The sequence below is a fragment of the Oncorhynchus nerka genome, linkage group LG5 (assembly GCF_034236695.1).
Source record: "Oncorhynchus nerka isolate Pitt River linkage group LG5, Oner_Uvic_2.0, whole genome shotgun sequence".
Classification (NCBI taxonomy): domain Eukaryota; kingdom Metazoa; phylum Chordata; class Actinopteri; order Salmoniformes; family Salmonidae; genus Oncorhynchus; species Oncorhynchus nerka.
In genome coordinates this window covers 48,114,851-48,186,939 of record NC_088400.1, presented here as the reverse complement: position 1 = coordinate 48,186,939, position 72,089 = coordinate 48,114,851, and the positions used below count along the sequence as shown (strand labels likewise).

The 72,089-nt window shown below is 44.0% G+C and overlaps 1 protein-coding gene across 1 annotated transcript; it reads left to right on the top strand.

Annotated features, from left to right (window-relative positions):
* Nucleotides 1-35,247: 35,247 nt before the first annotated feature.
* Nucleotides 35,248-65,156, top strand: apln (apelin). The gene is made up of 3 exons (XM_029660098.2): nucleotides 35,248-35,818; nucleotides 51,649-51,824; nucleotides 60,763-65,156. The coding sequence occupies exons 1-2, from the start codon at nucleotides 35,752-35,754 to the stop codon at nucleotides 51,816-51,818; spliced, it is 237 nt and encodes a 78-aa protein (XP_029515958.1). The 5' UTR covers nucleotides 35,248-35,751; the 3' UTR covers nucleotides 51,819-51,824; nucleotides 60,763-65,156.
* Nucleotides 65,157-72,089: the final 6,933 nt, after the last annotated feature.

Here is a 72,089-nt window from a genome sequence, read left to right as displayed (position 1 = left end):
AAACGGACTGACCAGGGAGGGAGAAGTGAGAGCACCTTAATATGGAGGAGGCAGACAATGATGGTAATTCACTGCATTGTACGCCCAAGATGGAGAATTTCATAATTTTCTACTCAGCATAGGGGTGAATGTTCATTTCGAAGTACAAGCAACAGCACGTTTTATGGCCAAAAAAGCAGACATGAGATGATTTGTACGTTTGGGTTGGATGCCCTATGTCATCAGAGCCTCGGAAATGGACTCAGGAACCCTTTCCCACAATTACTCCTTACCGTCGTTACCTGTCACATCTCTGAGACAGCTTTAAACCACCTTGGGGAGGCTACAACATGATGTTGTATGGTAAATATGAACTGATCTAATGCCGAAAAGCCATATTCCGTCTCACTCCGACACCGCGGCCTTGGGAGGTTTTCCCTGGTGTCCCTCATCCAAGGCTGACACAAGAGAAGGCTAATACCCCCCCCTGATTGTAATCCCTGAAGTGGACCTCATTAGCCAGACATTCGCATTGAACCCTGGCGGAACAGGGGCAGCGAGCTGGGCTGTCAATCAACACCAATAGCCTTTAAACAAAGGGCATCAGGAGAAATAATCCAGCTCTGCCCGTGGAGCATTAAACCAGCAGCTATCGGGATTTACTCCACTCACCCACCACACAGCTTTGCTCGCAAGAGGTGTTGAGATATTAAGGCACACAATCGAATAAAATGGTTTTATAGTCACACATGCATAACATATGCATTAAATATATAAAAAACACACGATTACAAGTCTCCTGAGTGGTAACCCAACCGATTTACTCAGAATTAGGTAATTCTTTTCAATAGGCTACATAGCTATGGGGACCTAAAAATGTGGCCCAGATCTTTTTTTTGCAAAGGATCCAAACCCAAACTCTCATCGCCTTCACTCTTAAGCTCTCCCCTGAGCCCCGCGAGACAAAGTAATTCATTGTACACACAAGTATACACGTTAATGCGAGTTAGCACATACACGTTCAAGCTCACATCATCATAACAAGCAATAAACCCTCCACTTTCCATTCTAGGGAAATTAGGTGAGTTCATTCTCCGGACATAGGTTGACTTGAGGTTCAGGTTCTCCAGTTAGCTTGGGCCTTTGACAGCTTTTCCAAGATGATGTTTCTTGAAAGACACTTCTTCAGGCAAACAGCACCAGTATCAAACGCATTTGTGATTTCAGGAACCCACTCTCAGCTCCATGGGGTGAAATAACAACCAATAAAGCGACACTGGCTATAGGCAGTCTACAGCTTCAAAACACTGTCCTGCCAATGTGATTAACGATGCACTCACTTTTCCTCAGGGTGACAGGAGAGAGAGAGAGAGAGAGAGAGAGAGAGAGAGAGAGAGAGAGAGAGAGAGAGAGAGAGAGAGAGAGAGAGAGAGAGAGAGAGAGAGAGAGAGAGAGAGAGAGAGAGAGAGAGAGAGAGAGAGAGAGAGAGAGAGAGAGAGAGAGAGAAAAAGAGCTAGGGCTTTTGTGAGGTCCTCTCATAAAGGTTGAGTGATGAGACCCCATTGCTCCCATAACATTCCTGCGATGTTTGGGTAACACACTCAAACAGAATATGATACTGACCATGTGACCATTTCACCCAACACTGCTCCACCTCCAGTCCTGTGCTTATCCCCATAAGAGAGAGAGAGTGGGAGACAGGAAGAGCCAGGACCCAAAATGGCACTTCCTGGGAAAGTCACATGGACCAGTAACCTCTGGCAAAGACGCGGAAGAAAACAAACAGTTGCACTTATTTGCTAATCTCCCCTCTACGTATTTTCTGTCTGCATTCTGTAACTTTATAGCTCAATAATGTGAAGCTCAATGAGAGGAAATCATCCCACTGCCAAGCCCCCCCCCCCCCCCCCCTGTTGGGTTGAGACAGTGCCACGGGCATGGGACAGACAGAAAGACAGACAGGCAGACAGATAGACAGACCAACAGACAGGAGGTACAGGCTAGGTGGGATCATTCCTGGTTCTTTGGGAGGAAGAGGTGACTGGACCTGATGCATTTCACCTCAACAATGAGGTGTGGGATGGGGCATACTGTCTGAGTGGTAACACATGGTGTACTGTACGCCACTACCTTCTCCCTTCCCCACGGAGCCCCGTAGGTTCAATAGCACTGCTGGACTGCCACCTGGGAAGCAGATGGTAGGGAATAACACTGTCCCCCCAACTCACCACACACAGACCCCGAATGCTAACGTCGCGGGACAGTTTTTTTTGCCTGCCTTGCACATCAGTGTCTGTCTGTCTGTCTGTCTGACTGACTGACGAAATCCCCCCATTATCCCCGAGAGTGCTCACAGATTAGGAGATATACACTGAATGTTAAAAACATTAGGAACACCTGCTCTTTCCATGACATAGACTTACTAGGTGAATCCAGTTGAAAGCTATGATCCCTTATTCGTGTCAACTCTTATATTCACTTCAACCAGTGTAGATGAATCGAATCAAATCAGTTTATTTGTCACGTGTGCCGAATACAACAGGTGTAGATCTTACAGTGAAATGCTTACTTACAGGCTCTAACCAATAAAGGTATTAGGTGAAAAATAGGTAGGTAAAGAAATAAAACAACAGTTAAAAAAAGACAGGCTATAAAAGTAGCGAGGCTACACACAGACACAGGTTAGGCTGATTGAGGTAGTATGTACATGTAGATATGGTTAAAGTAACTATGTGTATATGATGAACAGAGAGTAGCAGTAGCGTAAAAGAGGGGTTGACGGGTGGTGGGTGGCGGGTGGCGGGACACAATGCAGATAGCCCGGTTAGCCAATGTGCGGTAGCACTGGTTGGTCGGCCCAATTGAGACAGTATGTACATGAGTGTATAGTTATTGTAACTATGCATATATGATAAACAGAGAGTAGCAGCAGCGTAAAAAGAGGTGTTGCGGGGGGGGGGGGGGTGTTCACAATGCAAATAGTACGGGTAGCCATTTGATTACCTGTTCAGGAGTCTTATGGCTTGGGGGTAAAAACTGTCGAGAAGTCTTTTTGTCCTAGACTTGGCACTCCGGTACCGCTTGCAATGTGGTAGTAGAGAGAACAGTCTATGACTGGGGTGGCTGGGGACTTTGACAATTTATAGGGCCTTCCTGTGACACCGCCTGGTGTAGAGGTCCTGGATAGCAGGCAGCTTAGCCCCAGTGGTGTACTGGGCCGTACTACCCTTTGTAGTGCCTTGCAGTCAGAGGCCTAGAAATTGCCGTACCAGGCAGTGATGCAACCATGCTCTCGATGTTGCAGCTGTAGAACCTTTTGAGGATCTCAGGACCCATGCCAAATCTTTTTAGTTTCCTGAGGGGAAATAGGCTTTGTCAAGCCCTCTTCACGACTGTCTTGGTGTGTTTGGACCATTCTAGTTTGGTGTTGATGTGGACACCAAGGAACTTGAAGCTGTCACCCTGCAACACTACAACCCCATCGATGAGAATGGGGGCGTGCTCGGTCCTCCTTTTCCTGTAGTCCACAATCATCTCCGTAGTCTTGGTTACGTTGAGGGATAGGTTGTTATCTGGCACCACACGGCCAGGTCTCTGACCTCCTCCCTTTGAGGGTAGCATAGCATTCTCACATAAGTGTTCCTTTTGTCCAGGTGGGAAAGGGCAGTTTGGAGTGCAATAGAGATTGCATCATCTGTGGATCTGTTTGGGAGGTATGCAAATTGTAGTGGGTCTAGGGTTTCTGGGATAATGGTGTTGATGTGAGCCATTACCAATCTTTCAGAGCACTTCATGGCCACGGCTGTGAGTGCTACGGGTCTGTAGTCATTTAGGTAGGTTGCCTTTGTGTTCATGGGCACAGGGACTATGGTGGTCTGCTTGAAACATGTTGGAATTACAGACTCGGACAGGGACAAGTTGAAAATGTCCGTGAAGACACCTGCCAGTTGGTTAGCACATGCCCGGGGCACACGTCCTAGTAGTCCTTCTGGCCCTTGTGTATGTTGACCTGTTTAAAGGTCTTACTCACGTCGGCTACGAAGAATGTGATCACACAGTCGTCCAGAGCAGCTGATGCTCTCATGCATGATTCAGTGTTGCTTGCCTCGAAGCGAGCATAAAAGTGATTTAGCTCCTCTGGTAGGCTCGTGTAACTTGGCAGCTCACGGCTGTGCTTCCCTTTGTAGTCTGTAATAGCTCGCATGCCCTGCCACATAAGATTCAATCTTAGCCCTGTATTGACGCTTTGCCTGTTTAATGGTTCATCGCTGTCACGCTCGTCGAAATGAGTGGACCAAGGTGTAGCGTGATAGGCGTCCATATTAATTTATTAAATTAACACCGAAACAAAAACAACAAAATACCAAAAGAAACGTGAAGCTACTGGTGTGTACACAGGCAACTATCCGTAGACAATATCCCACAAATCATAATGGGGAAAATGGCTACCTAAATATGATCCCCATTCAGAGACAACGATAAACAGCTGTTTGTGATTGGGAACCATACCAGGCCAACATTTTGTACTCTCAGTGTACAGTATGTGAGTGAAACTGACTAGGCAGCTGAGCGTCATTTGCACAACATACGCTTCCATTTTGACAATGGGGATATGGTCTGGATACCTTTGGTTATGAAGCAGGGACATTGGGATAGAAAAACGCATACAAACCAACCAACAGACAGACAAACAGATCGGCCAACCTACTTGGCTAGCCCTGAGCACCTGATTCTTTTAAGACAGAATGGGAGGCCCAGAGGCCTGATGATACAGTGACCAGATTTACAGAATTAGACAATTAGCCATTGTAAGAGGGATCAATGGAACACGTGATTATCAAAGAAAATTTGCACTGTTGAAATACATTAGATTAGAAATAGATTACAAAGGGCACATAATGTGCTCCAATCGGATTAAAAGAGGAATCAGTCGTCTTGCACACAATGCATAGCCTCAGTTTATACACTTTGGCATAAGCACAATCCAGGACAAGGAAAAAGCACCTTAAAGATGCACCTTGCTGTGCACACTACTCAGTCGACACAGAAAAATAACATGCTATCATTACAGGGTACAATAATGGGGGGGGGGAATTGCCAGAGGTGTTCTTGGCCTCTCTTGGAATAATTTTCCAGAACAGGAACATCCGTCTTGAGTCTCTGTACTCTCCCTGCTCGCCCTGTTCAAAGAGCGCTTGTCAACAGCGGGACGCCATTTTAATATAGGCCTGCAAGCCACTCTGTACCCCCCACCAGCACCCCTAATCTGGTCGGGGAGGAGGGGATTTGATCTCAGTAGAAAAGCAGGGGCATCTTTAAATCGAAAAGTTTGGGAACATAAAGGAAAAGCCGTCGGTTTGACCTTGAGTTGTTCTGATGTTGGAGGGACACTCTCCTGAGGCTGAGATGGTCACAGCATTCTGTCAGACACCTGGGTACTGAGGATCTCCTGTGGCAGCTAGCAAACCCTCTCATCTCCCCCTTCTGAGTGATGCCTATCAGTGGCCATAGAAATGGTCGCCCAACAGGGCCATTTCTCTTGGAATAAAATCAATACAGTAAATGGATCACAGCGAGGGCTGTTAAAGTATGGAATGTAAGAGGATTTAGAATGGGACACATTTTATTTACAGTCACACCAATGCAACTTCTGTTCGGAGAAGGTGGCTCTCTTTTCAACAGCAAAATCTCTACGAGGTACAGTATATGTTACGTTCATTTGAGAGGAATGCTGTGTATATCCCAATTGTGATTCAAAGGGGATTACCAAACTGTGCTAAGAACATGTCTCAACCTTGAACTTCCAGGGAGAAAGAGCATACTCGGTGTGTCATTGGGTTCAGCACAGGTGACTAATATGCATATCTGTCTGATTCAGTATTTAGAAGGTATTTGACCCTTTCCATGCAGGTTCCTATTGCACTCTGTTCAATGTCAGGGCACCTCATGTGTTCCCATGTGTCTTTTCTCTCCCAGACCCCGACTGCGGTCCCTGCGGTGTTTCCGTCATCCACTCTGATTGTATTTGAAGTGTCGCCCCCATGGGTGTAGCTGCACCTCACGCTCACCACCAGGGTTGCCCTTGGATGCCGTCTCAGGTTCCACTGCACCTGAGACTGGGGGACACAAGGATCATGTTCATTAGGCCACATAATAAAAAATGTTTAAAAACATTTACAATTATAAATCCAGTTAGTCCCTCCGTGTTTTAGACTGATTTCTCTAGTTTGATGCCTAACGGACACAGGGCTCCTCTGGAAACCAGGAAACACGTTCTCTCTGCTCTCTGGCAGGTGGCCAGGGCCCCCTTTTTCCACAGGCAGGCAAGCTTCACATCTGGAGGCTCCGGCTGCAGCTGGGGTGGCCTGCATGGAAAGGGCAGATGGAAAGGGGCTTTGTGGCCTGGTGGAAGTCCTCATTGTCCTCTGTCCAGCCTTTACTCAAAGGTTCCTATTGGAGGTCAATAATCCTCTGGCCATCTCCAGGGTTTCGTGTCACTTCTGGTCAGACGTGCTCACATGCGTGCATGCACATATGAATGCACGCACAAAGGTTATTATAGGTTTGTGTTTTTATATTTGTTTTTATTTCTAGCCGTTTTAAGATTTTATTTGAAATGAAGTTCAGTTTCAGTTAGTTTTCAGATCCACTTTATTCGTTTTTATTTAGTTTAAGTTTTCGAAACACATTTCTATTTTGATTTCATATTATAGATATTGAACAAAAACACAAAATGTAAGATCCCAGAAATGTTCCAAATGCACAAAAAGCTTATTTCTCTAAAATGCTGTGGACAAATTTGTTGGCATACATGTTAGTGAGCATTTCTCCCTTGCCAAGATAATCCATCCACCTGACAGGTGTGGCATATCAAGAAGCTGATTAAACAGCATGATCATTGCACTGGTGCACTGTGTGCTGGGGACAATAAAAGGCCACTCTAAAATGTGCAGTTTTGTCACACAACACAATGCCCCAGATGTCTCAAGTTTCGAGGGAGCGTACAATTGGAATGCTGACTGCAGGAATGTCCAACAGAGCTGTTTCAAGAGAATTGAATGTTCATTTCTCTTCCATAAGCCGCCTCCAACGTCGGTTTAGAGAATTTGTCAGTACGTCCAGCCGGCCTCACAACCACAGACCACGTGTAACCACGCCAGCCCAGGACCTCCACATCCAGCTTTTTCACCTGCAGGATTGTCTGATGGGGGGTGTATTTCTGTCTGCAATAAAGCCCTTTTGTGAGGAAAAAGTAATTCTAATTGGCTGGGCCTGGCTCCCCAGTGGGTGGACCCCACTACCAAGTGGGTGGGCCTATACCCTCCCGTGGCTGCCCCCCTGCCCTGTCTTGTGAACTCCATAGATTAGGGCCTAATGAATTTTTTTCAATTGATTGATTTCCTTATATGAACTGTAACTCAGTACAATATTGAAATTGTTGCATGTTGCATTTATATTTTTGATCAGTATGATTTCAGTTTTAGTGTTAGTGTTAAGGACAGAATGTTGCCTATGGGAAGATCTCAATTGAAAACTCCTTTCAATTGTACTCATCTTCTTCTCAAAACCCATTAGATGAGAAAACCAGAGGTCCCTCCACTTTGACCTCCTCCTTTAAGTTTTGAGAAGGCTACGGAGAGAGGACTGGAGAAGTATGCAGTTGAGATTTTCCCTTAGGCTACTTTCTGGCCATAACACAAACAATAAAACTGATGTCTGGGAGGCCAGGAGACGTTTATGGGGATGTTACTTCTTGCCACTGTGGGACAGTAATGCATAAGGTGTTGGGTCAGGTTATAAATTAGGTTGGGTTTAAAGGTAGACTAAGTGAGATGACGGGAGATGTCGTAGATGCAAGAAGTAAACCGTAGTAGTGGGTCCATTTCCGCAATAACCAGCCATGTTGAAGCGCAAGGCTAAACTTCTCTGCTGTTTTGGTCCTGTAGCTACTGTAGCAGCATGAGGCGCACCTGTGCACATGCACAGAGGCTCTGTGTGACTGTGGGCGCAGTCGACACTGCAGCTGACATTTAAAGGAAGGTTGAGACTGACTGATCAACAAGTCACCTTGCACCATTTAAGACTACTCAAGGTTATTTGCAGATCAGTCAGTTAAAATTGTATCATGGTTTTGATGCTATCGAACATGGCCTGCGTGAGAGCAAAATCTTGCATCGTGCTCATCTCAATGGGCGTGTTCGAGTAGATCACTCTTGTCAAGACGGTGACCATTGTTGGTCATCGCCTTTCAAAGTGTGCCGCATTCTGGGAATAAAAATATCCTGACATGTCAACTGCATGAACTTCATTCGGTCATTAAGGTCATTAAGTTTTGACTGCAAGTTTCTGCGGTTGCTCTTCGCCAACTTCATCATACAGCCATCGCCTGCATTGTGGTAGGGTCTATTGTCATCCAATCATTAGGGTGTTTTTGTTTGCAAATGTGACCAAAGACATGACTGAAACAGCAACCAATTTGCAGAGATGTATGTGTTCAATGGACATGTGATAAATAAATGTGATATTTGTGGCTCTCTCGCTAATTGATAGTACAATGTACACGTCATGGTTCCACCTATCACTAGAGGGTGGCAGAGACCGTCCTAGAGACATTAACGACACTCAGGTGTGTCCAATTTACTCATTATGATGTCCCTGTTAAAAGAGGCATGTTTTCTGTTGTCCTTTGCAGAATTGTTTACTTGAAGTTGTTTAGACGTAGTAGTAGTAGTGGTTGTTTAGTAGTAGTGAGTTGTTGAGAGTAGTAGTAGTAGTAGTAGTAGTAGTAGTAGTAGTAGTAGTAGTAGTAGTAGTAGTAGTAGTAGTAGTAGTAGTAGTAGTAGTAGTAGTAGTAGTAGTAGTAGTAGTGGTGTAGTAGTAGTAGTAGTAGTAGTAGTAGTAGTAGTAGTAGTAGTAGTAGTAGTAGTAGTAGTAGTAGTAGTAGTAGTAGTAGTAGTAGTAGTAGTAGTAGTAGTAGTAGTAGTAGTAGTAGTAGTAGTAGTAGTAGTAGTAGTAGTAGTAGTAGTAGTAGTAGTAGTAGTAGTAGTAGTAGTAGTAGTAGTAGTAGTAGTAGTTTCAAGTGTACTGTGGCTTCTGGTTCTCAGTAAAGTAAAAGTATTATGTTTATATCTTAATCACGGATTCCTCGTCTGGTCTCTTCTCTGCACCTGGGTCCAACCTTACCACATAACAACAACACACAATATTATATTAAGGTTTTAGTTTGTGAGTGTGTGTGTGATATGGGCTTCAGATACATGTTTATTTTGATATTATAAGGAAAACCTTTTATAAACAATGGCAGCACTAGTTTGTTGATCTGAGCCTATGTTGATCAGAACTTCCGGCTGTCACAGATGCACATCCCCCGACTTCACTCCTCAACTTTCTGTTAGTCTGTCGCTTTAGCCTTACCACTCAAATGCGCCCAATATCTGAGGTGCTGCTCATGGCAACGTTACCTTGCTGAGTCTCCCTTTAAATTATAAAGTCAATCTCAATGTGACCTGACAGAATCAGAAGATTGAAAACCCATTTAAATCTCCCCCAAGATAAATAGTTTCAGTATAGTTTTTCAAACAGTTTTGTTGATTTTATTTCAGTTTACTAAATAATTTTTCATGATTAGTTTTAGTTTTATTTTCAGTTTTAGTTTACTATAATAACCTTGGCACGCACGTACGCGCACACACACACACACACAATCTTTCTATCTCTGCTGGTTCCGTGGAGACAGAGAGGTGTTGTGGTGGGACAGAGGCAGCCATGCATCAGTGGTCCGCTGGATGTTTTCACTACTGGCACCAAGAGAGTCAGTGAGTCAGTGAGTGGTAACCGCACCAGCTCAATCACACTGAATGACTAACACTGTGTCAGTGTAATTCATCTGTTATGTCTTCATCATGTACATGGGATGTTCTGTAATTTCTGCAAAAACATTTTTAAAGATTAAAAAAAGGTAGGATAACGTGAGAAACAATTTTATTTATGAGTAGAAAAAAAACTGATCTAGTTAACTAACAGTACACTTGAAATGAAACCACTTTCTGTCAAAATTAGAAACGTGTAATATCTGAAAATGTAGCTACCTAGACTATCTTACCCGTGGTCTGGAATCGGAGTAGATAGCCAGAGCAAATTTATCAACTAGTATGTCTATCAACAGTTGCAGTGACATTCTATTGAAAGGGATACTTGCATGGAGTCTTTTGTTAAGACATGTAGCTAGGTAAACAATGGACCATAATCACAACTCATGACGTTACTACCCTGCATGAATCTGCAGGTAGCTAACCAACCAGGTTCTATAGCTATAACTAGTTAAGCAGATGTGTCTGAGATACAAGGAATAAGATCATACATAACGTTAGCTAGTGACCGAGCCAGCTAACGTTAGCTACCTAACAGTACACTTGAAATGAAACCACTTTCTGTCAAAATTAGAAACGTGTAAACTCACGTAAACTCATACATCGCCTTGGTCCGTAAAATTGCCCTTATTTTAGCGCCCCAAAAACATAATACTTCCAGATCAACTGTAATGTCAATACCATTGTAAAGCACAATTTCTCCCCTTTCCAACAGAATCAATTACATGACCTAAACACTGCCCGTTTCTGCATAATTCAAGCAGGCAATGAGCCCCGTTGGGTCTTTTTTTAAATAGCGGGTGGGGAAGCGAAACTAATGCGTGATAGTGAGAAGGAGAGATGTCGTGTGGGAAAATGGCTTTTTTTCACTCAATCTGTCCAATTTATCACCTTATCGCCTCTAAAATGTAAATAAAACACTATAAAGACTGTATATAATGTGTCATTAGATTTGAATCAGGTTTTTAGGGCGGTGCTAAAGTGATCTTAGAAGTAAACAGCGGCTTTGAGAATGATGATCGCATGCAATGATGACGCAAAAAATGACTAGGTATCCCCCCTTACCCCCTCACTGTCCATTTCTTGTTTTTAAAGGATGAGAGAAGTGCTACACCTGGTGGAGAGAGATTAAGACAGAAATAGTTACTTTATGCGTGCTGTACGTTACGACATGACACGTCAAGATGTAACGGAGGGTCAGTTTTTTTCAACTTTTCAACCAAACTCTAGAGCCATTACCATGTCGATCAACACTTGAACAGAAGCCTAGTTCACACCCCCGATTTTGACGTCAACACAGTCGCTACAGTCCCATTAGTTTTCTTTGTAGCCTCGTTTTAATGTTGCGGTTGCGCACATTTGTACGGAATGGGGTGAGTTTACGTTAATATCTGAAAATGTAGCTAGTTAGACTATCTTACCAGTATACATCATGGTTGGACGCGTATCCTGTCATGCCATGCATGGTTGCCCTTATTTTGACGATGTAATCCAGGTGTTTTCTCCATCTCCTTAGCTATCACACTCTAATTCCACTGATTTCAAAACTCGGTCCTCCAGAAAGTGGAGAGCATACACATAACGTTAGCTAGCGAGTGAGCCAGCCAACTAACATTACCTAGCTAGCAGTACACTTTAACTTGACATTAGGTTTATGCAATTTTACTACGCGATACATAAAAAAAGCAGCGTTTAACACGATTACCTACACATACTAGGTAAATAAAATAGATAAACTTGCACATCTTTTACTCCAGTGTTAATGCTAAATTGTAATTATTTTGCCTTCATGGCCTATTTATTGCCTTACTCTTCTACATGTGCACACTGTACATAGATTTTTCTATTGTGTTATTGACTGTACGTTTGTTTATGTAACTGTGTTGTTTGTCACACTGCTTTGCTTTATCTTGGCCAGGTCGCAGTTGTAAATGAGAACTTGTTCTCAACTGGCCCATCTGGTTAAATAAAGGTGAAATAAAATTAAAATAAAAAAACTTACCAGCTCCAATAGACAGACGCATGCTATATGGCAGACCAATCCAAATTCATCTATCGGCATATCCAACCCAGTCATTATCTCAGCCAATCATGGATAGCGGGAAGGTTGCTCACTAAACAATAACCGTAATTTAACAATTTTATTCGTATTTACAAGGCACATGAAATTTCACATGTTCGAGAAGCCATTGCTGCCCAAAAAACGCATTTTGATTTAAAAAAAAACATTTTTTACATTCAAACAGCTCTCCTGTGAATTCGTGACTTGCGATACACGCCTAGTTTCCTGAATCGGGTCACATATTTGTATTGGCTGATATATATTGTACGGTATTTGTATTCCCTAACACCTCGTAAAAGTAAATGCTAAATAGGAACTTTCTGGGAATGCAGGTTATCATGGTTACCCAGAGGTAGACCCAACTCTATCTAATGTACTCCTTTCCACAGTAGACAAACCAAAAATCTGTAAAAATCTATGTAGCCCTTTCCTGTAGTCAAATGATCAAATGAATAAATATTATACTTTTTTTAACACCGAAAATCCGTTGTTTCTATGTCAAACGATTTTGTTATATTTCAGTTTTCTGCGATGTATAAAGTGTATATAAAGTGTAATATTGGGATGCAACCTCAAAATTGAATACATTTCAAATCTATACAGTATATAACATGCTACTGGTGTCTTCTTTTATTTAAGGCCATAACCATGTGTGTGAGGCGTATACTTTTGTTTCAAAGTAATTTGTTTAAGATTACCAAGAAACAGTCTGTGTGATCCTGATTTAGCCCACTGCAGTAAAAGAGCATAGCATAAAAAATTCATCAAAATGTCACTGAAACTACTGTATAGCTCCCTCATTGAACAACATGTGGATGTGGAACAAGCTAAAATGAGGTACAGTATTCCGAGAATCCAGTCTGAACAAGAGCAACTAAGTCATGCTGCTTCCCACAAATAGGTCTCTCTGTGTTTTAGCGGAGATAGTCTTAGCCTAAGTGCTCTACTAAATACCAGCAATAAGAGCCGATCAGGTGGAATGGAAATGTAAAATCTGGAACTTTTGGCTAATGGCATATTGAACACATTTGTGATAATCCAACCACTTTTTAGGATGACGCAGTTAAATAATTTCATTTTAAAATTGTGAGGCCTAATCAATATCCAACAACACAGGTGCCTGAATGAACGAACTGGCTTTTTAAATAGCATTTTATTTTCTATATTTTTACAGTGCATCAGGCCGAACAAATGGATTCCTCTGTAGTCCTCTGGTTCTATAGGAGATGCAGATACTCTCAAGGGAGCTTGGTCCTAGCCGTCAAAAAGCGATGACTCCAACAGCTGTCCTTTGTATGCTTCTAAAACTATTCTAAAAACCCTCGTCCTGTATGAGTGCACACACGCACGACAGCCTCTCATCCTGCCTTCCTGCTCCCTGCTTGTTTTAGGTCTGTCTGCTTCAGGAAGAACACTGTAATCTTGCCTCAATGTCAAATGTGGCACATCCACTCTCCCTTGTCCCCCAGAGAACATGCTCCTTGTCTTTGGGAATCATGTATCAAGTCAAAACAGCGGGGGAACTCGAAATAACATATGGGTTGAAAGTGCCTGGGACCCTTTGAAAACGCAGATTGACACACAAAAAAAAGATGACGGCCGCCCCCTCTGGTCTACAAAAAACCATAGCCGCTCTGTGGCCCATGAACCCTGAGATAATTGGTCTGGTTTGCAGGGGCTAAAATCCTATTTTAATACCAAATGTTCATCATCACATGTGCGGGTAATGCCTCACTACCTCCTACGTGTCAGTATTCAGAAGGGAAAACCTTATCTTAAACTAACCTTCTCAATTGGCTCGACACTACACCATGCACATGACTGCACGTACTGTGTATTACTGTATTGCGTCAAAGCTTTCTCGCCTGCTGACTTTACTATTACTTCTAACCAGAACTGCTGGTAGTTGATGGAATCGTACAGGTGTGTTAGCTCCTGTAGGGCACATTGTAGGCTTACTTAATGTTCACTCATGTGTGCCCTCCAACAAAGTCAGTGACAGTATATTCTTGTCAGTTGTTATTCTCCCCCTCTCTTTGGTTTGGTTGTAAGGAACAGATTATGTTCAGGAAGTTTAGTCAACACTTTAATGCCAGCCATAAATCAGCCACTCGGTGGATTATTGAACAGAATCCTATGGCACGGGCTGTTGGCGCTGTTCCAACTCCCACGAACAAAGGGGTTCCTCTCTTCTAGCTTCTGCCAAACGCGTCGCACTTGTTGAACTTGGCTTGAGGGTGGTCTTCTTTGGGTTTTCTGTGTTTAGAGCTGCAACTACACGTTTGGCTCTCTGCATTTTTAAAAATGATTTTCCTTCCTCTCGTCTCGCCTCTTATCCTCTTTTCTAATTTGTTGGTCCCCGTTAGAAATCATCCACCTGAGACTTGTCAGTAACTGAAGTCTCTGCCGTGCCTCCGCTGCACTGCAGCGCACAGAGCAACACTTGTTGACAGCCGGCCTGAAATATACCCTGAAAAACACCTCCTCGCTCCTAAGAACAGAGAAATAATGAGACGAGTGTCCTTAGCATGTTAGATTTCAGTCTTGCCAAGGACGAGGACGACATGAGAAGAGAAACTGGGAATGGGCTACTCCGCTATAGACAAATTGCATCAGGGTGAGGGTGAATAAACTCACAGTCAGTCAAGTTGCCGGCTGACACCAAAGTCCGGAATGTGGCCATAATCCAATTTGGAGCCATCAACATACTTCTCTGACATCCTCTGCTGTACTGAAATATTGACTGAGCTGCACTTGAGTAATAAAGGGCATTAAATGGTGATGCTCCTTCCCCTTTGAGGATTATGTGCTTACTTGATAGCCTACTGGGCACCAGAGTGAGTGCAGGAAAAAAAGTGTTAATTGCAAAAATGTATTCTCTGCCAACTCAGCAGTACAGCAAGTCCCCCCACTTCTCCACTAAGGTCTCGCCCCTCGGCTAACAAAGAAGCGAGCAGTCGGCAAGGTTTCGTGGGGAAGAAAGGATAAAAAAAGAATTTCCCTCAAACAGCTTTTCCAACATATATATTGTTCCGCCTCCTAAGATTTGTCCCAATCTCTGGAAAGTGTAATGCGCTGCGTCAACTAGGCAAACGAAAACCAGATCCCACTAGTGCAGTTCCGTCTCTCTAGAGTGTGAGTATACATTCTGACCTGAAGCCGAGCTTCTGGAGCCGAGAGCGTATACATTATGATATCCAGACCCACACGACTAAAGTGGATCAGAGCCAGTTGCGATCATTTCCTGATCGGGAGCCAAAAAATGCTGGCCCCCCTCTCACACCTGGCAATGCACGCTGGGATCCTGACGGGCAGGCGCACGGTGACAGTGATGAATGACTGGGTGATGGAACACAGAGGCTGGGTGACCCCCCCCCCCCCCCCCCATCCCCTCCAAACAGTACCGCCGACCCCTAAGAGGAGAGAATATATTACACTCAGAGCCTATGGCCTTGGAAAAATTTCAATATGATGAAGCAAGATTTGAGAGGGAGATGTTGGGCCTCACTCAGTTTGCCACAGTGGACAGATTTCCTCTCATTATCAAGGGAGCCTGAATATGATACTGTATCCCCTCAGCAAGCCAAACAAAAACTATACTTCTCGCAAAATTCTAGGCATATTAGGTCCCAGTGTGGCCCAAGCTGCAATGAACTCACACAGTTCCTTGTCTGTAATCATTGGTGGGGTAGGAAGCTGATGACGTGATTGTCCTTTCGAAAGGGCCAGCTCTTCCTAATTAAAACAGGAAGAGTGACGACTCGGTTCATCCTTGGTGAGTTATCGCTCTCCAGGCCTCTCCGCTGCTCGGTGACTCAGCTCTCTACATCTTCCTCCAAGATAGCAGAGCCAGGGCAGCAGGCTTCGTGACAAGTCGCAGTTTCACGGTGTCACATCACCCTATACGAACCACTGTCGACTACAGCTTGTTACGAAACAACCATTATCCAATGTTCAAAACCGAAGCAAAACATAGGGGCTGGAACAAAAAACTCCCCTGTAGATTATAGATGTAATCTTCAATCAAGGACTCGAAGCAGGCTGAGGGAGTGAGTGACACTGATTTTTGAGGTGCTTTGGGGAACGTGCCTTAAGAGCCCAAATGGCCATAATTCAGGGCTATTTAAGGGTTCCCCTTGGCCTAATCTTTAATGAGTCTGTGTATATTTAAACAAGAGGTTCAGCCAAGTCACTCAAATGCAAGTCCACTGCTGCAGCACTGACATTAATCCTGAGGGTAATGTGGCCCTTCCTGTGGCTATTGAAATCTAAAGCCTAATGACACTCCCTAACAGATTTGGAATTTTAAGCAACCATAGCCATTGGGAGCATATTCATATTTCACCCAAAGCTGTCTCCATTCATTCATTCACTCCATACTTCACCTGATCCCTTCTCATCGCATGTTTGGGTCTGATCATTTAGATTGCTGCTGCCTCCTGTTAGCCTGCTACTATGATGAATCCATAGGTGAGGACCTTTGCTAGCAAGCTATCAATGTGCATCATGTCTAAGAGGCGACCTGAGAGTAGGGAAAGAAGAAGAAACACTAATGTGCATTCTGACTGACTGACAGCCAACTTATTTGCCCGCTGCAAGTTTTGAGGACAGGACACAGACACAGTCACACACCCCTCCGTGCATTGCTCCGAATCTGATCTATAAACCTGCAGGGAGATAGGTACATTTCCAACATCTACTTAGGCATAATGAAACAGTTACGTTTTTTTTCTGATCACAAGTATCAACTGTCAATTTACGGATACATATAGAAGTATAGCCAGATTTACCTAGGTTGTCACACCCCGGATAACAACACAGTAGATGAATCTGATACGTTGGCTAAAGGGGACACCCAACAGCGTGTACTTTAGCACTTAGAGGTTCTAGTGTTAGTTGCCTAAATCTCGCACTATCCCTTTAAGGCTTCTTGTAGTCACTGACCGATGTAATGTAATAGATACCCCTAATTTAACATGAAACCAGCACAAATGGGAATTGACAAGTTATCAACCAATGCACCATTACCAGATCCCACATTGGCCTACACTGTCTCCCACATAGGCCTACACTGTCTCCCACATAGGCCTACACTGTCTCCCACATAGGTCTACACTGTCTCCCACATAGGCCTACACTGTCTCCCACATTGGCCTACACTGTCTCCCACATAGGTCTACACTGTCTCCCACATAGGCCTACACTGTCTCCCACATAGGCCTACACTGTCTCCCACATAGGCCTACACTGTCTCCCACATAGGCCTACACTGTCTCCCACATAGGTCTACACTGTCTCCCACATAGGCCTACACTGTCTCCCACATAGGCCTACACTGTCTCCCACATAGGCCTACACTGTCTCCCACATAGGCCTACACTGTCTCCCACATAGGTCTTGCAATATTTATATCATTTTATTTGTAATGATACAGGACATGACTGATTTCTCTACACCTGAAATGCATTGTCATTCAATTATTTCACCCAAATGAGATATACCCAGATGTATTTATTAATGTTACCAATTCTTTTTTTTTTAAAATAAGCAAGTCACTTAAGAACAAATTGTTATTTACAATGACGGCCTACACCGGCCAAACCTGGGCCAATTGTGCGCCTCCCTTACATTGTGTAATTTATTGAAGGCCACTAACTATCCCGGAGATAGGCTATCCAAAGTCAAATTAATAAATTAAAAAATTGGATCTCACACCAGCCGGCTGAATCTAACTGCCGAAATTATTTGGCCATCTCTTCCCACCTGCAAACACACACACGAGACATCCACATCAAAACACACCCCGAAACCAACTCACGTTTGAATTCAGTCACGGCCGCTAGCATTTCTAAATTAACCAAATCTAAGCGAGGCAAAATCAGAAGGTGCAGTCGTCCTTTAATGTTAAAGGTCTAAGGCACTGTATCGCAGTGCTAGCTCTGCCACTAGAGATTCTCGGTTTGAGTCCAGGCTCTATCACAACCGGCCGTTACCAGGAGACCCATGGGGCGGTGCACAATTGGCCCAGCGTCGTCCGGGTTAGGGGAGGGTTTGGCCGGCAGGCATGTCCTTGACCCATCGTGCACTAGCGACTCCTGTCGCCCGGCACAGTGCACATTGACACGGTCGCCAGGTGTACAGTGTTTCCTCTGACACATTTGTGCGGCTGGCTTCCAGGTTAAGTGGGCATTGTGTCAAGAAGCAGTGCGGCTTGGTTGGGTTGTGTTTCAGAGGACGCACGGCTCTCAACCTTCGCCTATCCTGAGTCTGTATGGGAGTTGCAGCGATGAGACAAGACTGTAACTACCAATTGTATACCATGAAAAATTAATAATGAAGGTACTACAGAATATGGGAAAGCTATGGAATACAGTTAATTATGTGCAAAACATAATCTTCATCAAGTATAAATTATGGTATTTTCTTATCTGGTCCCAACTTCCATTTCACTTTACATATAACACTAAAAGGGTACAATATACTACCTAGTATAAAATGAATATAAAGAATATACCATTCTTTAAAAAATATCTTACATAAATCGCCTTGAGCATGATACAGGCGGAGAATCATGCCGTTTTAGAAGTCATACTGACAGAGCTAACTTGATAAGGAACCATGGCAACAAATAATGACAGGACCAGTCGTTTATGCAGGGGAGCAATCATTGTTCTCCCCACATATAACATAATTTTGACGATAACGGCTCTCTAACAGAAAGGCAGGTTGCTTTGAGATTCAGGATATAAATCAGGATATTAAGATCAATGTTTAGTTTACGTGTAATCCGTTATGTTACCAGCAAGAGTATTGAACTCCGATTACAGATACTTTTCAAAAACTAGATGATTACTTCTAGAATTACTTTAAAATTCAGAAAGTATGTTTGAAAAAAAATCTTTGTTTCCTCAATGACATTAAAATCAGCATTGAAAAAAGGCACAGGTTTAAAGGAAAACTACACCCAAAAACGATCTCAAGATGTATAACTTTCCCAATACAGAAATACAGCTGGTATGATGCATTCTGCGTCATATGATGCTGCTTTTTTTAAATTTATTTTTTTAAAGAAAATTAAACCTTTAAGACAGTTAAACTCCTATCTGATATGCATCTACAGACAGGTGCGTGCCCCCCCCCTCTCAATAATATACCATGATGAATTTGATAGATTGGAAATTATTTTCCCACTGTATCTTCTGGCACTCTGCAGCTTTACAATTACACAATACTACTCAATTCCTTATTTTACGATTGGATCTCCCGGCCGAGAATTATGCTTTGGTTTGGCCAGATTCTCAAAGGCCTGCACAAGGCTTGTAAAGGAGAACAATGCAATAGCTCCTAAAAAAGTACAGTCACATTTGACATGGTATATTCATAAGAAAGAATAAGAATTATGTAGGGTATTTTTCAAATGGAGAAAGTTTCTCGTGATGAGATCTTGCATGCGAGCGCTCCCACTGGGCAAAAATTGGTTGAATCAGCATTGTTGACATGACATGGTATGTTGTTAGGCTAGGGGACATAGTATTTTAATGATGTCCCCATCATTTATTTTCATACATTTTGGAGTCGAAAAGTCACCAGGGCTGCATTCAGTATGAAAAAAAAAACATAATGCAACGTTCAATTAAAAGGAAACGGTGCTGTTCTGAACGACCAGTTGAAAAACGGGCAGGGGTTGGGTTGTGGGTTGAAAACGCACCGCTGCCCTTCAAATATGTCACTCGTTGCTTCAAGCCACACCCACCAAATGGAGAAAAGGTAGACTACCTCAAAGTCTGTTCAAGAACATTGAAGAACGTTTTGGGGAAACGTGTCGTTCAGTACAAGCCATTACACAAACGTAGCAAATGTTAATTTGAACTGAACCTTCACCAGAACTGACTTTCTCACATTTGAACAACAAAACAATTGCCAAGCATGGTTACTTTCTGAACTGTTAGAGTTAGACCAACAGTTTAAAGTAATACAGAAATTATTGGTAATTTCAGTTGTGGTTGGGATATATTGACCAAACTATCAGGAAAGTGTGGGATGTAATTTACCTTCAGAATTCAACAGAAACAACCATTTCACAGCTATTCTTTTATTATTTTTTATTGCCCACCTAGAAGGGTGTTGACCCCTCCAATATGCAACATTATGGTGCATCCATTTAGTCATATTTTGCTACCTTTGAAAAAAAATTTGGTTGCACTGTGGCGAGCTGCACATTCTACCCGGGCACCTCAATCAAAGCGTCCTATTTGTTAGGCGGATAAAATCATGAAACAGGAAAGTGCATTATCCTCATGATCGCCGCTGTGCCTGCCTGTTTCGCTGAGGCCAGCTGCTGTAATGATAAGAGCCTCAGACAATCTCTCTCCACCCTCAACATTTCAAAATGTAATTGTGCGTAACAAACACAACTAGTTGTCCGTATTAAAAGAGAAGATGTTCTCAGCTTTCTGCAGGTATCATTTTTTTCCCTCAACTGTCATTATTGAGCTTAGAGCACACGGTTTTACAATCAAGATATCTGATATGGCTTTAAAATACGAAGTGAGCAAAATACGCATCGGCCAATCTCGAGTGCACTACCCTTCATTGCAAAGTTATTTTCTGGATATTACGTTCACTGTTAGATTAATACATGGCTACTAGCAGTTGTGGGTATATTTAGAGTTAGCAAACCAGCTAATGTGTTTTGAGGTTCCACTTCCTCAGGTGGTAAATGAGCACCAACTGAATTAGGCCTTTATATGTTATTAATGCACATAAAGATGAAGGCAAATTCATCTCTGTTGACCTAAAAAAAAACTGAAATTCTGGAGCTCTGTTTTCAAGGTAAAACTGAACAAAAATATCCTAATTGTCAACCCAAAATTCATAACAATCACATTTTGAATCATGCATTCCTGCTTGGACTTGTTGGGTGTAACAACATTGTAACAGTGTATTGAATGCCATCTCAGTAGCCTATTACACTTCTTAGTTAATACTTTATAAAGGACTTTATGAGATGATTACTCAAAATGCTTCTATTGCGTGACACTGCAAAGGGTTTTTTGGGGAGGTGCCGTGCCACCAAATCATGGGCTGGTGCCATCAACTTAAAAAGTTATTGGCTCACCAGTGCTACCAGGACAATGTGTTAGTCTGAAGCCCTGATCTGCAGAATGAATCTGTAGGCCTGTATATCTGTATCCTACATCACTGTAGTGTTGTAAAGTACATCTTTAGGCCTATAACTATATCCTACATCACTGTAGTGTTGTACCGTATATCTGTAGGCCATTACCTGTATCCTACATCACTGTAGTGTTGTACAGTACATCTGTAGGCCTATACCTGTATCCTACATCACTGTAGTGTTGTACAGTACATCTGTAGGCCTATACCTGTATCCTACATCACTGTAGTGTTGTACAGTACATCTGTAAGCCTATACCTGTATCCTACATCACTGTAGTGTTGTACAGTACATCTGTAGGCCTATACCTGTATCCTACATCACTGTAGTGTTGTACAGTACATATGTAGGCCTATACCTGTATCCTATATCACTGTAATGTTGTAGAGTACATCTGTAGGCCTATACCTGTATCCTACATCACTGTAGTGTTGTACAGTACATCTGTAGGCCTATACCTGTATCCTACATCACTGTAATGTTGTAGAGTACATCTGTAGGCCTATACCTGTATCATCACTGTAGTGTTGTACAGTACACATGTAGGCCTATACCTGTATCCTACATCACTGTATCTCCTATACCTGTATTCTACATCACTGTAGTGTTGTACAGTACATCTGTAGGCCTATACCTGTATCCTACATCACTGTAGTGTTGTACAGTACATCTGTAGGCCTATACCTGTAGCCTACATCACTGTAGTGTTGTACAGTACATCTGTAGGCCTATACCTGTATCCTACATCACTGTAGTGTTGTACAGTACATCTGTAGGCCTATACCTGTATCCTACATCACTGTAGTGGTGTACAGTACATCTGTAGGCCTATACCTGTATCCTACATCACTGTAATGTTGTAGAGTACATCTGTAGGCCTATACCTGTATCCTCCATCACTGTAGTGTTGTACAGTACACATGTAGGCCTATACCTGTATCCTACATCACTGTAGTGTTGTACAGTACATCTGTAGGCCTAAACCTGTATTCTACATCACTGTAGTGTTGTACAGTACATCTGTAGGCCTATACCTGTATCCTACATCACTGTAGTGTTGTACAGTACATCTGTAGGCCTATACCTGTATCCTACTTCACTGTAGTGTTGTACAGTACATCTGTAGGCCTATACATGTATCCTACATCACTGTAGTGTTATACAGTACATCTGTAGGCCTATACCTGTATCCTACATCACTGAAGTGTTGTACAGTACATCTGTAGGCCTATACCTGTATCCTACATCACTGTAGTGTTGTACAGTACATCTGTAGGCCTATACCTGTATCCTACATCACTGTAGTGTTCTACAGTACATCTGTAGGCCTATACCTGTATCCTACATCACTGAAGTGTTGTACAGTACATCTGTAGGCCTATACCTGTATCCTACATCACTGTAGTGTTGTACAGTACATCTGTAGGCCTATACCTGTATCCTACATCACTGTAGTGTTGGACAGTACATCTGTAGGCCGATACCTGTATCCTACATCACTGTAGTGTTCTACAGTACATCTGTAGGCCTATACCTGTATCCTACATCACTGTAGTGTTCTACAGTACATCTGTAGGCCTATACCTGTATCCTACATCACTGAAGTGTTGTACAGTACATCTGTAGGCCTATACCTGTATCCTACATCACTGTAGTGTTGTACAGTACATCTGTAGGCCTATACCTGTATCATACATCACTGTAGTGTTGGACAGTACATCTGTAGGCCGATACCTGTATCCTACATCACTGTAGTGTTCTACAGTACATCTGTAGGCCTATACCTGTATCCTACATCACTGTAGTGTTCTACAGTACATCTGTAGGCCTATACCTGTATCCTACATCACTGAAGTGTTGTACAGTACATCTGTAGGCCTATACCTGAATCCTACATCACTGTAGTGTTGTACAGTACATCTGTAGGCCTATACCTGTATCCTACATCACTGTAGTGTTCTACAGTACATCTGTAGGCCTATACCTGTATCCTACATCACTGAAGTGTTGTACAGTACATCTGTAGGCCTATACCTGTATCCTACATCACTGTAGTGTTGTACAGTACATCTGTAGGCCTATACCTGTATCCTACATCACTGTAGTGTTGTACAGTACATCTGTAGGCCTATACCTGTATCCTACATCACTGTAGTGTTGTACAGTACATCTGTAGGCCTATACCTGTATCCTACATCACTGTAGTGTTGTACAGTACATCTGTAGGCCTATACCTGTATCCTACATCACTGTAGTGTTGTACAGTACATCTGTAGGCCTATACCTGTATCCTACATCACTGTAGTGTTGTACAGTACATCTGTAAGCCTATACCTGTATCCTACATCACTGTAGTGTTGTACAGGCATTGGATTCAACGAATACGATCACAGTACAGCGGCTAAAATCATTACCGTGCCTAGTAAAAGTCTACACACTCCTTGCACAGTTGTCCAATTCTGCTGCCTTAACTCGGGTTTGAAGACATACACAATTATTTTATATTAATTTAGAAAATGGTCAATTGCTTTTCTTTCACTTTGAAATTCTGGAGCAGGTTGTCTCGATCAGTAGGAAAAACCTTTTTTAGGCACTGTAAATAGTCATACAACACAATGGCTGTTCCAAGTTAGGACTTGTGTAATATCTAACTATAGGCAAATTCTATCAATTCTACACAAACAAGAAAGACATTCTCTGTCACAGTTAGGTTGTCTGAGCTCGGCATTATCAGCGGCAAATGTAGCATTGCTAATTTGTCATGCTACTACAAATGCCCGGGATTCAGAGAGCTAATAGTGACAGAGAATTTTGACATGCGCGCCTGATGGTAAGGAAGTCTGACAGCCCCCTCTTTGCTGTGTTAGCTATCGCGGTAATAAAGAGACGTTGACTCATCAATTCTCAAACGATAATAAGGATATATGGCAAAGGATACGTGTGGGGAGATTGATCTTATTGTAATGTAAACATACAGTACATGCCTGTAATTCAATACATACCAAATTACAACTCCAGCTATGTTGTTGACATATTCTACATTGACACCTCCATGTTCTTCCCATGTGTATACATTCTTTCCTCTAGTTAGAGGCCTCCAGAAAAAGGGGTAAAACATATTTTCTCCTCAAATTGCCAAAGATGTCATATTTCACACCAAGAGAAATTATGATGAGAATACCAGAGACCAATAAATGAACAGCCTGCTGAAATATACACCCAAACGCATCACCAAATGCATACAGACGCACATTCATAGCAGATTTTTGGTTTTCTTTACAGTATAATTATCTTGTATTGTCTTGCCTGTTTTCGAGTTGTCAAGCATACAGCTATTTACAACTGTGGTGCAACCAGCCAAACCTCTCCTGAAGATAGTCAAGCTTGTCATAGCTGAGTATAAACATGAAATTTGAACCCACATCATTGCAGATACGCAGTAGTTTATCCAAGTATGCAATGTTGTGAGCAATCTTCCACAGCCAAGTAAATCAGTCCATTTACCAACAGCAAACCACAGAAGGAGGTTTCTCTCTGAGATTTCCTACGCTGTGCCATGGTGAATAAACATCTGTTGAGAAGCACTCAAGCCTATTTCTTTCATCTACAACAAACAAACCATTCCAGCAAACCACCGAGGCACAGGCTGCAGCTGGCAGCCGAGGAAGATTAAGTGTGAAAATGGACAAGACAAGCAAAGCAACAGCATCAGAAAAAAAGAAGATAATACAGTTTTTCACATACACTCCTGGAAAGAATACCTGAAGGGAGCGCTTTCGAGAAAACTGTGGAGTGATGCTGGAGGAAGAGAGCCTCCCTTTTTGATGGGAAAGGGTACTTCTCAATATGAACTAAATCTGTGCGTATTTTAAAGTAACACTTATGGAAAGCATTCAAGGCTTATCTGAACTACACCCTCCCACAGTACGAAGTAGTGTCCTGACAGTGAACAAGCCTCCCAGGTGACTACCCACTATCTAAACCTGCTCACTCAACTATGTCGGCAGTAGCCAGACTGATGACCCACTACCTATACCTGCTCACTCAACTACTGTATGTTGGAGGTAGCCAGAGTGAGGGAAAGGAATGTGCTACCATGCTGGAGCCCTTGCCAGGCACACACGGGGCTGCATTCCCAGCAAATACAGCTGTTTCCGTGGATAGACTTCAACACAGTTTGCATCCTGGGGGATAACGTCATCCTCCCACCCTCTTCGACACCCTTCTGGAACAGGCAGGGGCTGTCAGGAGGCTGGGGTGGTGAGACAGATCTGGAACACTCTTCTCAGTGAGAGACCCCAGGGTCAAGGGATCCACACCCAATGACACAGAATACAGTATGAGCCACATGACCATGGGGGAACACGTCCACCAATGACACAATCATGCGCCGTTCTGCAGCCCCAGCCCTTGAGTTACAGTCAAGAGTCAGTTACATTTTTCTTGACCTAGGCTACATAATGACTGTCCATGCATTTTCTCAATTCATCAGTTGTAAACTGTAATTCAAGGTATAGTGAATTTGGGGGACTCCACACCCTACACACTCCAGCCATGTTCCTCTTCAATGGTTTGTAACCAGCGGGTTATGCCACATGGGCAGGGTAAGGTTCTGAGCCACAGCGCATCCCGAATGCTACTGCCTCATGTTACAACTATCGGGTTCATGTTTAATTTCAGTTTTGGGTGGTGAGAGGTTGTGTGTTGTGTTGGCACGAGTGAAATTAAACATGAAACCGATAGCTGTAACATGAGGCAGTGGCATTCGGGATGCGCTGTGAGCCCAGATCCAAAACACCCTTTAAGTGACAGCCTTGTCATCAGTTTCACTCTCACAACAACTGAGTAGTCCTCTAACGTCAGTGGTTAAGGAGATAGGCTGCCGTCTCATGTGTGTCAACATGGTCTTGGATTGTAAGTGTCTCTGAATATCGCCCTCTCAAGGAATTGACTTACCAACATTAGTTTTCAGTTCCCCATAGTTTTCCTGATCGGCCTCATACTCTGATGAAATTGCTGAAATTGAAATTGCTAGCCTCCAGTTTGTGCTCATTCAATTTTAGATCCTTGTACTTTTTCTCCTCCAAGGATGAGTTTTTGGCTTTCTGTCAAAAAAACGTAGGAAATTTAGCGAGTAGGCATTTCCGCATACCTCACAGCAAAACGACTCCACACAGAGTCTCTCAAGCTGGAAGTCGGTGATTGCATAATCTATTGGGAGGCTGGAATTCCCAGTACAGTAACCATAAATGTTTTTCTCATAATTGCTTTGGATGGTGGCCTGGAGCTTTTGAATTGAACATATTTTATAATAAATTGTCTGATTCATCTGGTAACATTTATGCACTTCAAATCAGATTTTTGATTGATTTCACTAAACAACAGCAAATATTTGAATAATTGACCACTGTTCAATGTCCCAAATGTGTTAATTGTCCACTTTTATCATGAGATCAGAACAGTCAAGTCTGAGGGGTCGGTGGGAAACGTTGTGTTATTAGATATTGCTACTAGTGCTGACATGGGGTTCAAGAAACTGTGAACACATGCCCACTTAGATTTATGATATGTGTTCGCTAATAGACAAAAATGATGTGAAACACAATTCCTGCCAAAAGTCTAGTTGCCACGTAACTGAGAAGGGTCATACACGCTGTTCTATCACCAGAGAAGTCCATTTATCAAGTGCCGCCGACGTGCCGAGCACACAAAGGACAACACATCCTTCGCTTTGCTACGTTTCCCTTTTTCTGTCTCTTTCTCTGCTATTTAAAACTCTTTTGAACTCCACCGCAAAGGTTTCTATAAAACCTTAACAACTACTCACAAAAACAAAGAAACAACCCTATTCCTTCTTTGTGAGAAGGATGTGGACTTTATTAGAGAACTGATATGCGTCTTTAACTGTGAAGGAATAAGTCATTTGGGTCTAGTGTTTTCCTTTCTCTAGGGGCCCTATCCTCCCTTTTCGACCAAACCCGAACACGCTTTTTCAACTACTAGACTACAGTTCTTCAACAAATGCAGCTGCTTTATATTTTCTATTGAATTTTACTGCCAGGCGGAAAATGCTCAGGTTTTTCCATCTGTGTTTCGTTGAGGTACAAAGTCAACTTTTCTTAATGGGTCCATGTTGAGAAATGACTTGAAACTATACTGCCTGGAGGCAGGTGAAGACCAGAGTGGCACAACGCCAAAAATAAACGATTCATGATTGGGATATCTGAAGTCCCATGTCGGCCATGAAAGATAGGTCATCAATGGAGTTGCCTTATCATGCCCGTTTCTCTTTCAGTTGATAACAATACACAGCTGGGGGGGGGGAAAGTGTCACAAGACCTCTTGGCTTTGACTTTATATGTGACAGAATATAAATGACTTTTATTGCACGCCATATAGCAGAGAAAATGGTCCATTATGAATTGTGACTTGTGATATTATTCTTCCCAAATGTGAGCAAAGATCATTATTTGAAGAAAAAGTGAGAGCACATCAAGGACACATTTCACAAAGGCAATGAGAGACAGAAAGTGTTGGGTTCAAAACACTGCCGGTCTGCTGTGGCAGAGCCTTTTTTTGTAGAGCCTGTTTATTTTCCACTGACTCAAGTCGAAAAGGAAAAGTTTCCCATTTCATCCTACTGCTCCTTCTACCTCACGCCAAACTCAGACGAGAATCTCTGACCATGACACAGGGGGTACTCAAAGAAGCACAATGGCAAACCATCAACGAGCGTCCAAGAGGAGGGCGGTTTCAGCAGAAAGGAGGTAGTGGGGAAAAAAGAGACCTCTTTTTAAGTCGGCATGCCCCGTAACAGCAGTCGCTAAACCCTTCTCTTTATTGACATTTCTCCCTCTCTCTGCTTTTGTTCACCTTGGCCTGATTGCATCAGCACCAGAATAACCTCAGAGGGAATGGCTGCAGGCTTCCCATGAAAGTCTCTCTGCGTTTGCAGAAGCATAGAAAAGAGAACGTTGGCTAATGATGAAATTTACAACACGACTCATTACAGCGGTAATGAGGACAGGAAAAGGATCATTTTTAAAAAAAGGGCCAAATCAGCTCACAATAACATGCTGGTTTTTATAATTACTTTTTGAGTGATTTTAAGGCTGCCCACTGAGCGTAAACTGGTTGAATCCACGTTGTTTCCATGCCATTTCAACAACAATAATGTATTGTGATGACGAATCAACATGGAAATGGATTGGATTTACAAAAAGTCATAAAGTCATTCGGGAATTGTTGTCTTTTTTTCACCCAACTTTTAATCTAAATCCAATGAGATGGTTACATTTTTTCGCTGATTTCCCTTTCGAATTGACGTTAGTTGACAACTCAGGGTTGAACTGAAATCTGTGCCCAGTGGGTGCTGTTCAACAGGTAATTCTGCCAGCCTTAGATTACCATCTTTTATGCTAGCCGAGTTTCATGCTCAGAACTGCGTTTATTCTTGAACTTCTCCAAACTTGTATCAGAAAGGAAGAAAGAAAATGTAAACAGGAAAAACTTCCAATGAAAGGTTGAGTGTGTCGAGAGCGTAGAGAGACAGCAATCTTCAAGCTCTTATTAACTGATGGAGGCTTTGTGCACTTTCAAAAACCCATTCAGCAACACCTTACGCCTGTCTGCCTAGTCTTTCCTCCCCCATTCCTCTTATCTCTCATCTGTCAAGTCACATCTCTCCGTCTCTCAATGTGTCAGAGAGACCAAGCCAGAGCACGCTCGGTCCCCCTCCCTCCAAACCCCCAGCACTTTAAATCCCGGGATCTATAAGAAACAAGCAGTCCGTTTCCAAACTGCGTGCCACTGCGCTCAACTGATAGAAATCCCGATAAGCACAACAATATTGGAGGGGGAAGAGAGCACTATCCTCTTTGGCTACTTCACACCAACCGTTTAATTTGTTTTGACTCCTTTTTATCTCCTGCTACAATAAAGGAACTGTGGATGATCAACATATCTTCTCTCCAGAAAGAGACAGAAAATCCTCTAAGCATGAAGTGCACTTGAAGTGCATGGAGGCAGGTGAAAAGCTGGCAGCCTTCAACACTCCACGAGGACATACACCCATACCCACAAGTACAGTAAAGTCAGGAGTGAGGATCAAACTCTAAGCTTTAGATGATTTCTCTGGCACCCTGATCACTTCCACGGGGCATTGAACACTGCCACTGAGACACACAGTGCCGTAGGTGACGTCAGGAGCAGTGCTCCTCTTACCTGTAACCTGGAGAGAACTCAGAAGATCTAAGGTTTGATTAGAGGCAATGTGAAATCATTCAAAAGCCAGCCTTTGTTTGTTCTTTTAAGATATCTATAGAGAATCTCCATCTGACAGGCTTATGAGGGCGTGGAGCAGTTCTTATACATTCCCTTAGGGTTTGATCATGCCCCAGCTGCAGGATAGAGCAACACACGCACAGTACACACATGCTCGTCGTCCAATGCTTACAGTAGGCTTCTATGATGTAAGTGCATAGGTAAAAGAGACGATTCCTGCAGGTGCAACATCACAGGAGACGAACTCTGGTCCCTTTACCACAAATCAGCAGAGCCGGAAGTCACCTAGCATAAATATTATGATTTATTAAACTACCTGAACGGCTCATAGCGGTGCATTGCGGTGCACAGTTTCCCAGTGCTAATTTCCGTTCCCTCTGTCGACGCGGCCCTAAACTGTCAATTCCCATATCGGACACTCAATTACTGCTCTGGGACTGGATAGCCTAGATTATGGAGACAGCAGCTGTGGAGTCACGCAACACTGGAGCAAATGGTCATAGGGGATAATTGTCCCAGGGCGGCTGAAAGTGTGTGTTAGAAATTGGGTAGTGAGGGGATATGTGAAACAAGCCCCATGTTATACTCTATGCGTGATGGGATGAATGGCAAATATTCCCATCTGTCAGTAGAAAAGCAAGAGTGTTCATTCATTATTTGGATGTTGGAAAAGAAGGCCATTATCTTGTGACATTTGCACCCGTCTGCTTCCTACGTCAACACTACTGAGGATGTTGTATGAATTTGTTACAATGGGAAGAGGAAGAGGAGGAAAAGGAAGAAGAAAAAGATACGGATGGAGAGTTGATATGTATTGGTGGGAAATACAGAAACGTTTGGGGACACGTTGAGTAACTGTGTGCGTGAAGTGTCTGTGATTACTCTTAAGGGCTTTGTATGTATTTGTTCATGACCCCCCAGACTTACAAGATAAAACCCAGACATCTTGCCATATAGAGACAAAAACAGAGCATCTCACCCATTTTTCATCCCGTTCGCACAGCAGACTTAACCATTTCAAGACACCTCTGCCTGTTGCCTGTTGTTCCAAGAAACCCTTCATACTACTGCAGCAGTGCTACTGTATACTGAGAGTGACCTTATGGAAGAAATGGTACTGGGATTGTTCAGAGGCGAGGTGACTGAGTGCGAATCAAAGACAGGGCAGCAATTTTCTGCCAATCTTCCATCCAGGGCCTCGGGGAGCAGAGCACATTTCTCAGTTGTATTTCAGAGCCACCGATAATGTTACGATTAAAGGCAGAGAAGTTAATCCACCGGCCCTGTGATTCTTGACATTTGTGATATGAAGCACTGGGCCGCCTGAGGGGAGTATCGCGCTTGTTTAAAGCATCTGTGAAGAAGTGGAGAGCGCTGGCTCGTCTCCCTCAGATCACCTTTCCTAAGACACAGACAAGTCTTAATGAAGATGTCACAGTTCCCCCTTCTCATCACTGATCACAAGAGAACCCCATCTTACTTACTGTCTTACTAACAACTTGCATACAGTGGCAGGCTTTGTGCCTATGGTTGGTGAATGAGACTCCACCTTACTCAGTCTCGATATGTTCTCCATTTTACAGTAGGCTGATTATGACGGAGGCCTGGGGAGTAGTGCCGGATGGTCAGGTATTCTCACCTCTGCACAACAACAATAACAAAAACAACAAACAATCCTCCGCTTCTGCTCATTCAATCATCGGGACAATTAAAACAAACATCCGCCCACTTAAGGTCAGACATCTTTTCGAGACAGGAGGTCTGCCATGGGCATATACAGACTTTCGGATTCTTAATTTAGAGTCAGATCGTAAACAGGAAACACAATCTTGAATCAAGAAAATAATGCCGGAATTATTCCACATGGATACGGGACCTAGTTGTAGCTGTACAATAAAGGGAACCTGTTGATTTGTCCACAGTAATGATGGATAGGAATGGGAAAACATGCTTTGGAGAGAAGCACCTATTTCCTCCACTCCTTCCGATTACACACGTCACTGGAATTATGGAATACAAGTTTAACTATTAATAATACAAGTTAACAATCAGGAAAGCCTTGTCATTTACAGACCACAAGGGCATCACCAGTGTCGTCATTGCTGACCAAATCCAGGCATAGATGGAATTCTTTTTATCAGACGGGTTTCCTGTTAACTTCCAAGTGCTTCCTGGATCAGGGCAGATGTGGTTGTGTTGCGGTTCTGTGACTCACTCCGCTCCCGGGAGGGTTGCCCATCAGGCAGATCCCCACTGGTCCATCAGGAAGACCGTTACTGGCCTACAGTCACGTCGCCACAACAGACCGCGTCCTGAGACTGCATGTTCGACATTATAAGCTTTTCTTTAACGCAAACATAATTAGAGATAATACGATGCAAATGTTTTTGATCTTTATTGGCAAGTTTGTGTCGACTCGTACATTCCTATCTTAATAACTCGGGGCGTTTTTAACGGTTTGTAAATCCACAAGCGGTCAATTTCCGCAGCCAGATGCACCTGGAACCCCGCAAGTATACACCAGCTCACTCAATATAAACAGACAAATCCCTACTGATATTCGACAGTAAAAAATAAAAAATGCCTCTTAATACAGTCATCCCAAAAGGCATAGAAATGAGTCCTAAAACACGGAACATGTAAAAAAAAAATGGAGTATGATGGAATGTGGGAATTATACGGCCAACCCCAGACTGAGCAGGGACTATGCTATTTCCCAAAATGTCAGTCATTGTGCAACTTCTGGGACACAGGGGCTTTAAGAGACAAAGGCTGGGCTATGTGAGGTTTAGGGTGGGGCCTTGGGGGGCCGTTCTCAGGTCTCTACAGCAGTAAAGTCCCTTTTTTTGTGACAGCACATAGAAAAGGTGTCGGGGTTGTGACCAAGGGAACACCATCCATCATGTGTCACTGTTCCCCTTTAGTAACTCTCTAGCGCTGTAGGCCAGCCTCAGTTAGCTTACGAGAACCACCATATATCAACTTACATATTATGGAAAACACGGTTTGTGTTTGAAGGATTAAAAGGTAAAATAATGAGCTAAGGTTTCCAATTTATGAAATATTTTCTGCGTAGTGTGAACCATTTCCCTGTTCGAACGCTAACATTTATTGTTCAGTCATATTTTGACTGCAGCTTCTGTATTCTGCTGGAAAGGGTGGACCTAAGCAAACCTGCAAAACCAATGTGAAGGGTTGGGTAGGGGGAAATTCTGTAGATATTTCTGATCAGAACAAATATGTTTTTACCCCCCAAAAAACATCCATATCCTTTTTGGAAATAAACCAGCTGTATTTGTATTTATTATGAGTCCTCATTAGCTGGTGCCAAGGAGGCAGGTACTGTTCCTGGGTTCCAGTAAAATGAAGGCAATTATACAATTTTAAAAACATTACAATAAATTCACAACAGATTTCACAACACATTACGTGTGTGACCTCAGGCCCCTAATCTACTACCACATATTGTAACACAAATCCACGTGTACGTGTGTGTATAGTGCGTATGTTATCGTGTGTGTATGTCAAGGGTGGCAGGCAAGCCTGGAGGAGTCGGCCGATTCCAGGACCGAGGAGTGGACAGTGTCAGGAACAAACATCCAGTTATCTGGGCCCCCGTGGGTTCGGCTGAGAACGCTGCTCCTCACGGACCAACTTCCCTATTTCACAGCTGAGTGCTATTGCCAGGCACAGGGTGGGAAGGATGGTCTCGGGGCCCAAGGGTGTAGCCGCGGGGCTATAGTGGTGTGACAGCGCATCCGGCTTGATATTCTTGGATCCCGGTCGGTAGGAGAGGGAGAAGTTAAACTGGGTGAAAAGCAGGGCCCACCTAGGTTTCCTGGAATTGAGACACTTGGCGGTGCGGAGATATTCCAGGTTCTTGTGATCCGTCCACACAATGAACGAATGTTCCGCCCCCTCCAACCAGTATCTCCACTCCTCCAACTCCATTCTTCACCGCGAGAAGATCACGATTTCCCACATCACTCTGAGGGCTGGCAGTCCTCCACATGTACCTCTTCCGTATCTGCACGAGGTGGTAAGCGTTCCACAGGTCCAACTTGGAGAAAACGGTGGCCCCCTGGAGCGGCTCGAAGGCCGAGGCGATGAGTGGTAGCGGTTAGCGGTTCTTCACTGTGATGTCATTGAGGTCCGGCAATCGATACACAGGCGCAGAGTTTTGTCCTTCTTCTCCACAAAGAAGAACCCTGCACCGGCATGGGAGGCAAAAGGACAGATACACCCTGCAGTCAAGGCTCAGGAGAAGACCCAGATGCAGGCCGTTTCGAAGTAACAAAAGTTTATTTCCAAAACAGGGGAGCAGGCAAAGAACAGGTAAAGGGCATGCAGAGGTCAGTAGTCTAGAGCAGGGTCCGAAAGGTACAGAACGGCAGGCAGGCTCAGGGTTAGGCAGAGGTCAGTAGTCCAGAGCAGAGTCTGAAAGGTACAGAACGGCAGGCAGGCTCAGGGCAGGCAGAGGTCAGTAGTCTAGAGCAGAGTCTGAAAGGTACAGGCTCAGGGTCAGGCAGAGGTCACTAATCCAGAGAAGAGTCTGAAAGGTACAGAATGGCAGGCAGGCTCAGGGTCAGGCAGAGGTCAGTAGTCCAGAGCAGAATCCGGAAGGTACAGAACGGCAGGCAGGCTCAGGGTCAAGGCAGGCAGAGGTCAGTAATCCAGGGTGGTGTGACAAGGGATAGAACGACAGGCAGGGTCATGGCAGGCAGAATGGTCAAAAACCAGGTAAGCTCGAAAACAGGAACTAGAGACAGAAAGGAGCACGGGGGAAAAGACGCTGTTAGGCTTTACAAAACAAAATGAACTGGCAACAAAAAAACAGAGAACACAGGTATAAATACACTTGACATAATGAGGAAGATGGGTGACCCCTGGAGGGGGGGTGGAGACAAGCACAAAGGCAGGTGAATACAGATCAGGGTGTGACAGTGTATGCATGTGTCTGTGCCTATGTTTGTGTTGCTTCACAGTCCACATAGTTCCTTAAGGTGTTAAGGTGCATTGTTATCAGTTTTTTTTTAAAATCAAATTTTACTGCTTGCATGGGTTACTTGATGTGGGAAAAGAAGTTCCATGTAGTCATGGCTCCATGTAGTACTGTGTGCCTCCCATAGTCTGTCCTGGACTTGGGGACTGTGAAGAGACCTCTGGTGGCATGTCTTGTGGGGTACTTATTGCTCCAATGGCGATAGTGAAACAGGTTGCATTCAACATGATGTGACAAACCATTCCTCTTCTCTATGGACAAAGCTGATAAGAGTACTTGTTACAGTTGTCGTGGTCACCCGGATAGTTCTCACAATTCGGTACCAGAAATGCAACCTTTCCTCTTTACACGTCTAATAAACAAACGGGGGGGGGGAGGAAACAAGTGCATTTATTTCAGAGCCTTTACAGGGAGGGTAGCTTTCTGACTGCTTTGTTCACCACAGAATGAAGCATTGGAAACGAAACCAGACAAATTACTCAGAGTCAGTGAAACAAACAACTCGAGAGATTGGATCAAGCCAATGAGTCTGCTAAGTTTTTCCTAAGGGGACACTGACTTGAAATAACGCAAAACATTTCAACGCCATGCCCTTAGTCTCTAAGGACTGGAGTTTTAGACAGAGAATAGTAGAAGGGAGCTACCATTCAAAGACGACTTTATCATCAAGAGCATGTGGTTGGTTATTATGATAAACCTTGACACCCCCCACCACTCCTCCTTCCCTACCCCCGCCTGCCTTTCCTTCCCTCTCTGTCTTTAGTGGGAGGGTCGATGTGTGTGTGTGTGGGGGGAAACATTGTGGGTGGGGTGGCCCCCTTCTCCAGGACCCACAGAGTCAATGATACATAAGCCACATGACCGACTGGGCTCCTGTTATCCAAGGCAAACAGAGGACTTGCACACACATACAGCCAGACAGACTCCCAGCACATTCACAGCTCCACTGAACTTGGCACAGGCTGCCGTGTTCTCCGAGAAGGAGAAGAAAAAAAGCTGCACACCTCCGTGGGAGAGCTCAGATAAAGACGTGCCTTCAGTCTTGGAGTGGCGTTGTCACACACTGATATACAAATACGCATTTAGACACACACACATACAGAAATACACACACGCACCAGGCAGGCAGGCAGCCAGACACACACACACACTCCCAGGCACACAAACACACGCACACACCAGGGTGCATAACAGAGGCACGCGCACACTCACTCTTACACACACACAGAGAGAGAAGCAAACAGTCTTGCTCTCTCCCTCTCTCTCCCTTGCTCGCTCAGTCGCTCTCTCTGCCTCTCTCCCTCCCTCCCATCCACACACACACACCACTACAGTATATCAGCTAGCGACTACCGGAGAGCCAGAGGGGAGTGCAGAAATGAATGTGAAGATCCTGACGCTGGTGATTGTGCTCTTGGTGTCTCTGCTGTGTTCTGCCAGTGCTGGTGAGTACAGGGCTCGCTCGGGCTTCTGCCTGTAGCCTCCCTATGCTTTCTATTTTCTCCCTCTATATCGGCCCTGAGGCTCGGCTAAGGCAGCTGTAGTTGATCAGTTACCCAGTGTGATTAGCCTTGTGTGCCACTGAAAGGGAAGGAATATCAGTGACTGTGTACAGTACTGCAGTGCAGTGGTTTCCATGTTATTGTTGCCGGGGCTGTATTTTGTGTTGAAGTTTATAAGGTGCTATAGGTCATATGCTTTCACTTGATTCAGCTTGAGGGACAGCAGAGATTGTGGCTCATATGAAATATTTAGGGGCTTTTATTGATGGCCATTGCTGTCTATGCTGAGTGCTGTGGCTGAGTGTTGTCAAGGCTGTATTGCCAAATGACTGTTGTGACTGTTATGAAACGGACAGTGGACATGGCATGGCACATGTACTGCAAAGGTAGTGTGGGGAAATAAATCAACCATAGCTGGTAGAGGCATAACTGGTTGTACAAATGTAATTTCACCTGATCTAATGCATTTATAATGTATCAGTGTATTGCTATAACTAGTGTATTGCTATAACTACATTGTAGCAACGCTCATACCTGTTCTCATGGTAATCCAATGCTCTGATTCATTTGGTGTGCTGCTGATGAGGATTGTAGATGAGGATTTTAGAATGTCTATGGGGGAGGCACATAATCCTAGATGCATGGTTGGATGGTCTCTTGAGGAGCTCAATTTGTGCTCCTTTGTCACAGTACATTTCCGTAAGGTGCTGCCGCAGCTCTGGAGCCATTGTGTTGGACTCGAGTGTGAAATGAGAATCTCTGTGCGTACAAATTACGACAAGCCACAACGAACGTGGAGAATAGTATCTGGAGGTATTTCTCAGTGATGGGTCATGGGAGTAGGAGCCTTGAGTGATGTGGGAGGTGTGTGTGGGGGGGGGAGGGGGGGCTGACCATTGGCCAGCCTGCAGATGTGGTGCAGGTAACAGTGGAGTGTGAAAACACAACAGTGGGTCTTGTGTCAATGCTTCTAGCTACCTCTCTGAGGATTGACATCTATCTATGAACCACTGCTGGTCGGCATGTGCGTGTACATAATTGTGCATCTGTGTATATCTACTTGTATTATGTGCCTGACTGTACATGCATCTGCGAGGTATACTGGCCACACTTGGCGTATAAAACGGCAAGGTGCAGCAGTGAGAGCTCATGTCTCCCATGCTTCCGAGCGTTGCATTCATCACGGTGTGACGTGCTATTTTTGGTCTCGGCCACACGAGTAAATGGGAAGCAATTATCCTGCATTACGGTCAGTGTCGTTTTTCACAGCCCCTGCGTGTGCCTGACCATGTTCCACGCCCGAGAGCTCACCACCGCGCTACACGTCCCCTTCCCTGTGCTCTGATGACGGAGGAAAAGAAGCTGTGCGAGCTCAAAAATGCCTATTCAAATTATTCTACGTCTTTCAGGACATGCTGCCTATATCTGCTCTTTCTCCTTGCCTGTTTCCCTGGCTGGTACTATAGAATTGTCTACATTGAGAGGGAGAAAGGGGGGCTACTGTATAGCAGCGTTAGTGGGTGTGGGGAGAGATGGATGCTGCTAGTTGGAGCTGGAGTCTGTGTCTGTGCCTGTGCAGCACCAGCCTCTGCTACATGCGCTGTGCTGTCGCGGGAAGGTGTCGGGAGAAGGCTCTGTGTGTAGGAAGTGGGTGTGAAGCCTTTCATCTTGAGACAAATGCTTTTCCAGTTCACCAGGAGTTTTCCCAGGTTATCTGTTTTCAGGCGTGTGTGTGTGTAGGCTGAAGCACTGGCATGGTCAGGCAGAGAAAGGGTGGGGACTTGTGTGTGTGTGTGTGTGTGTGTGTGTGTGTGTGTGTGTGTGTGTGTGTGTGTGTGTGTGTGTGTGTGTGTGTGTGTGTGTGTGTGTGTGTGTGTGTGTGTGTGTATGTGCCTGCTTGTGTGTCTGTGTGTGTGTGTTTGGCAGTCAGAGCTCATGGTGCAACAGGCGACAGAACCTCAATCTAACACTCCCCTCCGGCAGTTCTTCAGTGTCACCGAGTAGATTCAGTAGCACTACAGTGGCCTTGCTGGTTCTATATCACCATCCCTGAACAACATACCGTACCTCAATTACCCATCTTCAAAAAGGCACACTCTACCTTGAGAGCAAGAGAGAGCAGGCAAAGCCTCAGATGTGGTATTCATAATTCATTCTGAAGGCGATCACTTGTCTTCCTCCCCCTCTAACTCTTAAGGGCTGGTATGTAAACAATCCGTATTGTGGAAACAGTCTGGCCTCTCAGGCCTGTCAGCCGAGATATCAAAACCCCATCTTTCACAGGCACAGAAACACCTCCGCCCAAATCCCTAAATGCAGAGAGTTGCACAGGAGGAAAACAACAGATGCTGACACACACACACACACCCCACACACCACACACACACACACACACACACACACAAAAGGCACAATGCTTCTGAGGTGTGTGATGTTAGAGGCCTGGTTGACTCCCGGTTGACACCCAGGCACATTTGAACAGGTGAGGTGGTTGTTGGTTTTGTGAGGTGGGCATGATAGGAGGGCTCCTCTTACTGGAATTATATATGGGAGACATCATCTGCATTCGAGTAGGGAGGCAATTTCACGTGAGCTGTCAGCAATGCTATCATTCCGTGTTAAACTTTGATGTGTTGTCGGTTCTCGGGATTCGGGCACCAGCATAGTCCCGACTCAGCTGCACCTGTGGTGCTTTCTGGGTCAGGGAGAGCCACAGAGAGGCCCGGAGAAAATAAATACAGGCCCTCATTAAGGCACCTACACAATGTTTCTTTTCAACAATCAAAAAAAAAAGAGGGAAAAGGGAGGCGGCGAGGAAAAGCCAGGATATTTGGCGAAACAACATCAATGGGACCTATGCTAACAGTACCCAGGAAGCCTTAAATCATAATCCCAGCTCCTTCACACTGGCTCTGGTAATGTAAAGAGTTTTTTCGTGTCCGCTGTTGCTGCAGTGATTATATGGGCCGTAGAGAGAACAAAAACAGGCAAACTTTTCCAGATGTCCTGCAATAACATAATAATGGTGGGCAAAACATTTGCGACAGAGTGGGCGCAGTAGTTAGGTTATTGGGGGATTATGGGGAATCATTCAGAGGGTCTAGCTTAGCTGGGCGAGTGAGTGGCAGCTGGGTTTGTCTTGTTCTCTCCCACACACACAGATACACATGCAGAATAACACATTGTGAATAACCTGGATGTCCTCTCTACTGGCAGAGAATCAGAGCCAAACCATCAGTTTCAAGATAGGACAGCTAGTCTGAGAGACACGGCACAGACACTCACGGCTCTGTCTCTTTACAGAGGCAAGCAGACATGAGCAATAGACAGCGAGAATGTTTGACCACGGCTACAGTATGGTGCATGGTGACAGTCCTGAATGGACACATCATGTAGGCCTAGTTTCATTCTTTCACCCCCAAATCAGGAAGAGCAAATGATTTTATCAGCAACCTCTACTAACTTGCTAACTACTTGTTGCCCTCGCCACTTGCCTGTCATGTAAATGAATGACAAACATGGAGAAACCAAAATAAAGTCCTAAATCCCTAGTAAAAATCCATAGCCTGCGATTTACTGTATTGAAAAAACAGTCGGGTCTTGTTGACGTCAATAATAAAGTCTTGGGACTTTATTCGTGTTTTTGCGATAAGCCACTTCATACTGTACATTGGTATAACTCCCACTCGCCGTGGACTTCATATAAACCGTCCACAGAGGAGAGGGAAGAGATTTGGGGGGGAAATCATAAGTCAATCAGTAGGCTCCATGACGTTAGCATATGCGACTGCTGAGGCGCTTTATTGTAATTCAGAAATCCGCTGAATGAATAAATCAACTCACTTAGAACTTCGGCCAGAGGTGTAGGCCTATGCATTAGGAGAAAGACACAGGGAGCGGAAAATAGAAGGAAAAAAAGAAAGGGAAGACAGAGAGAGAGAGCGGCCATCTTGGAGCACAAGGGTCGTTTAAGCTTTCAGTGTCGAGGGGAGCGCCATGCACGACACTGAAATATTAAAAAGCCTCTAAAAACTTCACAGCTGGTGGTCTCACTTGCCTTCCCAAATTGTTGCAGGTGGACGAACAAGAGCAATAAAAGGTGGCATGCAACGGTAGTAAAACAATTAGTCTTGAAACGCTCTCTGCCTCTGCCTGACCCTGAATCCATTATGTGGTCCTAGCTGTTCCGGAGTCGGGCCTTAGTCTGTCTCCCTCATATGAGAGCTATGAGAATGCTGCCCTGGGGCAGATGGTTGGGGTTACCCACCATGCTAGCCAGGCCTCTTCTAAGCACCACCAGATCCCTATCCCCAGGCCCAGGTTACTCCCATTCTCGCACCCAATAGCTTAATCAAAGCCAGATATTTTTCAAAAAGCTGCGCTAGTTCCACCAGGGGCTCAATATTAACGTGATTTATGACTCCCTGTTCAAACATTAAGTGTTACATTTAAAGTGGGTGTCAATTGGGATACGATCGGAGTGGACATTTTTATTAACAGCACACCAAAAACCACTGAATAAATATTCTAGAGCCGTTGGAATGAATGAATGGAGCTTTAATTACCTACGCGGTCAATTTACGCAAAACATGGAAGGGGAAAATATTACTCTTGAACAGTGGTGGTCACAGGTATCATTTCCCATCATTTCTTGTGGCCAAACACTGTTTAGTTTCATCTCGTTCTTTCATGACAGATATCCATAATTCAATGCTTGGAAAACACAGGAGCAGCTGGACATCACTTTAGAATGAGGTGAAACAGAAAGACAGTGGAATGAAAATATAACCAAAGGCAACTTTGTTTCCCTATTAATGCTAAAAACCACATCCAGCACACTCAATATGGACACAGTCCGTTTACCTGGTCCAGGGCAAGACACAGCTGGCACTGGTTAGGGACTGTTATTGATAAGGAGGACTGGGGAGATTCATGCAAATTCCGAAGTCGTGGATCATGCATTGGGGACGATGGGGCCGTGCAAAGGGGGCTTTGCAGATTTTGGGAACACTTACCAGTGCCCCCACCGGGTTTAGTCTTACCTCCCAGGCCCTAGGCCACACAGGATATCCTTATTTCGGCTATGCCTCTTTATTCTCTCAAAGACACGCATACTAAGTCAAGGTGGTGGAGGTGTACCTCCTTTCTCTCCCCACCCCTCCCGATTTAAATGAAACGCATGGAACTAGAATCTATCAGATCACTTTTCCTTCCTATACCCAAGTGGGCTACGCAGGGAATCATTCATTTATGAAACAATACATTATTCACGGCGGGAGGAAGTTGCCATTGTGCGTAGTTTGTTTACTAATGGTATTTGACTATTTCACGCATGCAGAAGAGAGAGAGAGAGAGAGAGAGAGAGAGAGAGAGAGAGAGAGAGAGAGAGCTCCATCGTGGGTCAACCAGCCTGTGACTGATGGATGGGTGGAATCTCTCAATATGTTTCCTAATGGCCATATTTGGAGTAGGGCTGGACCTCCCACAGTGCCTCTTTCTCGATCTCATTTACTGATGAGGAGAGAGAACGGTTCCCTCCTTTCTTTGCTGGCCCCTGACCATGAACAGATGTTTGTGAAAGAGGAAAACAAGAAGTGGGATACATAACCGTATGTCTCGATCAGGCAGAACGTTTAGTCAAGTAGCGGCGGAACATCTCAACAGCTCAACGGGGCGGCAGGGTAGCCTAGTGGTTAGCGCGTTGGACTAGTAACTGGAAGGTTGCAAGTTCAAACCCCCGAGCTGACAAGGTATAAATCTGTAGTTCTGCCCCTGAACAGGTAGTTAACCCACTGTTCCTAGGCCGTCATTGAAAATAAGAATTTGTTCTTAACTGGATAACTAAATAAAAAATGCTTCAGGACAAACACGCACAGGTTAGCATGTGCAGTGCGTTTGTCAACAAAACGCCGTAAGAAGCTTATATGTTGAAGTTTTAATTGACCCAAGGGACAGGTATGTATACCACAGTTTGTATATAAAACCCTTTTAGAAAAGCCTTACCCCTTGACTCGAACGTTCACAGTAATTTTGTTATAAATGCAGGTGGCATAAATCCTGCTACTACTAGGATGTCTGCCAGTCGGGTAAGAGTAGCTGACTAGGCTGTTCACCTATGTGTGCGTTTGCTGTTTTACCTAACCATGTCCGACGTCAAAATGCCCTCATTAGCTGAGAAACAGCCTCATGCAATGTTGATGCTATGTTCCTTTAAATCCTACCCTAATGGAGAGGCACTGATCCCTAAAGTAGCAGAACTGCAGTGAACCTTTGGCGTCTCACATACACACACACACACACACACACACCTCCCCTATAACATGGGAGAGGGCACGTCAGTTCACAGCAGGGGAGCAGTGATGACACAAGAGAGGGAAGGGGCGAGAGCTGGTGCTTCACATTTGATTAGCGTGCCCATGGAAACGGGCGGTTGGAGGATCCCTCTGCCCTTGCCTTGCTGTTTCTGGAGATTAAAGCTACACCCACCTCACCTCCTCGCTGATCAGTCTACATACCGACCGACGTGCTGGGCCTCGACCCGCTACTGCTTACTGGAATATCCAGGTCTAAATCGCCATTCGCCTACTGCTACCTCCAGCCTCCTACTCGGGGTGTTAAATCCTCTCTCAGACAGCAGGCTGCTACCGAGTTCAGGGAGAAATCCATCTTCAAATGCTATATGCGTGATCGGCTCTCCGATTTTGCCTTGTATTTAAAAGGCCCTAAAATGCCGTAAACTCCTCGCCATAGACTCACACCAATCCACTGAGTTGGATGGTGGATGAATGAAAGCAGCCAGGAGGTCCAGTGGTGGACTCCGTTGCCTCAGTAGTTGGTGCCTTCAGCATCGCTGGCGCCGCCCGAGGCCCTTTGAACACGCAGAGCTTTGACCATAGCTACCAGAGCAGGCTGCCCCGTCTCACACTTCATCACGAAGCACTCTCGCTCATTTGGGAGCATGTGCGGTTCACTCAAAGGGCTGCAACCTCGCAGCCGACCGAGGGGGTAAGGTGGGGCACAAAGGGACATCCGCTGAAACAGAGCGGTCTGCGAAATTTGTTTAAAAGAAAGAAATTCTGAGCCCTCAACTACAGTGAGTGACAGTTAGCAGAGTTTATAACGGGGGTTAAGTTAGAGCTGGGAACGTGCAGCGGACCCTACATTTAATGCACTTTCGTTTCCTCTGGGGAGTGGTTAGGGACAAAGCCAGCCTTCATTTCACCCCCACAAACCCATTATTATCACAGACGAGCACCACAATGCTACATATCAAACAGGGAACAGTGGAACACACCGCTCGCCATGAAAGCAAAAGGCTGACACACACACATACAGGGCCCAAGCCCCTCTCGCCCAGGGGAAAGGGTTGAACAAAATAAGCTGCCCAGTCAGGTTAATTATACGCTGAAATTTGTAAACTGGGAAACCTGATCCATTTCAACTGACAATGTCATTCTTTTTGCTCCCCGAGTGCCTTTCACAGTGGCTGCCATGGTAACGTGGGTCTGAAAGTCCGCTAGGGAATGGCACCAGTTTCTGCCAAGGCCCAGAGTTACTGGTAGGCATGCGATTAGCAGCACACTGACAGACTCCGGCTTCAACGGGCAGAACATTTCCAAATGGGGGTTCTGAATGCTGAACAGGGCAGGGGTGTCTGCTCCTTCCACTGCGTTTCCACATCTGAGGTAGTGGTAGATGCAAAGGCGAAAGCTCGACTAGCAGACGGCTAGAAAATCCACCACCATACTTCAGCAGCATCCGCAGAAGCTCTGCTCATGCTAGGGCCAAAAGAGCGAAGCTAGGAAAATGGGTTGGCTTGTACTGCATGCACTTGCCTGATTAACGTGTCTCATTTGTGCCTAAACATTCTTGATCCCCCTCATATACCACTGGAGGGTGTGGGGTGTGTCTGTGTGTGTCTGGGTCTGTGGGTTAGTGTGTCTGCGGGAGTACTAAACACACTGGCTACACGTCCGTGCCTTATTTTAGTGAATGAAGGAAGCATGTGATGGAGACAGTGTGGGCTCGCTCCTCTTATCGTACGTCACACTAATAACCATAGCTACACTCACTAGGGTATTTATTCTTACTCTCACGCAAACACATCCCTAGCAGTGTTCCCCATAAGGATCCCCCAGGCAAATGCACGGAATTAGATGCAAAGCAAACTGTCTCAGTGTTCTGTATGTACAGCTACAGACTATGTGTATGCAATGGTGTGTCTAAAATGCTGCAGATGGTGTTAATGGTATGACATACACATAATAAAGTGCCATCGTACCATTCACCGAAGATGGCTCTTCCCTCGGCTAAGTGGACTACCATGAAGCAGAGTGTCTTTTCTGCGGGGGTTATTACTTCCACGGAAAAGGGACATGCTGTACTGTAGGCTGCACTGATCCATGGTCCTCTGGCTCAGTGGGTTTTGAACAGAAAATGCATCTCTGTCTGAATCAATGGAGCTCATTATCACGTCCCCGTCACCTGTGACATGAGGCACTTAGCCGTTGTCAGCATCATACATGAGCCAGACGACGCCCCATGGTAGATGTGGCATCAAGCGGCGAGGCACTGGGCTAGGCACTGGAGCCAGTGTTTTACCAAGAGAGACTGCTGGTTCTCTTCTTTTCTGTTCTTTCCTGTTCTCTCCTCCACCTTCTGGTCCCTCCCCTTCTCATCTCTTCTGTTCTCCTCTCCTCTTTCTTCCACTCTCTTCTCGCCTGTTCTCTCATGTCCTCCACCCTCATCTCTCGCCATGGTTACTGCAGAGCAGAGCCCGGTTCCAGTCCGATGCTCTCGTTTCCACTCTATGGCAGCTGCTTGTTTACACATCTAGGGCCTCTCAGGCTGCCTCATCCTCTGCTTCCATGGAAGGATGGAGCGGAGAGAGCAAGATGTAGGGTGTGGAGGATCAGGAGGAAGGAGGGATGGAGGGACAGATGAAGAAAGAGAGAAAACAGAGCAAGAGGGATTGTTTTTCAATCGCTCTGTGAACCGTGAAAGATCATCGATGAGACGGTGCACTGATTCATAATCAGTTTAGCTGAGCAATGAGCAAAGACTAGTCCAGTTAAGAATCAGATGAGATTAGTTGAAACGATGTATTCATTCGCTTTTACGCACAGAAAATGAAACACTGCAAGGATTCAATTTCAGTGCGACACGCTTGAGGAGCCTTGTTGATTCTGTATCCCATCCATAAATAACCAGTTCAGCCTTCTCACCTGTTGCTGGTTTACTCATGGACCTGGAAAGAGAACAAATCTCATATTTCCTGGCGACAGAGTTAAGTCTAAAGCCATTGGTAATTGTACAAGTCCAGAGATATGTTATGTGGGCCTCTTGGCATCCTACACAATCAGCTTTTCTCTACAAAAGAAACAGTGCTCCTCATTCTCCATCCCCTGTGCGCTTCCTCCATCGGCGTGCCACGTCTCAGCAATGTGATATCCAATTTTCCCATGCGGCTATCGATCGCTAGACTTGGCACCAGACAGCAGGCATCCATTTCTCCCTCTCTCTCCGACAGAACGACAAGCACTGGGAGATCTACAACTCGGCCCGGTTGAAGGGGATGCAGGGGCATTGACAGGGAAGGGCTGTCAGAAACGCTGTGTATCGGCCGGTTCTGAAATGAGATTGAGAAAGTGAAAAAGGCAACGTAATGGATGGCACCTGAATAGTGTGGTGAAACAAAGGAAGGGGAATTAGATAGCAGCCGACTGGTGATGTATCATTAAAGCCTGGACGCAGGCCAGCTTGTGACACAGCTCTGCTTCTCTCAGTTTTCCTCTCGCTCTCTTTCTCCCTCTCTCTCTCTCTCACCACTTCCCTCTCAGACAGGTCTGGAGAGGCAGCAGCGGTAGCTGCAATATTTCCGGCATTCCAGAAATTCCCTATTAATTCGAGTTTACTTAGGGAATTACCAGAAGGGGAAGAAATGCCTGAGTTTGGTTGTGATGAGGGCCTGGGCTCTGGGGTCAGATGTTGAGATAAGGAGGGGTGGTAATCGCGAGAAATATCTAACCTCTGACATATTGCTTCCTTACCCGCTGGTCATGTTTGTGGGAATCCCACAGTGGGAAAATATCAAATGGGATGCTACATGTGCTGGATCCATTTTCACAGCAATACGATAGTATAGTGGTTTTTGTTTATGGAGATGAAATGTGCATTAACAAATGATTGCTTTGAGTTGGGCCTCATTTACAAGGTATTATGTCATTTGGATGGCTGCCTTCTCATCCATTCTATCCAGATATGGCTAAAGATACATGCCTGGAACTGGCCCAGCTTGATACCTTCTCTCCTGGTGGGTAGAGTCCATCCATAACTGCCAGTCTTATCACTGGGTCCTGGCTTATTTTTAGCAGCTTTCATTACACCTTTCTTTCCTGTGGCCAGACGGGCGGTAGGGCTGAGATCTGTCAGGAGATGTGCTCCCGTCAGAGCCCAGAGTTGAGCAGCGGCTGACAGCTCGCCGTGGCAGGAAACATCTAAATTGTCTCATTACAGATCCGGGTTATGACAGACTGAGCGACCCAGAGAGGAGAGGGAAGCGGGTGATGAGTTGTGTTCAGCACAGCCGGCCCGGGTGTAATTACTGTGTGTGTGTGTGTGTGTGTGTGTGTGTGTGTGTGTGTGTGTGTGTGTGTGTGTGTGTGTGTGTGTGTGTGTGTGTGTGTGTGTGTGTGTGTGTGTGTGTGTGTGTGTGTGTGTGTGTGTGTGTGTGTGTGTGTGTGTGTGTGTGTGTGTGTGTGTGTGTGTGTGTGTGTGCGTGTGCGTGTGTGTGTGCGTGTGTGTGTGCGCATATGTCAAAGTGCCAGTTCCAGCAGCACAGCCTTCATACATCAGCCGTAGTGGGGGGGATGCTGCTTTAGATGCTGAAATATGCAACAGAGCCTTTTCCCCGGTGCAAATGAATTAGCCCACTGTTTCCTGCAAATACGTTATATGTGCCCAGAAGACGATTAGCCCAGGAAATGAAACTTGAGATGTCTGGCATTTCATGGGGATATACATCGAAAACATTTTTAAAAATGACATTTGCCTTCTGGTACAATAACGGTTATTCACCATTGTGTAAAACCCTTCAAATCGTGGCGCTGTCTCTATTTCCTGATTCTAATGCTATTCTAAACTGTTTAGAACATGATCAATGAATATCAAGTGTCAAAATATGTTGGGGGTTCAACCACTGTACATGATATGTGTGCTGATACGTCTGCATTCACTGGAATGGCAGGTGGATGATGAATTCAATTCAGGCAAAAGTTCCCCATTCAAATGTGTTTACCTTGTCAGCTGGAGAAGGGGTCTGCATGTGTGCAGCGGAGAGATGTTAATTCAACTCTGGCCTGAAAGCTCCTTAACAGAAGATGAGGATCCACCATCCACCACCCCACTGACAGCCCTTGCTAGTTCATTCGTCAGCCTCCGTTTCTCCAGGTGTGTTTTGATGTGCTGGATACAGGAAGCAGACATGGGGAGACAGTAATGGTCTCCAGACACTTTCCATAAACCTAGTCAATGGGGAGAATCACTAGAGGCTAAACGTAATCATGGCTTTGACAACTTCTCTATTGCGGCCCTTAAGTATCTCTGCTCCTTTTCCCACCTGTCCGGGGGGATGTGGATGATTGTCCAGTCTAGGAGAAGACATAACACCTAAGGAAGTTTCTTCCCAGGAGAATTCTAAAAATGGTGCCAGTCTCTCCTATGGGAGGAGCCTGGAATGTCATGACACCATGTGAGTGATGTCACTTTGGTTTTTGACAGGAAAACCCTAATGGGAATTGTTGTTTATTTTCTCAGGAAAGGTATTTATGTGTCTCTCAACAAAAGATGCCTCTTTTAGGAACGCACACGCATCTTTGGTTTCGGATGGACGTGAGGTTGAGAACGGAAATGTGTGACGAATTCTGATCGATGAAGTATAGCTTAGATTTCAAATGCAAAAATATTCACTGGGTCGGAAATAACCCAGCTAGCACATTTGGTTCCTTGGATGTTTTGGGAACATACTATGTTTTTGGTTTCACATTGGTTGTGGGAATGAAGCCAGATGTTTCTTGACCGGGTCAAACAGAAAGATTTGAAAATGTTCTGAAAACAGAAGTGAACATTTTGAACTGTTCTGGGGTTACGTTCATTAGGTTGCAGAGGAGGTCCTAAAAAGGTTTTACTCCTCAAGGTTTTTCCCTGGGAGGTTTTATTACCGCTCTGAGAACGTAGATGATAGGTGATTTGGAGGTGTTTGAATAAGTTCCTTAAAACGTTCACTGAATGTTTCAATAAGACTTTTCATAATAACTGTTAGGTTATTTTGGGTTTACTTTTTGAACTCCAAGCACAGATGGGACACATGGAAATGAATTTCCTTATGCGTTAATCATGCAAACACGTGCATTTCTTTTATTGTGACACGGCATCATTGACATTGTTCTCTATCGACTGTGCCATCCGAAGCTGTTCATTTTTGTATATTCAAACAGACCACGTTTCAAAGGAAACAAGCACTCATTAACCCATTACACTCGTACCTGTATACGGGTTGAAATTGGCAGATTTGAACACTGACAAGTGCCTAAACTGAAACGCAATGGCTGTACGGTAACATGCTATACATGGCGTCAGAGCTCAGGTTCTCCGCTTCACAGCTCTGTGTGGGTTTTGACTGACAGCCATTCTGAACATGCCCCCATCCCTCCCACTAATTTGGCAACTTTTTCAAATATTTTTGTCCGACTGAGGGAAATGCTGTAAATTAAGAGGACTGAATGTATTTTGAAAGCAAGCCAAACACAAGCCAAAATGAGCACTTCAAACTTCCATATCTCAGTCAATGTAATATACCGTGTCAACGTTTATGATCACTAGGTTTGATGTACAGTTACAAGATGACATGGCATTATACCCTGGGTAATTCTAAACAGAATGAGCCTATGTTTGTTGTATTGTGGAGAAAATCTGCTGTGAACCACGAATCTGAATGCACTCATGACTCCTTTCTTTGCCCACCGAAATGACCATCTGCTTCTCTGAATTGCCTTGTGAAGCCTAACACTGTAAGATCATATTTTATAACTTAGCTAGTCATGTTGGCAATAGAACAAGCTGTCAAATGAGCCCCACCTAACCCAGATTGCAATTCATAATGGACCGTTTTTGTATTGTGTAACCAACAACAGTAAGTGTGTGATGGTGGGGATGCAGTGATTGCTCTAGTTCCTCAACGGCACAGCTAGGAGAGCTCAAAAACACACTTTATAGTCGAAGACTCTTCTTTGAGTCATAAAAGTGCATTGAAATTACACTTGGAGACACCAGTTTGACCTCTAACTCAAATCATTGTCATTTTGTTGTGTCTCATGTTTGCACCTACCCCACATTTTTAAGAATATTTTTATGTTACTGAATGTATCCAGAGTATTTTCACACAGGAAATGTAAAATGCACATAAAATAAAAAATGTAATGTTTGGATTCAGTCTTGTATCCATATAGACCAATTCCTACAAATTGTTATTATTGTTTTAATTTAACCTTTATTTAACCAGATGGGCCAGTTGAGAGCAAGTTCTCATTTACAACTGCGACCTGGCCAAGATAAAGCAAAGCAGTGCAACACAAACAACAACACAGAGTTACACATGGAATAAACAAGCGTACAGTCAATAACACAATAGAAAGATCTATATACAGTGTGTGCAAATGAAGTAAGGAGGAAAGGCAATAAATAGGCCAATAGTGGGGAAGTAATTACAATTTAGCAATTAACACTGGAGTGATATATGTGCAGATGAGGATGTGCAAGTAGAAATACTGGTGTGCAAAAGAGAAGAAAAACTAAAACAAATATGGGGATGAGGTAGTTGGATGGGCTGTGTACAGCTGTAGTGATCGGTAAGCTGCTCTGACAGCTGACGCTTAAAGTTAGTGAGGGAGATACAGTATGTCTCCAACTTCAGTGTTGAGTTAAGATCAGTTGTGGCCAATCAGTGGGTGTGGCCAACACAGTTGAACACACTTAACAAGATAGAGGACAGACAGTTTTGTTAATGCTAAGAACGGAATGTATATGTTTTCAAATAACAGTTCTAGAACGTTCTCTGAATGTTACTAAAGTTTTCTAGTGGTTTTTATAGAACGTTTTTTTCACATTCTGAGAACGGAATGTAGGTTTTTAAATAGCATTCTTAGAACGTTACAAAAGTTTTCTTGTGTTTTTTTATGGAAAGGTTTCTTAACGTTCTCGGAACAATTTATGAACATGACTTTAAATAGAACCACGAGGAAACCTGTGTAGGCAATGTTATCCTCAAGTACTGAAATTCCCACAGAAGAATGTTGTTTCTGAACATTCTCTGAACTATTTGAGAAAATTCCCAATGTCCAACCAGTTGGAGAACGTTCCTAGAACATTACCACAGTTGTGATTAAATGTAACCATGTTTGAACTTTTAGGAAAAGTTATGTTAAAAGTCATGAAATACTAAGAAAATAACATTTACTTGTCAAGTTCCTTAAATGTGCTGAGAATGTTCCAAAGTCAAGCAACTATCCTACACCATTTCCAATTGTGGGGAAGGTTGTGTGCAATATAACACATAGGAGAACCACGCTTTCACCAAGCTCCAAGAACATTATACGCTAGCTAGGAAGGGTTGTGATTGATGGATGACATCATGTTTTACGAGGTTGTCAACTTGTTCAGTTAATTAGGTTAGCAAATTGTAAATTAATTCCATACAAGAGTTGATTTCATTCATCTTTTAGTTACTATAATTTAAAAAAAAAAATGTAACAAAGCCTTACTAGAATTTTCCATTGTGAGACATTCAATCTTTTTGACAAGTTCAGACAAAAATTCCAACTAAACTAAGTACTGACATTTTATGTGACTAAAGCAATGAATGGGGATGAATTGTGTGAAAGATCACCCACATTAAATATCATATAATGGTATCAAGATACTCAACAAACAAAAAACTTGGAAGTCTGTACTCTCTCAAGAACGTCTTTGAGTTTGCAAAAAGGTCGAAGAGGTTACGGAGACACTGAAGTGGATCAAACCATTTGGAGAAGAGGCTTAAAAGATCAAGCCACACTTATTGAGAAATGACTAGAAACATCTGGGTTCACTCTCTGACACACACACACACACACACACACACACACACACACACACGCACGCACGCACACACACACACACACACACTGTGGGACACATACTACTATTTAGCCTATCCCTAATCTTGGGTCAAACACAGGGTGCTGTGGTATGTACCTTCACCAAACCTGGTGTGTGAGACATCTGTAATCTTGAAGTGAGTCACAAGGGACATGAGACACTACGGTTTGAGTTTCTCACCGAGGTCGAGCTACATCTGCTGTGTTTTGGTTCCACCACATTGACTTGATGAACTTCAATGCATGGGTGGGCTAAGAGAGGCCCACACACATGCTATCTTTACATATATCTTCGATTGGCTCATCCTCCATAGCTCTTATCCATATTTGTGTCTTATGTACACATGACTGAGAGTGAGATCACGGACTTCACAATCAAAATGAGGATCAATCTAGCTGAGGATAGAAGTAGCGAAACTCATTGATAGGCTACATATAGTACATGTGCACAGGGAGGCCATTTTAGGGTGCTAACATGCATCACCTCTGGTCCTACAGAAGTAGAAAAACTCATTGATAAAGTACATGTGTGTAGTGGTGGCCATTTTGGGGTGCTAACAAGAGATTATTGTCATTCTACAGGTCCCATCATGGCCTCCACGGAGCATGGCACAGCACTAGAAGAGGCGGGCGCCGTGAGAAGGCTGGTCCAGCAGAACCCCGGCAGGGGTGGCCAGAGCCACAGACCGGCCGGCTGGAAGAGGAGACGCCCACGACCCCGTCTCTCCCACAAGGGGCCCATGCCATTCTAGAGCAAGGTGAGTTCCATACCGCACCACACATTTCGATGTTGCCAAAGTTCATTCCCTTTCAAGAGAGTATCTTACCCTTTATCTGGTCATCAGGGCTGATGATGAAAACGGAGGTCTAGTGTGAGATCCAGGCCTTTGTGACTGATCCCTCTCTTGGATGTATCACTCAGCATGTTTAGTCAGTGTGTGGAAAAGTCAAACTGTAACAGGAAGAAAAGGACATCTGTAAATGGCTATCACGTCCTCCCCTCTCAACTCAATCACAACACAGGGACGTTATTGTTGGCACAGGCAAAGCCTACTGGTTTAATGTATTCATCTTACTCCAGAAGTGTTGTTTACACAGTGAAAGCTAATATACTGCTTTTTGAGGGAGGTCGATTATCCTCAGAAACATAATCTGGGTGAGTCAACTCTAGAGGAACAAACGTTTTCCTTCAATCTGATAATGTCAATTAAAATATTTCACCAAAGATAATACTTAGCGGGGTTGAGTTCGTAGCAGTGCCACCGTAGTGTATCTTTCACGTGAAAGAATATTTTACTTTCCGTCAATAAAAACAAGACTTTGTGTGAAACGTCTTTCGTCCCAAAATGTGTGAAAATATTGTCTTTTCACCTTCTACCGGCACTGTCTGCACACACTTTTCAACGCTGTTACAAAAACATACCCTGTGTCATTCAATTAACTCCAAGCAGGTTTTACGGGGAAAATAGCACTCACGAAAATCACACAGCACCACAGCTAGCATCTGAGCAGACAATCAGTGCCCTTGGTTAATAATATACGTAATCAGAGCTGTAATTCTAAAGCCTCAGTGTGCTCTTGTTGACCGATAGCACTGGTGAAGGTACACTACTGTTCAAAAGTTTGGGGTCACTTAGAAATGTCCTTGTTTTTGAAAGAAAAGCACATCTTATGTCCATTGAAATAACATATAATGTATCAGAAATACAGTGTAGAAATTGTTAATGTTGTAAATGACTATTGTAGCTGGAAATGGCTGATTTTGAATGGAATATCTACATAGGTGTACAATGGGCCATTATCAGCAACCATCACTCCTGTGGTCCAATGAAATACAGTGTAGAAATTGTTAATGTTGTTAATGACTATTGTAGCTGGAAATGGCTGATTTTGAATGGAATATCTACATAGGTGTACAATGGGCCATTATCAGCAACCATCACTCCTGTGGTCCAATGGCAAGTTGTGTTAGCTAATCCAAGTTTAGCATTTTAAAAGGCTAATTGATCATTAAAAAACCCTTTTGCAATTATGTTAGCACAGCTGAAAACTGTTGTGCTGATTAAATAATCAATAAAACTTGCCTTATTTAGACTAGTTGAGTATCTGGAGCATCAGCATTTGTGGGTTCAATTACAGGCTCAAAATGGCCAGAAACAAAGAACTTTCTTCTCAAACTTGTCAGTCTATTCCTGTTCTGAGAAGTGAAGGCTATTCCATGCGAGAAATTGCCAAACCCACAAATGCTGATGTTCCAGATATTCAACTATTTATAATGATCAATTAGCCTTTTAAAATGATAAACTTGGATTAGCTAACACAACTTGCCATTGGAACACAGGAGTGATGATTGCTGATAATGGGCCACTGTACACCTATGTAGATATTCCATTCAAAATCAGCCATTTCCAGCTACAATAGTCATTTACAACATTGACAATTTCTACACTGTATTTCCTATCAATTTGATGTTCTTTTAATGGACAAAAAAATGTGTTTTTCTTTTAAAAAACAAGGACTTTTCTAAGTGACCCCAAACTTCTGAACAGTAGTGTATGTTCTACCATGATGGTCTTGAATGGAGGGCCATTCGCCCAGGCATGTGCAAGAACTGCCATGAATTGAGGAACCCAAGACCCATTCACATGTCTCTCTCAGATCACATGAGATACAGGGGGAGCTTGGCAGGATACAACATCCCTGCAGGAGGTGCCAGCCACACAACACCAGCCTGCCATAAATCAATCCCAGTAATAAACGAGGCTGCTTGGGATGAGGAAGATGTGTCATTCCCCTTAAGGCATGCTTAATCAGTTTAAAAGGGAAGTGGATAAAAGCCCTAGAAGGTGAGAAGCTCCACTTTCTTTTGTCCCCACATGGGTTTTACAATCTATGGAAAATTAAGGATTGTTATTGTTTTTTGTAGCATTTTTGGAGAGAGAATTATTTAGACTTTCCTCTCCAAGCCCAAGGGAACTTGGCACAAAGGTGCAAGCAAGGAACAAGTCCCAAGCTAGGAGATACGTGCTCGTGGGACAACACAGGACCTCAAAGGTTCAATGTTATGCGCAGCCCAAAAAAATTTAGCGTTGCGCGATCAATGGCTTATTGTCAGTGTCAGAATGGCGGCCTCACAATGAGGGAAACTTCAGGAAGTTGGTGGAGCTCTATAAAAGAGAACGGCTCACTGACTCACAATGCTTTCACCGCTAACAGCACTTCAATCACAACAAGGCGAAGATTTCTATGTTCTCTGGCTCCTCTTGCCTTGTTATGTTCATAGTTCACCTCATTTAGAGCTTTTTCCCTGCAAATCAATCAAATGTATTTATAAAGCCCTTCTTACATCAGCTGATGTCACAAAGTGCTGTACAGAAACCCAGCCTAAAACCCCAAACAGCAAGCAATGCAGGTGTAGAAACATGGTGGCTAGGAAAAACAACCTAGAAAGGCCAGAACCTAGGAGGAAACCTAGAGAGGAACCAGGCTATTAGGGATGGCCATTCTTCTTCTGGCTGTGCCGGGTGGAGATGATAACAGAACATGGTCAAGATGTTCAAATGTTCATAGATGACCAGCAGGGTCAAATAATAATAATCACAGCGGTGCAACAGGTCAGCACCTCAGGAGTAAATGTCAGTTGGCTTTTCATAGCCGATCATTCAGAGTATCTCTACTGTTCCTGGTGTCTCTAGAGAGTTGAAAACAGCAGGTCTGGGACAGGAAGCACGTCCGGTGAACAGGTCAGGGTTCCATAGCCGCAGGCGGAACAGTTGAAACTGGAGCAGCAGCACGGCCAGGTGGACTGGGGACAGCAAGGAGTCATCAGGCCAGGTAGTCCTGAGGCATGGTCCTAGGGCTCATGTCCTCCGAGAGAGAGAGAGAAAAAAATAAAGATAGAAAGAGAGAAAAAGAGAGAAAGAGAGAGAGAGAATTAGAGAGCGCATACTTAAATTCACACAGGACACCGGATAAGACAGGAGAAATACTCCAGATATAACAAACTGACCCTAGCCCCCCGACACATAAACTACTGCAGCATAAATACTGGAGGCTGAGACCGGAGGGGTCGGGAGACACCGTGGCTCCATCCGAAGATACCCCCGGACAGGGCCAAACAGGCAGGATATAACCCCACCCACTTTGCCAAAGCACAGCCACCACACCACTAGAAGGATATTTTCAACCACCAACTTACCATTCTGAGACAAGGCCGAGTATAGCCCACAAAGATCTCCGCCACGGCACAACCCAAGGGGGGGCGCCAACCCGGACAGGAAGATCACGTCAGTGACTCAACCCATTCAAGTGACGCACCCCTCCTAGGGACGGCATGGAAGAGCACCAGTAAGCCTGTGACTCAACCCCTGTAATAGGGTTAGAGGCAGAGAATCCCAGTAGAGAGAGGGGAACTGGCCAGGCAGAGACAGCAAGAGTGGTTTGTTGCTCCAGTGCCTTTCAGTTCACCTTCACTCCTGGGCCAGACTACACTCAATCATAGGACCTACTGAAGAGATGAGTCTTCAATAAAGACTTAAAGGTTGAGACCGAGTCTGCGTCTCTCACATGGGTAGGCAGACCATTCTATAAAAATGGAGCTCTATAGGAGAAAGCCCTGCCTCCAGCTGTTTGCTTAGAAATACTAGGGACAGTAAGGAGGTCTGCGTCTTGTGACCGTAGCTTACGTGTAGGTATGTACGGCAGGACCAAATCGGAAAGATAGGTAGTAGCAAGCCCATGTAATGCATTGTAGGTTAGCAGTAAAACCTTGAAATTAGCCCTTGCCTTAACAGGAAGCCAGTGTAAAGAGGCTAGCACTGGAGTAATATGATCAAATGTTTTGGTTCTAGTCAAGATTCTAGCAGCCTTGTTTAGCACTAACTGAAGTTTATTGAGTGCTTTATCCGGGTAGCCGGAAAGTAGAGCATTGCAGTAGTCTAACCTAGAAGTGACAAAAGCATGGATACATTTTTCTGCATCATTTTTGGACAGAAAGTTTCTGATTTTTGCAATGTTACGTAGATGGAAAAAAGCTGTCATTAAAACAGTCTTGATATGTTCTTCAGAAGAGAGTTTAGGGACCAGATTAACACCAAGGTCCTTTACAGTTTTATTTGAGACGACTGTACAACCATCAAGATTAATTGTCAGATTCAACAGAAGATCTCTTTGTTTCTTGGGACCTAGAACAAGCATCTCTGTTTTGTCCGAGTTGTCCATCCACTTCCTTAAGTCTGGAACACAGGCTTCCAGGGAGGGCAATTTTGGGTCTTCACCGTGTTTCATCGAAATGTACAGCTGTGTGTCATCTGCATAGCAGTGAAAGTTAACATTATGTTTCCGAATGCAAAGACCTGCATCCTCATAACAAGTCATTACAGTTAGCTCAACCTGACCAGCATGCCAATCAAGCCATTCGTTTGCATTGGTTGGAATGTTGAGAAAGTTAGGAGACCTTATAGGAGGATGCCATTGTCTACTGTGCTTCATTGACTCCATGATAAAACCATCAAAACCCTTCATAAAGAAGAATCTTCTTTCATCAACATGTTCAACTGAACCAGAGAATATATAAAACATTCTCCCCCAGCTGAGTGCAGTCTGGGAATGATCTCTTCACGAGGCCTGATAACCAGCAGGGATATAGCCGGCAGGCATCATTGAAACCACTCTGTCTTTGTTCATGTCTCCTCCTTTCTTTTCTTTTTCTGATGGAAGGATGCATGTCTTGAGAAAAAGCTGTTGCAGCACATTGTTTCACCCCGGAGGAAAGATCTAAGCTCGACCGAGTTCAACGGAGGCACGAGTTGGAGAAAAAATAGATTTCTTAATATGCCAGAATAATTATCCAAGTCATAATTGTCCCTAATTAGTGTACGTTATGAGTAGGGAAGGTGCTTCACTTGACAATATCCATCACTCTACTTAAACCACACCAGATCCAGAAACACAACCTCCACCTCCCTCCGTTTCATTGTCAAAGGCAGCTCATCCATTATATTCTGAAACCTCAGGCAAGAGGGAGGGGAACTTGACTTTTAGGCACGTTACACAAACGAAATGTGCGGAAATATTCGAAAAGAGACTAAGACTCGGGTCATCCCTTTGAGATGCTGTTGAGTCGCCGAGCTGAGGAGGTGCTACAGGATTACAAAAATGTTGGACGACGGGATTGCAACAGAAGCACGTTTTCAACGGTTCCTTAAGTCGCTCTGGATAAGAGCGTCTGCTAAATGACTTAAATGTAAATGTAAATGAGTCTCCATAGATCGGGCAAACGAGTCCTACAGTTAGCTCTCTATCACAACAATATAGAGACTGTCTGCGGACGTTTTGTCCAAAAAATGATTTGTTAAATATGCTTATTCAGAGTAAATATTGCTAGTTAGCAATCAAGATGAAATGTTTTTATTTATTTATTGAAAAGTTCTCATTCAATTTACCTCTTTGGATATGGCTAGCACAAAATACCTTTTCTAGCTAGCACGCTAACAGGCACCTGCCGTGGTGGATTGTGATGACGGTCAGACTTAGTGAAAAATATTGCCGTTGCCTCACAAAAAACCACACCTCTTGAACTTTTTGCAACAAGAAATGATAACTCTTCTGCCCAAAGAATAGAGTTCGCTACACTTTGTCAGTCTGCACTTTGCACCCCTGACACGGACTCTCTAATACATTCAGAAAATCTGACCATACTGAGATCATACCACAGAGAAAATAAACAATAGAGTACAGACACAAACAACGACCCAGAGGGTGAGTAAGATTCACATCAGAACACTGGCATTGCACAACCACAGAAATATGCCATCTGGAAAAAAAGGTTGGGCTCTCGTCAATCAATGAACCCGGTTGTCGAGCAACAAAGTTCACCGAGAGCACTAGCCATCTAAAAACATAAAAGGCCAGTGAAAGATAAAATATTGTCCCATTGACAGGAACTCATCAAATCAAATCAATTTTTATTTGTCACATACACATGGTTAGCAGATGTTAATGCAAGTGTAGCGAAATGCTTGTGCTTCTAGTTCCGACCATGCAGTAATATCTAACAAGTAATCTAACAATTTCACAACAACTACCTTATACACACAAGTGTAAAGGAATGAATAAGAATATGTACATAAAAATATATATGGATGAGCGATGACCGAACGGCATAGGCAAGATGCAGTAGAAGGTATAGAGTACAGTATAGACATATGAGATGAGTAGTGTAGGGTATGTAAACATTATATAAAGTGGCATAGTTTAAAGTGACTAGTGATACATTTATTACATCCAATTTTTTATTATTAAAGTGGATAGAGATTGAGTCAGTATGTTGGCAGCAGCCACTCAATGTTAGTGATGGCTGTTTAACAGTCTGATGGCCTTGAGATAGAAGCTGTTTTTCAGTCTCTCGGTTCCAGCTTTGATGCACCTGTACTGACCTTGCCTTCTGGATGATAGCGGGCTGAACAGGCAGTGGCTCTGGTGGTTGTTGTCCTTCATGATCGTTTTGGCCTTCCTGTGACATTGGGTGGTGTAGGTGTCCTGGATAGCAGGTAGTTTGCCCCCAGTGATGCGTTGTGCAGACCTCATTACCCTCTGGAGAGCCTTACGGTTGTGGGCGGAGCAATTGCCGTACCAGACGGTGATACAGCCCGACAGGATGCTCTCAATTTTGCATCTGTAAAAGTTTGTGAGGGTTTTGGTGACAAGCCGAATTTCTTCAGCCACCTTCTTCGCGCCTTCTTCACCACGCTTGCCTGTGTGGGAGGACCATTTCAGTTTGTCCATGATGTGTACATCGAGGATAACATCCGGCGCCGCCAGAGATGGCTGCCTCGCTTCGCGTTCTCAGGAAACTATACAGTATTTAGTTTTTTTATGTATTATTTCTTACATTGTTACCCCAGGGAATCTTAAGTTTTATTACATACATCCGGGAGGAACTATTGGGTATAAGAGCAACGTCATCTTACCAACATTATGACCAGGAATATGACTTTCCCGAAGCAGATCCTCTGTTTGGTCCACCACCCAGGACAATGGATCGGATCCCAGCCGGCGACCCAAAACAATGGCGCCGGAGGAGGGGCAGAAGATGCGGTCTTCTGGTCAGGCTCCGTAAACGGGCACATCGCGCACCGCTCCCTAGTTTACTACTCGCCAACATCCAGTCTCTTGAGAACAAGGTAGACAAAATCCGAGCAAGGGTTGCCTTCCAGAAAGACATCAGAGATTGTAACGTTCTTTGTGTCATGGAAACGTGGCTCACTCGAGACACGCTATAGGAGTCGGTACAGCCACCTGGTTTCTTCACGCATCGCACCGACAGAAACAAACATCTCTCTGGTAAGAAGAAGGGTGGGTGGGTATGCCTTATGATTAACGAGACGTGGTGTGATCATAACAACATACAGGAACTCAAGTAATTTTGCTCACCTAACCTAGAATTCCTTACAATCAAATGTCAACAACATTATCTACCAAGAGAATTCTCTTCGATTATAATCACAGCCGTATATATCTCCCCCCAAGCAGACACATCGATGGCCCTGAACGAACTTCATTGGACTCTATGTAAACTGGAAACCACATATCCTGAGTCTGCATTCATTGTAGCTGGGGATTTTAACAAGGTTAATCTGGTAAACAAAACCTAAATTTGATCAGGATATCGAATGCGTGACCCGGGCTGAAAAAATCCTGGACCATTGTTACTCTAACTTCCGCGAAGCATACAAAGTCCTGCCCGGCCCTCCTTTCGGAAAATCTGACCACGACTCCATTTTGTTGCTCCCAGCCTATAGACAGAAACTAAAACAGGAAACGCCCGTGCTCAGGTCTGTTCAGCGCTGGTCCGACCAATCTGATTCCAAGCTTCAAGATTTCTTTGATCATGTGGACTGGGAAATGTTCCACATAGCGTCGGACAATAACATTGATGTATACGCTGATTCGGTGAGCGAGTTTATTAGCAAGTGCATCGGTGATGTTGTACCCACAGCAACTATTAAAATCTTCCCCAACCAGAAACCGTGGATTGAATGCAGCATTCGTGCAAAACTGAAAGCGCGAACCACTGATTTCAATCAGGGCAATTCAACAGCTCGGACACGAGAGGTATGTGGCAGAGTCTACAGTCAATCACGGACCACAAAGAGAAAACCAGCCCTGTCGCGGACAAAGATGTCCTGCTCCCAGACAAACTAAACAACTTCTTTGCTCGCTTTGAGGACAATACAGTGCCAACAACATGGTCCGCTACCAAAACCTGCAGGCTCTCCTTCACCGCAGCCAACATGAGTAACTAAAAACGTGTTAACCCTCACAAGGCTGCCGGCCCAGACGGCATCCCTAGCCGTAAGCATAGTACAATAGAAACAACTAGTGTTCTTTTCCACAATGGTTTTTTAATTTGTTTTTGTTTTTATCCCTTCAGACAGTAAACTGCCATTTCTGTTTTAATCAGCTGGTTATATCTTTATGTTTGAGGGAGATTTGATTCAACATTACTATTTCCAATCAAATATTGCATTATTTAACTCAAGAACTAATGTTGTGAAAATTACACCAACCAACACTGAATCCTAGAGGGCTTTCTATTGTAAGGGGGAAATAAAATGGCTGCATGACTCACATAAATGCTCATGAAAATTTCACTGAACTTACGGCACTTTTGTCGTCTCTGTTTTTGTTTTGCAGGCACTGCTTCGAGCGCCCACCCCCAAGTTCTGATTTCTATGCTCTTCCTTTGCCTTGGGGGTCCTTGCAACGATGGGCCTACGCTTGCCCAGCCTGAAGAGTGATGTCCCATAGCACCTGCTGGTTCTTCAAGCAACTCTTCTCTGTCCACAAAACAATCAGGCCAAGCCACTCACCCTCAGCTCTAAGAAGAATTGGGGGCAGGGAAAGGGGGGGGGTACTGAGCCCAAGCTATCAGATTCTATTTCGCTCTCTCTCTCTCACTCCCTTGCTCCCTATCTCTGTCTCCTCCCCCAAGTGTTTTCTATAATTTGCTTTCTAGAGCCCTGCCATAGCTGGTCTCGTCGGTGTTGCACACTTTGCATGATGTGTGGTTGACAGGGAGCCTGGTTCCAAACAGTCTTAGTCTTAAAGCGTCAGTCACTTCTCCATGGTGTGGTATTCCCGTCCTCTCAGATCCAAGGTGACCACAGCCATTAGTTCCATTGCCGTCTAACTACTTCTGGCTTTACTAGTAAAACGGGTGGTGAGAGTGAAGAAAGGCAGTGGCAGAGTTCCACAAGTTGACTGCATTTATTCTACAACATGTTTCGCAGATCCATTAAATCCAGGTTAGCAAATTCACTCAAGACATTCTCACCTGTCTGCAGCAAAACTCAATACGAGGTTTTCCTTTCAGAAAGTAGAGAAAGGGTAAAGGATAATGATTCCTTTTTTATTTCATGATAATTTCAGCAAAAGATGTGAAGTAAACAAAAATTGGACCCGAGTGAGGATGCCATTTTACCATTTGAAACAGCATATGTAGTCAAAACAATCATGAAAATTACTTCACCTGAAAGATTCTTTAATCCAAAGCTCTTTACATGTTACTAACCCCATTAACACCTCGGGGAGGTTAAGCAATTTTCCCAACGTTACAGACACGTTGTCCCACCTGAGATAAGAGTCCTCTGATCCCAATTCCCAATCCTCAGCCTCCTTGCCACTCTGAAGCCCCCAGTAGCTTCTCCACACGACTGTTAACTGGCAGGGGGGGTCTGGTCTGCTCTCTGAACGACAGACTCCCTTGCCTTTTAATGAAGTGCCAAATAATAAACTACTCCACAATGCTGCCAGGAACGAAGGAACGAAAGGAAGAGAGAAATGGTAAACACATTACCTCTTGTTTGAAGTCTCGATAACACTGACACATGTGCATTACGATACATTTCTAGACAACAAGAAAAATCCCATTTACAGGCAGTGGTAGCAAGGAGTCCAGTTAAATTAGACCAAAAACACGTTTCAAGCAGACATGCTGTCAGCTCAGTAAATATACCACCATGTTCAGCCTACCAATAGTGCTACTCTTCTCTGACTGTTTAGTGTGAGGCTGTTTCGACCCTTTGACCGAGATCTTTGATTGATGGAATGTGTTACGCCTTTCCATCATACTGGAATATATTACTGTTTGGTTCAGATTTTTTGTTTCTGGTTTCATTTCTTTTTTCTCAGGGTGCTGTGATAGAAGCTTGTGCCAGAGCAGTCTCTATTTTGCACATTTATTTAAGAAACACAAACATTTATATATGATAAGCATATTGACGTATACTGTATCTTTACTCTCCCTGCCTATGTATAACACCACTATAGCCATGTATCCAGATTCAGTCCTTGCCTATGTCATTATGGTTCTTTACGCCTCTGTTGGGTACAGTTGCCTTTTTAGCTTGCGCTTCCACAGCACAGGTGGTCATGGCTTTGATCATGATGTTCATCAAATCACATGGCTCATTTCTCTCAGTTGGGCCTCCCCATAGGCTGGCAGGGGCCACTCACAGGCTGAACTTATTGTCAAATTGGCTTAGATTGGAACCACACCCCCCCCCCCTCTACAACCTTAAACCCCCTGATGATTTATGTAACATGCTACAATTGGGACATAGAGCAGATGCCATCCAATCAGCATCCAGTTTGCTATTAGATATGGAGGGATAGGGGAAATCTGTTTTTCGGGTTGGTCTCTTAATCCAAATCTGGTTTCAACTACAGTAAGAATGGCTTTCACTACTAGACTGTTACCAATCACCCCACAATTCTTTTTACATGTGGCCAAGAGAGGAAATTGTAAGGTTGTTTTTTTTAACCTGCTTGGTTTCAACCAAGATTTCCAATATGTTATCTTTCCCCCATTACTGTTTCTCACCCAGAGATTAGAATTGAAAAGCAGTTTCCCGGCACCTCTGCCTCCCAGCATGAGACGCTCTTAATAAGAGAGCATCTCAAATCACAGTGGAAACTCACCCAGCCAAGCTCACCTTGATTAAAAATGTATTCAATCTTAAGGGCATTGTGAAATCATCATTTCAGTCACACCATGATTATTTCATACCCTCTCAGACAGAGCATTTATTAATGCTCCTTCTAAATAAGACAGCTTTTTCTCAGTGTCTTTACTCACATATTATTATGAGGGGAGGTAGCTAGTAGGGAGATAGGAGCTGGGGATGGGCATTAACCACAAGAGTTGGGCTGGATTGGCTCAAAATAATAGGTTTAAAATCACTATTTTCCGGTCTGAGAAGCTACTGTAAAGGAAGCAGAGCAATGTCTGTATCCGCACTGCTCTTCATGAATGTATCCCCACCATCTGCACCAGCCGAGCCGCCCCTCCAAATGCAGACCCAATGTTTATGTATAGAGTACAATTTGAGTCTTGGTCTCCCCAAATCACTGCTAGTCCACCCTGGTTGGTTATCAGTTGGATCCAAACTTCCAAAGCCAAATATCAATCACCTGGCTTTGCTCCAAGACTACTTTGTACGGGCAAGCCAGGCTGCACTTTTGCAATTCCATTATGCTGCTGGTAAAAGAAAAACTGAAAACCCTTGGTATAAAATGGCTCTCCAGTGTTTTGTGACAATTTTTGGTCGTCTGATTCTTGTCTAGCTGGTTGTCCAACGCGTACTTTTTTAAAAATACAGTGTGGAATACAGCTGTATGTTTTGTGGCCGTAAACAATAATAGAGCATTTTGTCTGCAGTGCAATATGTCGTAGACAGGTGAGAGCTTCACGCATTCTTCTCCCATAAAACATGCCCCACAGGCCTCCATTTTAGGTTCATGGAGCTTGTGGTGTAGAAGGACAAGCGCACCCAGGCTCAAACTGAAATGGGAAACCAATACATTTTCCTTAATGGTCTTTTCCAGCAAAGCTCACGCAAGAGAAACGATTCCCATCCTCTCATCTTGTTTCCTCTCAATCCTCTTATTTGTGACATCACAAGGCCCGAGTAATGTTCCTATGCACATGTTAGCATGTTTTCACTGGTTTGTTTGTTTGTTCCGAGAAGAACGTACCATGTTTGTGCTCAGCTCATTTTCCACTTTTAGAAATGTTCACTTGGCTGGGAGTGTGTATGGAGTAGGAGTGGCAGTGGAGGGACGCATGTGTATGACTGGTGGAGAAAGGAGTCTAGCAGCTAGCAAGCTAGTGATCAAAACTGCAGCTTAGCCATGGGTCACTGTCTCGCTCTAGCTGTAGGCAGTCCCCACAAAGAGTCAATCCAAACCACTAGGTTTTTCATCTTTGATGTCGCTGTCACTTTCTCTCAGCTCTTGACAAGCTACAGTAAAACCCCTTTTCTAAACATAACACGGTCCACCAAGAAAAACGGCATGCAATACATTCCATGGTTTTACCTTATGCATCTAAACCCGTCATACATCACACGCACAGAGTGGGGGTATCTTGCAGGATCAAGTGGCTAAGATTCAATCCCGATGCAGTCGCACAATTCCACAGGCGGGACAATCCAAAGGATAACTAGATTTGATCTCCCGCGGGAGATGAAAATTATCTGTCATTATCTCACTGCCTCAAATGAGACCTTCATACCCCAGGATAGAGAAGGCCCCTCCTCCCATTGATTATGACAATGTTCTCCATCTACATGGCAAACTGGGTCCACCATCAATACCATTCAGAGTAGTTGAGGGAGCTCCAGAGTGTTTAGGCTGAAATGCCATTGCAACAGTGTTACTTACTAGGTCACAAGCAAACAAGTTAAAAAGACATGTATTACACCTGAACTTCTTTACTACTGTCGAAGGTATGTGCTCATATTACTCACCAGGCCAACTGTACAGTCCCTGTCTCTGTTTTGATGTTGAACTGGGCAAAAATTAAATAAATAAATGAAGAAAACAAGTGTATCAGAAATGGTTGAAATACTGTGTACATATTTGAACTTTTGGTTTCTAATTTATAAAATATAAGCTTTAGCTCTTGGAGTACTTTTTTTTTTTTTCCTTTCACGCGTAGCTTTGTGTTTTTATTTTCTATTTCTGTAAAGTGTGTAAATATATCTTTATGATAATAAGTCATATTAAAAAATCTTATTTTAAGAATCTATTGTGTTTTGTCCTCTTTGCGATGGTCCCCTCCGAAACTAAGCATGTTAATGGGTGTTACTACTGAAAGCAATTGATAAAATTGCAGCATTATTGCAGAGGAAATAATAAAAGTATGATAATGATAATTAAAGTATGTACACTACCGGTCAAAAGTTTTAGAACACCTACTCATTTCAAGGTTTTTCTTTATTTTTTACTATTTTCTACATTTTAGAATAATAGTGAAGACATCAAAACTATGAAATAACACATATGGAATGTAGTAACCGAAAAAGTGTTAAATAAATTTGAGATTCTTCAAATAGCCACCCTTTGCCTTGATGACAGCATTGCGCACTCTTGTCATTCTCTCAACCAGCTTCATGAGGTAGTCACCTGGAATGCATTTAAATCAACAGGTGTGCCTTCTTAAAAGTGAATTTGTGGAATGCATTTCCTTCTTAATGCGTTTGAGACAATTAGTTGTATTGTGACAAGGTAGGGGTGGTATACAGAAGATAGCCCTATTTGGTAAAAGACCAAGTTCATATTATGGCAAGAACAGCTCAAATAAGCAGAGAAACGACAGTCCATCATTACTTGAAGGAAGACATGAAGTTCAGTCAATACGGACATTTTCAAGAACATTGAAAGTTTCTTCAAGTCCAGTCGCAAAAACCATCAAGCTCTATGATGAAACTGTCTCTCATGAGGACCGCCACAGGAATGGAAGACTCTGCTGCTGAGGACAAGTTCATTAGAGTTACCAGCCTCAGAAATTGCAGCCCAAATAAATGCTTTACAGAGATAAAGTAACAGACACATCTCAACATCAACTGTTCAGAGGAGACTGTGTGAATCAGGCCTTTATGGTTGAATTGCTGCAAAGAAACCACTACTACAGGACACCTGTAGACTTGCTTGGGCCAAGAAACACGAGCAATGGAAATTTGTCCAAATTTGAGATTTCTTGTTCCAACCGCCGTGTCTTTGTGAGACGCGGTGGGGGTGAGCGGATGATCTCCGCATTTTTATTTCCCACCATAAAGCATGGAGTAGGAGGTGTTATGGTGTGGGAGTGCTTTACTGGTGACACTGTCTGTGATTTATTTAGAATTCAAGGCACACTTAAACAGCATGGCTACCACAGCATTCTGCAGCGATATGCCATCCATCTGGTTTGGGCTTAGTGGGACTATCGTTTGTTTGCCCAACACACCTCCAGGCTGAGTAAGGGCTATTTTACCAAGAAGGAGAGTGATGGAGTGCTGCATAAGATGACCTGGCATCCACAATCCCCCGACCTCAACCAAACTGAGATGGTTTGGGATGAGTCGGACCGTAGAGTGAAGGAAAAGCAGCCAACAAATGCTCAGCATATGTGGGAACTCCTTCAAGACTGTTAGAATAGCATTCCAAAGCTGTCATCAAGGCAAAGGGTGGCTATTTGAAGAAGCTCAAATTTCATGTGTTATTTCATAGTTTTGATGTCTTCACTACTATTCTACAATGTAGAATAGTACAAATAAAGAAAAACCCTTGAATGCGTAGGTGTTCTAAAACTTTTGACCAGTAGTGTACATTAAATTATAATATGTATATTTGCATTTGACATTCAACAGCTATCCAAGTCAGCCCTGTCATCAGCTCTTGTGCCAGTGTTTACCAGTCTTGTAACTCTGCTATAGAATAGAACTAACTTTGGTCCTAAGAGAACGCTGTCAGAAGCCCTGTTTATACCTGCCACTAACATGCGTCCTTATCTTGTCCCGATCTTGCCCGTTTACACTTATAAGATCTGATCAAAATCAGTTCACAATGCATCTTTTAATCATCTACACCTGTCTAAAAATGTGAGCACAATCAAAATGAGGACAAGCTCATGACAAAGGGAGCATGTTGGAACCAGGTATAAAACGTGGCTATAGCCAATCCCAGGTAATAGGACACATGCAAAGAACTCCACCTACATCTCTGTTAGAATGCTATATCAAACCCATGACCATCAAGTAACACCTTGCCTGTGACAGGTTCCTAAAGCTTGAACTCCTTATTAAGCATAATGCACATTAATACAGCATAATTGCTGAGTATGAATATCGCGGAGAAGTCCAGCTGTATTAGCGTTTAGCGATCATGCAACGTATTGCTACACAGGAACCCCTGATTCTGTGATTACACTCAGCTGCGGGATAATCTTACAGGAATCCAGCTAAAGCAATTACAGTTGACATATTGAGTCATAACATTTCTCTTCCTCCGTGAAATATCCGCGTATTACTCAACCGTCGCCTCAGGCTTCAAGCTGCTCTCTTCTAGCTTCTAAAAACAATAACGTCTTGAGATTGGTTTATATCACCACCTGCATCGCTAACCCCTACTTTTGCGCTGTCCTTTAATTGACCCCCATGAACACATAGACCTATTAATATTGCCTATTATCACAAAGAGTAAAGGGTTTACTTCTAGTATTTTCTTTGGTCTTAAAAAAATGTCTAAACTCAAGTGACGTCACTGACTCCAGTGAAGTTCTATCACCTGACTTGGAATGTAGGTGACTGACTTTAACCCTCAAAGTGAAGTGTCCTACCAAAAGAGGAACATAATGTCAATTTTAATTTACGAAGTACCCTCTTTAAGTGTCTATTAGGGTCTCACCTATCATGTAAGGAATCTTTGAAAAGACCTCTGACGTGAGTGTGCGGGTGAATAAGTTAAGGTAGATGTCTAAAGTCCTGCGTGGGAGCCACTCTCCTTCCACTAAGTCCAGTGGGACCACTCTGGGAAGTGCCTTGTTAGCATGCAGAGTTGACACGGCATGACAGACAGGAGGTACCCCCTCTGTGCTGCGGCACCCCCAAAAGCCGCCCAAGGCTATGTCATCAACCCCGGGTCAGCTGTATAATTGGGCTGGGGGTCACTGGGGCGATATGGAGCGTGACAATGAGGCTACAGAGTTACAGTGCAGTGCGAGGCAGAGAGCGTCGCCAGTGGGGCGTTACAGCCACCGGACGGCCCCTTTCAATGGTTAAAAGGCTCAGTACAAAGAGCGGCTCCAGTCTGTTCACTGTCATTGCTGGAATGCGTGTCACTGCCACTGCTTTCCAATCACAGAGATTGTCAACGGGCTGGGAGAAGAGGGGGAGGAAACGTGCGTCCGCTTCAGTTGGGAGAGAAAAAGGTTTGAGGCGTAGAATATGATGAGCAAGGCACCATGGGAAATAAGTGTCAGAGTCCCTTGTGGCTCTCTTAATTATTGACAATATCCCCATGGCAAGCGAGGGAGAGCAGGGGAATCGAATGTGGAGGAGGCACACAGTGTGCTGTGCCTAGCTAGCTATGGAACACAGAGACAGGCTGCAGGAGGCAGAACATCTGTACTGCTGTTGGCACTGAGTCTCAGGATCACTTCTTCTGCCACATTATAAAAAAACCTTTACTGCAGTTAGCTGGCCCATTATACAACCAACAAAGCCCTCAGAACCACTGACAAATCAAATACTGGCGGATTCTATCCAGTCCAAGGCTCTATTTTGCTCGCAAGGACTGGATCGAAGATCTCACTAAATTGTGATCAAGTGGCTCTGTCCACACTGCTCACTGCTGGATAGGCACCGGTTCAAAGGTAGAACATTCAGGAAGAACTAAAGAGAACACAACACCATGGGCAATCAACTACACAACAGCCTGTGAGAGATGCCACTTGGTTGTGGTGAGGGGTGGTGTTGTGTCTGCAACTGCTCTGAGATGAAAGGAAAACACTATGGATGGCAAGCAGAGAGCCTGGAGCCAGGTAAGAGGCAGGAACAACAGTCTGTCTAATTCACCTCAGCTGTGGTAACACCAGCAGCCTCTGCAGTGGGCCACGGATCACTGGAGTGGTCATAAAAACAAGGCCAGTACAAACACAGGACAGCCAGGGGAGTGGGGAGGGGAGAGGAAACTGGGAAACTGGGAGAGAGAGTGACTTCTGGCACCTTCTGTTGTTAAAGGTGGACAACAATATGACATCATAATAAAAAGGGTTGATTTCCTAATTACAGACATGAACCGAAATCAAATATGCCAAGACTGCCACAGCTTTTCCTAATTTGAATCTTTCCTTTGGTGAATGTCCACATTGGGAATAGCCAATGGGGTGGCAGGTAGCCTAGTGGTTAAAGAGGTGAGCCAGCAACCGGAGGGTTGCCAGTTTGAATCCCGGGTCCAACGGGTTATTTCTGTCAGGAAGTGAGCTGGCAGCTGGAGGGTGTCACACCCTGACCATAGTTTGCTTTGTATGTTCTATGTTTTGTTTGGTCAGGGTGTGATCTGAGTGGGCATTCTATGTTGGATGTCTTGTTTGTCTGTTTCTGCGTTTGGGCCTGATATGGTTTTCAATCAGAGGCAGGTGTTAGTCATTGTCTCTGATTGGGAGCCATATTTAGGTAGCCTGTTTTGTGTTGAGTTTTGTGGGTGATTGTTCCTGTCTTTGTGTTTGTTACATCAGATAGGGCTGTTTTCGGTTTTTCACGTTTTTGTATATTGTTCTATTTTCATCTTTATTAAAGATAACCACACCAAAATAACCACGCTGCGTTTTGGTCCGCCTCTCCTTCAACAGAAGAAAACCGTGACAGAGGGTTACTGGTATCAAATCCTAAATGCATTGTCTGCTGTTATGCCCTTGAGCAAGGCACTTTACCCCCCACAACAACAGCTACCCACTACTCTCAAAACCTGTATGTGTGTCTTTCAGGGGGGTTGAGTTAAAAACTGAAGCAACATTTTGGTTGGACCTTGTGTGCAATTTTCCAATAAAGTGATCTTAATTTCTTAGTGGCAGTCTTTGAAGATTAGAATTTTGTTGTTGATTTCTTAAGGAGGAAGTCGCCCTGCGGTACATAAAACTGCTGAGTCTAACTTTAAGGTGGAAATTCTCTCCAATGGGGAATGTACTGTAGAGAGAGTGTCTTATGATATCATCCCAAATTCCTTTGAAGTTAGAGAGCACTTCTAAAAAGGTATGGTGAGAATGCGGTGGGGGATGTTGGGTAATGTTGCACCTTTCATTGAACTAATTTCCCTCGTCACTGAGCCTAAAACTGCCCTCCAGGATTAAACCTCACACTGTACAGCTCAGCCACATTAGTCCTACATCGCAGGATGGGAACAAAGCAAGTGCACTGGACCATAGGCTAATGTATTCAGGGTCATACTGCACCTTTCCCATCATTCTATTGTTACACATTTGTGATGCGAAGAGACAGAGAAAGTTACCTTCCCCAGGCCTAGTCTAAAAGCACATTTTGGGGGCATTTGGAAAAATGACAATTCCTTCCCCAGACATAGGCCGCTGTTAGTGACGGTCTCTTTCTGTGTGTCCGTCAGCTGTGGTCAGAGGAGTGTGGAGGAGAGGTGTGGTCAGAATAGTGTGGAGGAGCGGTGTGGTCAGAATAGTGTGGAGGAGCGGTGTGCAGAGAGGCCTGAGGTCGTAGGCTGTTGTCAGAATAGCGTGGAGGAGCGGTGGGCAGAGAAGTCGGAGGTTGTTGGAGGCCGATGCACACAGTGCTACAATCTTTACGTGTACATTTCTGTCAGTAAACACAATCCCATAAGGGGTTCCGGTGATATTGCAAAATGGAGCAAGGCCTTCTGCTGTGCTGTCATGTTTAAAATAACCAAATAACCTTTTATAGGTGTGTTTTCTGTTGTTATTGGGAGTCTTGTACGATTAACACTTGCAAACATGGTTTGTTTGTCAGCAGGAATGACACGTCAATAGACAAGAACAACATTTGAGGTGTTCGTTTGTCCTTGTGTTCCATGAAACAGGCCTGTCTCTAAACCCCAGAGGCAACACATGCAAGAGCCAACATAGGGCAGGGGGGAAGTCAGATCGCAAAAAGCGAAATGTATCAGTTGTGTGCATGGTATAGATTGCCGGATGACAATAGCACATCCTGGGCCCTGGAAAGACCATTGATGAATACCTTTGAAGCTCACACCAGTAAACCTTTCTCCCTCACCCACACAGCAGCCCACCCAATCCCAAAACAACATTTAAATAAACATTTTGCTGCTGTTCAGGGGGTGCATTGCCGTGCAGTTATCTTGTTAGGGCCAATTAATTAAGAGGCCATGTCTTTAAGGGGCCGAAGCAAGGCTTGTCAGCAATATTTAGGGTGATTTCTTTGACCAAACTGTTGTGTTTTTTCGTCCTTTTTTTCTGCCAACAGTGAAAATTGACTGGAAGGGCAGATATAATGAAGTTATATGGGCAGCTTCAAGTTGAAAGAATGGGACAGTGACAGTCCTTAAAATAACAGAGGGAAAAACCCATCACAATGAAAATCCATTCAGCTTCTCCCTCCACCAGTTCCCTTTGTAACTTAGCGGTTTTCCAAAAGCACATCACACAACAATGACTCTTGAGTACAGTGGCCATGTCCTTACTGGATGTCTTCCCAGTCAAAATAGAACGGGAATAAACATATAACTGAATGCAGCAGGAAACAGGGTACAAAAGTATTAAAAACTGAAGACAATGATGCTGTGACACACACTAACCTATAATTGCACACAGCACAGGATGCGAGGCCAGTCATTGGCTGCCTCTCCAGGGCCCTGTGGCCTCCGAGGATGAAAGCCATCATGAAATTGCACAGGATCAGCAAATCACTGTCAGATGGCCACCGGCTAAACCTTTCCAAAAGAAACCCATTTTCCCATAAGTGTGAAGAAGTTTACAAAGCACAAGGTAGGGAGAGAGACAAGGATAGACTACAATTTGTAGTGGCCTAATAGACAGATGTCAACGCAATGATCTTAAAACACAATCCCCGAACAGGCTCCATTAGCAAAGGAGAGGAGAAATTGAGCTTTTAAATCTCGATAGTGGTCCCCCACAATGACAACATTACCTCAAGCTGCTTGAACGCATTAGGTTACTTGGAAAGTAGTGTAGTACT

Coding starts and splice junctions, on each gene's coding strand:
- apln (XM_029660098.2), top strand. CDS start 35,752: ATGAATGTGAAGATCCTGACGCTGGTGATTGTGCTCTTGGTGTCTCTG. Junction 35,819..51,648: donor GCTGTGTTCTGCCAGTGCTG/GTGAGTACAGGG, acceptor GTCATTCTACAG/GTCCCATCATGGCCTCCACG.